Raw genomic sequence first — 69,568 nt, 5'->3', positions numbered from 1 at the left:
AAACACTGAAACGTTATATGCATATATTTTTAATATGATACAGTATATTATACTATCGCGTTCACTAATTCGAAAATTCTATGAGATCTTGGTTTCATGGAGATAAAATGTTCACTAGGTATATTACAAGTATATTTGGAATAAGAATGTGTGCATTACAGACGTAAATATTTATGATCGGTAATGTTGTGTTTCATGAGTATAAGTTTCAGTCACATTGTATGTTTTAGAATTAAAGGTTTATGATAAGTATATGTAATATATGACGTTAGTAAAAGGAATTAAATTTGATGATGTTATAGGAATGTTAAAGTAAAATGTATGACATATTTTTACCATACTTGCTTGCCTTTTGTGGTCCAAGTACTTAAAGTTAGTACATGATTTATATATAATCCATCTAACTAAATTATATGCAACTCATCCTTTATTAAGGTGAGGGACCTTTTAGTGTCTTATCGCCACATACACTCGCATTTATGATATGTATGTTAAGGAGGAATTCAACGTCTATAATGTATTACTACATTCTCTTCTCCACCTGTTTAGTTAAATTCAGGTCATCACTTTATCAAGTGACAACATTCATTACTTCATTCTTTCTCTTGAATAGAATAAGGTATTGATTGCATCATTTAACTAAACAAGATAACTAATATAGTCATTCAGATTCTCTAGTACCAATTACACCTTATGTCATATCTGTTTTACATAGAAGCAATAACATGAAAAGATGAAGAAATGAGAGAATGGAAATAAAAGAAACTACATTTAGAATTAAAATTTTAGGCCTTTTGGCCAAGAGGTTCAAATTACAAATACAATATAAAAAATTACCACAGGAGGTAGAAGGATGTATGTCAAGCCTCTTAGTATAACTTCTCATACTCATTAGCTCTACTTCCTGCTTATTACACTGAGAAGAAGAGCAAAGGGGGATTTCTCTCAACTTTATTCCAAACTCTCACCTAAAACAGAGAAGAAAGATGAAGGATGAAGTGAGCTTGTTCTCCAAAATGTTGCACACTTTTTCTAAAGAGAGAGCCTTCTATTTAAAACGAGGACTGATGGGACTTAACATCGTCTAGACTTCATTAATTCTTTGATAAAGTTGTTCAATGTCGCAAACATCCCTTTCGTCCTTTTATGACATTCTCACCAACCATTTTGTCTTTTAGCGATGTGAATTACTTAACTTCACTTCTCTAATCGTCTGGTGGTCACATGTCTCCTCCCCTAATGATTATCGCTCGACTACTTTTCTTTTTTGCCTAAAATTCTGCATTAAGACATAAGAACTCTTTTGCTACTTAAAGCGCGTAATTGCCTTATTTCATCATTTTAACTATGTGTTTTCTTCTTCGTGTTGAGACTTTATTACTATATCTAAAATGGCATAATAACTTGTATTTCTACAAGTTATCAACAACTCGGTATAATATTTCTCATACTCTACTACTGAGAGTAAACCCTAAACCAGCCTCAAGAACTCATCTCGCAATAAGTACTAGGGTAATACTTATCCTCAAATATGCCCCTAAAAGTTTGCCAACATCGAGTATGTGCATCACTACCTTGAGGTTCGATTGACTTCCACCAATTCTCTACTTCCTTCTAAAGCAGGAATGAAGTTAATCTGACCTTCCTCTCCTCTAACATTTCTCTAACAGATTCAACCATGCCTCAACATTGGTTGGGTCTGTAGAATCCTTGAAAACCATGTCTTCTAAAGCTTTGAGCCTCTCAATTCTGAACTTCTTCTCAAGATTACTACGCACTGATTCTATCAATTATATTAATCTTTGGGCAAATCTTGAAAACATTTTATCTTTTATCTCAAAATGAATTTGCAGTATACTAGGCCCCTTTTCAGACTAATCTCAGGCAAGATTTTGTGTCCTTGCTAGTTCTTGCCTACTTCTGCTACTTTAATGAGGCATGACTCATATAACATGTCAACTCATTAGACATGCTATAGATGTCTCTAACTAGAATGCATGATACTAACCCTTAAAATTTTTCTCTAACAACTCTTAACTTGACTTAACTTATTCTTTCTTACTCTTAGACTCTTTTAGGTTTGTCTATGAACTCTTGCTCTGATACCAAACTGCCACACCTCGTCCTCCCTAAGCCTAAAAGATGGTGTGAAGCCAACAAGGGCCACTCTTCTCTCAACAACACTCATCGACCCTAACTAGAACTTTAACTCTAACTCATAACCAAGAAACATCTCAATATAAATAATAAAAACATACTTGACTTACTTATATTTTAAACTTACATAGTAGTGTAGCCCATATCATAACAAGTTAGAGTTCTAACTCGAGTAGTATGACACAACACCAAGTAAATAAAGTCTAAAGGTTGATAAAAATAAGATATACTCTTAAACAATCCATCTAAACCTCTCAACAATGCATGTTCAGGGTATGTGACATACAATAACAAAAACTACAACTTGACAGTTTTAAAATTACAAGTTATTATAGCCTTTTAGATACAATAATGAGACAAAAATGCATTGTAAGTGTGTCAAATGTATAGCTTCTGTTGTAAATTCATAAATACTTAGAAATACACTCTACATAAGTCATCATGCCAGTTTTATTCTATTTTCAGTGTCTTAACGCAAGAATAAGAGCAAAAATAAGAAACTAGTGAATCGTAGAGGAACTTGCGCAAAGACCACGCGACAAGATTCCGTCTATAAAGTACACCTTTTAGGAAAGATTCAAATCAACAAGCGAGAAATATTCACTAGAAGACAAAAGTAGCAGTTAGAGTTAATGTGACTTGACAAGGTTGTATTTGGCGCTAACATGATCAAAAGAATGAAAGTTTCCTGCCAAAAGTTACTTATAAAAAGAACTCCACCTCAACCTCAATAGGGAGGGAAGCCTGGGTGGGGCACGGAGAGGGCCTGAATTGGCCAAAGGAGAGGCTGGCTTCGAGAGAAGTTCGATGTCTAAATGGATCGATCAAAGCCTGAAGGGGCAAAACCCTAGAGAGTGGTACAAAGGAGTACCCTTTTCACCGTCGATAAAAGTCTACCTTCTTCTTCTAGTCCTCCTCCTCCTTCTTTGGTCAATCTGTAAGTGAAAGCCTAGAGTTGATTGAAGAATAGTTCATCCTCTGATAACGTGCATAAACATTCGTTATTATAACTTCTTTTATTAGAATAATGAGGTCAAAATGCATAAAAAGATGATTAGAATGCGTAACTTGTGTTGCAAACACATAAGTATTTGGAAATACACTTTACAAAAGTATTATGCCTGTTTTACACGATTTTAATGTCTAGACGTAGGATAATGAACAACGAAGGAAACTAGTGAACCAGAGGAAATATCTCGCGCAAGAACTATACGATTGGGAACTCATCTAGTGATTAACGTCTCTAGCAAGGAACAACGTTATCACATGAGGAAGGGTCACTAAAAGACAAAGAGTGGTAGTTGGAGCTGATGTAACGTACATCAAACATTTTTCGATAGATGACGTAAGTTCAGAAAAATAGAAGTTTCCTGTCCAAATGTTGCCTATATAAGTCATCTTCTTCAACCTAGAAGGAGACGCCTGAATGGGTGCAGTGTTTGAGTAGGTCAAAACTCTAAAGAGTGGCAGAAAGGAATAGTCTTTCCACCATCTGTAAATGTTTTTTTTTCTTCTTCGATCAGTTGTAAAAGCAAGAGCTTCATTCCTGAGTAGGGAAGAATCCACACTCCCGTTGTTCCCTAACTTGTAATATCTTTCATTCTCATTCTTCTCCATTTTTGTACTTCTTTGTAATATATGTTGTTCATATTGTACAATGACCTAAGGCCTAAGGCCTACATTATTTATTTATATATAATGTAGGCCTACATTGTTCATATTGTACAATGACCTAAGGCCTACATTATTTATATATATATTACATGTTTATACATATATTTTTAATTCATCATTTCTAACTTTTCATTCGTCAAAGTGTTATTAGTAGTTTAAGTTAGTGATAGTTCTTGATAAGAAGTCTAGCTTATAATCCTTATCGCATTAGTTGAGTTATGTTCATCGCTTGGCCAACGTTAATCATCACTCACCCAAGAGGGCAAGTGGCAAGGATGAGGCTAACACGAGCAAGGAGGAGTTTGTTGACAAACTCCACGTTTGCGTGATAACTTCCATCATTTATGTTCTAGCAGGTGAATAAGTGTGAACATTAGACGTTGAGAGATTTCGTTCTTAATCGTGAAGTTCTATAAGATTTATAAGTGAATTATTTTAGATATATCTCGCCTAATCAGACTTAGTTGTGTAGATCCTAAAATGAGATTATGTGTGACGTTTAATGACTCTGAGAGGAGCATGTCTTAATCATAAGTTGGTTGAGTAAGTTATATCGTATCAAAGCCCTCACATTGCTTAATCATCTTATGGTGCGTAGACATTCCTTCAATCTTTCTCGCATACAAGTTAGTCTGCATACAATTCCACCTCGCATCCATTTATTCCCCTTTACAGATTCTCTAGGCATACATAAGTAGTTGTAATTCTGGTTCTGATTCTTTTATACTTTAGTTAATAAATTCTTATCGCCTAACTAATAAGTAGTTCCATAGAACTAATATATTTAAACAATTTCCAATGTTCGACCATCCAGGTTAACCTACTATTTTGCTTGCACTTGGGCAAGCAGTAGGAAAACTTGTCCTCAACGAGGACTTAAGTATTACGAGATGAAGAGTACACTTGGTATGTACTCTAGAGAATAGTGTAGAAGAGTGTAAGTTTATACTAGATTTGTATGTACTCTAGAGAATATGTAAAGGTGGAATAATGAAGGTGGTTGCAAGGATGAAATGCACAAGTGAACTAACTTGTATTAAAGAATGGGGTAAAGAAAAATTCATGCATTACTAGGCAATTAAGCTATATGAAAGTCTTGATGCGGTATAAATTAGTTAACTAGCTTATGATTAAGGCGAGCACATCTTAGTGTTTTTAAACGCCACACTTGCTCACCTCTCGGGATCCAAATGACTAAGCCTAGTTAAGTAAGGTATATCTAGAAGATTCACTTACAAGACTTATAGAGCTTCTCGTTTAAGGGTGACAACCTTTTGGCACCTAATACCCACACTTGTTCTACTTTTGAGACATAAATGATGAAAGTTATCTCGCCAAAGTGGAGTTTGTCTCCAAACCTCTCCTTGAGCATGTTAGCCATAGTCGTACTACTTGGCCTCTCGGGTAGTCAACGATATACACTGGCCAAGTGATGAAAATAGCTCTCAAATGAGATAAGAATTATAAGCTAAGCTTCTTATCAAGAATCTATCATAGATCATAAACTACAAATAACACAAGGACATATGAACAATAAAGATGTGATGGATTGAAAAGGTACAAAATACATTGTATTAAAGAATAAAGGTCTTTAGCCACTGTACAATATGAACAAATACAATGTAAAGAAATACAAGAATGGAAAGCATAGAGATGACATTACATGTTAGGGGAGAGGGAGGATGGGATCTTCTTCACTCAGACCTCAAGCTTTCACTCATTGACTGATTGAAGAAGAGAAGAAGTGCTTTACAAACGGTGGAAAAGTTATTCCTTTCTAGCAACTCTATAGGATTTTGGCATTTTCAGGGCTCTCTCCTGGCTGGTCCATTTAGACGTCTAGCCCCATTTTCTTGATGGAGATGAAGTCCTTTTTATAGATAGATTTAGGTGGAAAATCTAATTTTCTGAGTATGTCAGCGTCAAAAGCTGCTTTTTGTCAAGTCACATCAACTCCATCTACCACTTTTGTCTTCTTGCGAACCTCTTCTCGTATGTTGATAGAGTATCTCGTGTGATTTTCAGGCAAGTTCCTCTTCGAGTTGCTAACTTCTCCTTTTGTTCCTAATACTGCGTTAAGACACCAAAAACAGGGTGAAACAGGCATGGACGCTTATGCAAAGTGTGTTTCTAGATATTTATGAATTCATAACACAAGTTACACATTTTGAAATATTTCATGTGCATTTTGGCAACATTATTCTATCTAAATGGTCACAATAACTTGTACTTCTACAATGTATTTCTACAATTATCAATTGCCAAGTAACGCAGAGACCTTCCTTCACTTTTTCTTTAATACAAGTTAGTTCGCATGTCAATTTCACCACCATTCTTATTCTCCCTTTTACAAATTCTCTAGTGTAAATACCAGATATAGTTTAAACTTACCCTCTAGTACACTATATAGATATTATTTTACATCGCCTGAATGAAGAATAAACCCTAGAACTAAGCTTTGATATCAATTTCCTATGTTCAACCTTGAATTACTCAGGAAACCTATTGTTTCGTTTACACTTGGACAAGCAAAATGAAACTTGTACTCAAAGATGACTTAGTATTTACGTGAGGATGAGATACATAGTAAGCAATTTGCATGCAATGATCATGATCAAGGACTCATCGCGTAGAATTAGATATAGACCTGCGCAACATTACACACACACTAAGTCCCACAAACACAAAAAAATACAAGCAACAGTAGACTAGCAGCGGTAGACCAGACTCTGAAATCACGATCTCTACTTAGAAAGTGAAAACATTTTGAAAACATGAGCTAAAGCGCAATGAGGGACTAACTTAAACAAAACATACTTTGAAAGCAATTCAATAAGAAATCTTTAGCAAAGCAATTCTCATTAAAAAAATGTTAACATGACTAGTCATAAACTACTTAACATCCGACAACAATTGTTGTTGTGGAGTAAACTCAACACCAACAATGGAAAAATCAATATGTGTACACAAAATATACTAGCCTTGGACTCAGTTAACTCAGTCAAGCTAGTAAAAAAATTCTTATAAACTCCTAGAAACTTTAAAACACGTTTTGCTTTAAACATCTTGCTTAAATTTCAAGCTTATCTCAAACTCAAGCTTAACTCAACTCATGCATGCTTAAATACTTGAAATCTTAACTTAGAAACTTTCTTGCTTTTAAACTCAAGATAATGTTTGGAATAAAATCTCAAACTTTACCTTGACTCATGCTTTGTAAATAACTTTAATAAAATCATTAAGTAAAACATACTTAAATAACTCAATGCATGCGTAAAATATTCAACTTGAAATTCATTTTATAAATCATCATTTAAACTCATTTTGTCAGTCACAAATTGAAGCTAGAACCCTCGAATTTATCGATTTGCACAATCTCTTCTTGATCTAAAAACCAAACATTAATATAAGGATTACTCACAATAAAAATTATGAATTATTTTAGGATATTACTTGAAATTAAACCCCTTAATCAACTTATTTCTCCCTTGATATTCTATTTAAAGTTCCAATAATCTTAATAATATTACTTAGAACCCAAAACAAGCTTAAGAATAATTCAATTGACCTTAAAAGTACAAAATTAACCAAATTTGGATAGTCAAATATCGAAGTCAACTGATTTTACTTTTTATGACCCACGAAGATGTCGTCGTAGGGCCATATTCAACCTCCAGACTTCAACAATTTTCATATTTCTGGCCATCTTTTTCAACGACACTCTGACAACCCAAATGCCTAACTTTGTTAATATTAACTAAATTAACTGATGTAAACCTCTTACCTATAATTAGGATAAGTTTGCCTAAAATTTTGGACATCTGAAATGCTCTAAAACCCCTCCAATCAGCAAAACATTCCACGGTGTACCTTCGGCAGCAGCAAACATACACAAAAACACACTTATTTTGCTCATTTCTTGACCAAATTTAGTTCATAAAACTCATAAGAAATCTCTTTGTTGGAATAAATGGTTATGATTCTTCATGAATGGATGCGTCAAGAATGAAAAATATTAATAACTAAAAAACGTGACTCTTCGAATGGCCACGAAAAGTCTATAAATAAGTCCTTTTGGTTGAGAGAAAAGACATCAATAATCTTTTGTCTTCTATAAACAAATTTCTCTTCATATCTACAATCTTGACGTTTGGTAGATTCACAAAGTTTCGTTTGTAGATATTCTATACGGGTTGCTACACTTAGAAGAAAGTTGATATGTTCTATCTTGGGAGACAATTACTCTAAATACTCAAGCACTAGGGTGAGTAAATTTGTCTTAAGGAGACAACGTGAATTCGTTGGGCTTAGATCTATATTTATGTAATGATTTTATGTCCTTTGTGATAATAATCTTCATAACAATATTAAGACAAATTTAAAGTTGTGAGATAGAATAACATTTTTTTGTTGCCAACTTTTGAAATCTAACACCACCAAATTTTTCGGGTTTCTCCCCAATGACAACACTAGTTACAACCTGACATATGCTACTCAGTAGAGATTGTCAGTAGTTATCAATCCAATCTTGAACATGATCACTGGACAACCGTAAAGAATATTCTAAAATATCTTAGGAGAATATTACATGCTCATGTATGGTGCTAAGGATCTTATCTTTACTGAATACACCGATTCTGACTTTGACAAAATGACCATTTTGCTTTTTGACTAAAGTTAATGGAAAAATCCAATATTTTGTTGGATAATCTCACAAACTCTAATGAAAATGTTAGTAGGTTGTGTGGTTGGATTTTTGTGAACAACAAATATATATATTGAATGAGTTTTTCTTATAAATTTGATTCTTCAAAATGAGAGTGGGTTGGCCTTTTTGGATACTCTCTCAAAGTGAATTGGATTTATCGACTATCTCTTGTTTTTTTTTTTTAAAATCAATTCCTTTACCAAAATTATCTCTCAACCCTAAGTCCAATTCCTCAATTTTTATTTGTTTCTCTCTCCTGATTCCTTCATCCAATATCTAATGGGTCTCATAATCCGATTTTAAGTCTGGATGATAATAGGTCAACTCTAGTAGTGGTTTAGGGTCAAGTTCACATGAAGATTTACAAGAAATTGAAGGTACAAAGGTTAATTTTCTTCCAAGGTTAATTTCACATTAATTTAGGATTTGTTGTCAATTAAGTGCAATTAGAGTAGAATTTCAATCCGTATCTAGCTATGCATGTCTAAATTTCTTCCGAAGTTAAGATATAACCCATATAGAAAATGAGCCGATAAACGCTCAAAAGCATCCCAACCTCATTTGGAGAGAATTGCTCTCATTAGATTAAAAACAAATTTTTTCTACCAAAATCGATCTTCCTTAATAATAGTAATTTATATATATATAAAAAAAGTGTTCTTAAACGTTGCATTTTGTGTAAAAAAAATACATTCAAGCTCTAAAATTTTTAAAAAATACTCCAACTTTCAAACAAAAGTTAAACGAAATACCCTTAAGTTTAAGCAAATATTTTGGTTGTTGTTTTTCTTTTCAAAGTTGAAGTATATTTTGGAACCCAAATGAGATGTTTTAGGTTAATTTTGAAACTGTATGAAAGAAAGAAAGATAATGAAAGAAATAAAGATGGTTAGAAATGTTGGTCCGTTGGGAAAAGGTAAAAAAGACTCTGCTCTTTTCTTCTAATACGGTGTTTGTTGGCAACAATCAGCAATCAACAATCAACAATCAACAATCAACATGGTGAAAAAGTAGTGAAGTCCATATCAAAAAAATACCAAAATTCATCTCTCTGTCTTTCACTTGGCCATCAAAAGGCCAGATGTAGAGTAGATCACTCGAACAAGGAGAGACCAGAATTTCAATCACTGTACCATCTTATCAATTTCTAAGCCGATTTGATTCCTGCCACAGCTCCATTTTTCCTTTCTTCTCTCTCTTCTTTTTCACTTTTCCATATGGAATCTCGTTTTGTTTTTGTTTCAATGCTACTGTGCATTCCTTTTCTATCCATTTGCCGCTTTTTACTATTCCCCCTTTCTCTGTGGTTTTTGCTGGTTTAGTGGGAATGGTATGCACGAAACCTCTGCAATTCGGGTGATCTACTTCCCTTTCTTCTTTCTTTTTCTTGGGTCTTCCTTCTTTTGTTCTATACTTGGTTACAATTTGCTCAGTTGAAGTTCATGGTTTGGTAAAATTGCTCAGGTCTACGGATTTTTCTTCCCGATCGACACTGTTGTGTTTGGACACTTGGGCATTTAGTACTAATGCTCAATTCTTCAACTGGGTACATCCAATTACTTGTTGTCTATCGGGCCAGGATCATTATTTCTTATCCTTATTTGTGTACCGCGAAGTTGTGATTTTGTCTAATTTTCATTCAGTGCTCCAGGAAAATTATGCCTGAATTGGCTGATTCTTGGACTTATTGAAGTAGAATGGATGAGTAATCTTAGAGGAGGTGTAGCTTGTTTAAATCTTTGTGCTGCATGACTGATATGATGGTAAAGGAAAATTTTGTGCAGAGAGTAGATGACGAGGCTAAAGCGAATGATTGTTCGACTGTTGGGAGTGAAGATTTGGGTTCTCAGTCTCGCCATAGTATAGGGAAGGAATCTGGGGCCAGTTGTCGTGTGTGCCAATGTGTTGAATCTGACAGAAGAGGTGATGCGGTTTTAGGATTTCTTGGTATCACTCCTCCAATTATGGAAGCGAGAAAATGTGATGGGGATCGGGATTCTAAGCCTGAGAAGCAGAGTACAGAAAATGTTGACGGTGGTTCTATGCTAAAAAAAGATGTTAAAGGGGATTCGGGTTCAATTAAGTTCATAGGGCCTAATGGGGAGGTTTTCATTTGCAAAACTGATATTGAAATGGGTTCATGTCATCATGAAGATGGATTAGTGGAGCTTGGGTGTTCTTGCAAGAGTGACCTTGCACTTGTACACTACGCATGTGCTCTCAAGTGGTTTGTTAGCCATGGTTCTACAGTTTGTGAAATCTGTGGATGTATTGCGGAAAATATTAGAACCGACGACTTTAGGAAGGTTGTGAGTTCTTTGAAAGAATACGAAGCTTTAAGAGAGAGAACTGTTAGTGGGGTACCTAATCCTATGCAGACTACTGCTAGTACTGATATTGATCCTGATGCCGTTGCGGCTGTCCGCAGGCAGCGGCTAAGTGAAATCTCGTTGTGGTTCAGTCCTCATAATTATAGTAGCAACAATAACTCTACTGCAACTTCCCAGGTTGTTTCCGAACATCTGAATACCATCTCAGAAAATGTTGTTCATGCCGAAAATCCTGCAACCAGGTGGGCTGTTGAGGGTACTGGAATTCTTCTTGCTACAGGGCTGCTTACTGTTACGCTTGCTTGCCTCATAGCTCCTCGTGTGGGGAAGGTGTGTCTTTGTAGTTATTTTCTATTGTGGTAATTCAGTTATCTTTTTCTTGTCAAAAAGGTTCAATGAGAATTTACTTATATTTTAAAATAGAAATTCAGAGTACTGGGAATTACTGACGAATTAAGCTTCTCAGTAGGCCACACTTGACTAACATACTCAAAATCATTTTAGATGTCAGAAGCTACCGTTCTTGTGTCGTTTTAGAAAATTAGTTCCTTGCTTGCTATTAATTTGACATTGTTTCTTTTAGGCATTTGACAAAAATCTAACATTCTGATTAAAAGTTTCGATTCTCCACCTTTTTAGTTGCTAGTTCTTTGAAATACACTTTCAGTTCTTGAGAACATATAGCCTTGTTATTATTTTGTCCATTCTATGTATTAGATTTCTTTACTGGTTTATTCATATTCACCTAGTTATCTCTTTCTGCCTTTTCTCCTTTACCTTTTTCTTTAGCCTTGTTTTTAAGTTTTCCTCCATCTCTCCACAAAGAATGCTGCTAAACAACCTAATCAACCAGGAAACTCTCTTGTAATTTGATCAATTGTGTGGGCTCCTTTGTTGGTCACCTGCCAAATAAGGAACTTCACAACTTTTGAGATTTTCGTCCTCAAAAGAGATGAGAAGTCAAACTTGCAAGAGGGGTAAGAGTTAAGTAAAGAGCCAAAAAGTGAGTAGCAGTAGAAACTCTTAGTAGATTCCTAGTCCTAAAATCCCTCCTCTAGGGTCTAAACTCAAACTCTCCAATCAAAGATAGAATAGTCATAAAAAATGCTGTTGATTTTTTTATTAGGAACTCGCTTAATCCTAGTACATTTCAATTACTTGCCTTCAATAGTATCATAACCTAGATTTGTGCGTGGGGAGAGTCTCCCACTCATGTTTCTACCCTGGTACCAAGGATGAAAGTGCTAAGCTTAATGTTATAACCTGGGTTTGTTTGGAGGGAGAAGTCCTCCTCCTAAGGTGCTTAGGATGGCAGTTGATATCAATATTGATTACTCAAATTTATGAATATAGCAATCAACACATAATTGAATATCAATTTTTTTCTAGAAAAAGAAATCATAGATATTATAGAAACAGGGAGAATTATGATGAATTTCTTAATGAAACTTCAAACTAGCTTATTTAAGTTATAAACTGCCCTTTAAGTACATATATTAATAACTCAGATTAATATGTGAGTTAATAAGACAAAATAAAATTATTCAAGGCTAGTCTAGTTAAACTATTTTTTTTCTAATAATATATAAAATCACCAATATAAGATTGGTTCAACCTTTTGTAGGTGTTAGTATTAGTATCTCTGTGAACTAATAATGCTAAGGATTTTTGTAATCGTTCCATTCATTAATATCGTTTGAATGGAATGCACGTGTATTCTTCCATGTAAGCTTTTGTGCTTCATTAAATTTCATTTTATTATTGAAATCGTTTGGATCATTAAAAAGAAAAAAAAGGTTAAAATACCATTTCTTGGAAATTTGTTTAATTTTAGTCCTTGTATTTTTAGTAAATCTTAAATTTAGTCCCTCGAAGTTAATTTTTGATTGAAATTGATTAAATAATCACAATAGTTTTTATGCAGACAAACATGATATGTGAATATATTTTAAAAATTTATAGTGAAAATGCAAATAAAAAATAAAAAGAAATGAAAAAATCTACAATAAACTAGTGCTAGTGAGGGACTAAATTTAAGATTTATTGAAAGTTTAAGGACTAAAATAAGACATTTAAAAGTACAAGGACTAAAATTGAACAAAGTCTATAGTACATGGGATCAAATGATATTTTAACAAAAAAAGCATCAATAATATAAAATGGAGAAATATGACGTCAGGAGTATTTTCATTTCCTTTCCTCCAATCTGATACTCCTTAGGGTTTCCTTCTTTCTGCTAAGCTTTTCCTTGATATACCTTAAAAGGAATCTCTATTTTGGTGCAGAAAACTGCGAAAAGTGGCCTTCATATTCTTCTTGGAGGAGTTTGTGCGTTAACAGTAGTGGTTTTCTTCCGCTTTGTGAGTATAATGCATTATTTTTGCCCTGACCCTGCTTTTCTGGCATTTAGTTTTATTATTGAAATCAATTTTATTCATTAGTAATGTATTGACATGTGACATGGACGAAGGGTTTCTTTCAAAAATAGCTGGACATACTAGATTTTTTTTTTTAGCAAAAACAACTTTTATTGGGAAAGAACGAAAGAACACGAGGACATAGAAAAAACACAAGCCCACCAAAACACCCCTACTAAAAGAAGGGGTTCCAACTAACTAAAATGCAATGGATGAAATAGTTACAAAAGGTCTTCGAAATCGGAGCCTGAAGGGACACATAAAATCTAACAAGGAACCAAACCTCATTGTGGCCCTTTCCCTACCTCGAAACACCCTATCAATCCTCTCCTCTCAAATATCGCAAATCACAACACACACTCCAGCAAGCCATAAAAAATGGCCTTTCTTTCTGAAAGGGCGGATGAAGAAGGAACTCCTTGATCATCTTGTGAATGCTCCTTTGGCCAGCATAGCCAATACCAAACACCTGCAGAACAGAGCACCACACAACCTGTATATACTATCAGTCCCAAAAGAGATGATCAAGGTCTTCCTCAGCAGTAAACGACAAAAAGGCCCAACAAGCGAAGTCCTCTTAACAAACCTATTGACAATGTTCACTCAACCAAGCAAGACTTGTCAAATAAAGAACTAACTTTCCTAGGAGCCTTAATCCTCCTAACCCCATCGAAAATAGACTCCCTAATGGGAAAGGGATCCAACAACAAATTGAACAAGGATTTACATAAGAAACCTTGACTTGGGTTAGGAATCCAAAGACGAACATCCCTCCTCTCCTTCCTAAAGCTGCACCTCTCAAGCAAAGAAAGAAGAGAGGCAACTGCTGTCGTTTCCCTATTGGGCAAATTATGACAGAACCAGTAAGGGAAGAGGACACTGAATTCTTAAACTCAACCAAAAGATTTGAAAAAAGGGCAAGTGATAAAGATGTAGAAACAAAGAACAAAGGGAACTCTCCCCCACCCACTGATCCTCCTAAAATAAGTATCTTTACCTTCCCCACAATGCAACTGTAATCCAGAATTCAGAGATGTATATTTCTTATTCATATTGAGTCAAAGGAAAGTTACATATTTATATAGAGAATAAAATAAATCCTAGACACTATGTACAATTACAATAAAGGACATATGATATATATATATATATCATAATAGCAACGAGTGAGACGAGAAAAGGTTGGAAGCTCAAAAGAAATGTCTTTCCAAGGGTTTTGGTGTGTGACTTTAACCCTTTTCTCCATCCATTCAAAAAGATGGATGCCATGCTTGCGCACAATGATTCGATGCCATAAGGGTTTGGGTTCAAGGGTGAAGTGCCACAGCCACTTGGCCAACGAAGCTTTGTTGCGAACCCTTAGGTTACCAGGCTCTAAACCCACTGGTTCAAAGGACGTCCCATTGCCTCCCAAATAACCAAATGAGAGCCTATAACTTCATGACTTCGCCCACCCCTTCCTAAAGAAAATTTCTCATACACTTCTAAATGCTCTTGGACATCGAGTTAGGGGCTTGAAAAGGGGATAAGTAAGACACAGGGATGCCACTCAGTACATATCTGATCAAGGTTAATCTGCCAGCTTTAGAGAGGAACCCCTTCTTCCACACTGCCGGCCTCTTTCAAATCCCCACAAATTGGATCCCAGAATGTCGTAGCTTTTGGATTGCCACTTAGAGGAAGCCCAAGGTAAGAAGGGGGAGAATCAACCTCACAATCAAACACCTCCACCCACCTCTTAAGCTTATCTTGATCACTATTAACTCCCAATATTAGACATTAGTTCCTATTGATTTTGAGCCTGGACATTTCTTCAAAAAAAAAAAGGTCACAATATGGTTAAGGATCAAGAAGAACTCCTCTTTCCCATAGTAGAATACCATAGTATCATCCACGAATTGAAGATGCGATAAGGCCACTTCATTCCGACCAACCCTGAATTTTTCAATTATGTTTCCTTCCACCCTTTAAAAATGCGCCGACTTAAAACATCCACGATGAGTAAGAACAGGAAGGGGATAAAGGATCCCTTTGTCTTAACTCTTTGGGAAGCTTGAACTTACCCCTTAAGAGTTTCATTGATGAAGATAGAATACTTCACATTTCTGACCCACCCCCACAATCATATCCTGAACTTGTAACCAAAACCTTTCTTCATCAACACTATCCAAAAAATTCCAATCCACGTGGTCATAAGCCTTCCAAAAAGTCAAGTTTAGCACAATGCTTTCCCTCTTCTTCGACTGATACAGCTTGATGGCCTTATTAGCAGCTATGAGGGCTTGATCCAGGATCTGCCTCCCAGCCAAAAAAGCTCCTTAGGCCCCGAAAATGGTGGAAGACATTACTCTCCTTAGCCGATTAGTGAGAACCTTATCTAGTATCTTATAGACACTAGTGATGAGGCTAATAGGTCAAAACTCCTTCACTCTATTGGCGTTCTCCTTCTTAGGCATCATGTAGGTTTCCACCAATGAGCTATTTAATATGGCACTTCCAAAGAATTCTTTAAACACCCCCTCCAAATCTCCTTTGATGAGATTCCAATTATCTTGAAAGAAAGTCTGAGAAACCATCAAAGCCTAGAGATTCATTTCTACCGCAGATGAGGACAACCTTTCTAATCTCGTCCAAAGTAAATGGGGCCACCAACTCCTTGTCCTCCCTTGTCGAGATAGGGCTCCAATCAATGCCTTCCACAAACGGCTTCTCCCTAACCTCTAGACTATAAAGGCCAGAGAAAGTCCTAATAATCTCTTCCTCAATCTTCTTGCCATCACTCTTGCGATCCCATTTTCCAAAACCAGGGATCCTATATGATTCTTGTTCCTCTTGCCATTCACCACTCTATGGAAAAAACTGGTATTGCAATCCCCTTCCTCAGCCGACTTCCTTATGTTTTGAACAAGAAACAAGCGTCTTCATTAAGATAATGAAATAATACAAATGCTAAATGTACAAAGAATACAAAATGAAAGTAGCTATGGATCAATTAGTACACCTAGAGATGTCAACTAGGTTGACACTCCATAGCACCATCTTCATCTCCATAAAGGACTTACAACACTTAACAAAAATACAGTACAATTCATTCGTAAAAGAACTTACAACAAAAACGAAACTAAACCTTAAGGATATTTATCCTTGTTATATTTTCCTTCTTTGGTTTTTTCTGCACTTTCCTTCTTTAGTCACCATTGTGTCTTGTATGTATACTTCTTTAGTGAATGCAACAAGGTATTCTGATTTTCTCACAAACTTAAGTGTTTTACATGGTATCAGAGCTCGATAGAGAAAATTATGGTTTGAGAATTTAGAACCCTCTTGTGTTACATCTAGGGTTTTGTGGAGGGGTGAGCTTATAGTTTTGCCCACCGCTGCCACCATTGGTTTGTATGCTGTCTGTCAGTCGCTAATGTCGATCACTCGTCAGTCGCCGCAGCCACCGGAAGTTTGTTCTTTTTTGACTTTGCCTAGTTCAAAAAGGAGCTCAACCACCGTATACAAAACCCTAAATTTTTGAAGCCATCCGACCAACTCGTGAGGTTCATGCGCCGCCCTTTCCTGTTTGTTTTTGTGGGTTTTGTCGGAGCTATTTCCTCTTTTTGGTAGTGCATTCGTTTGGGCCATATACTCACTGTTAGTGGTTCATTCAAGGAAAAAGAATCCTCGGATGATTACGGTTTGCTTCAACACATCTCTCCTTTAGATTTTGATCTGTACTTTTGTACCTTTTTTTGAGGTAATGGCTGACAAGAAAACAGTAGTCACGTCTTAGATGATTCCTATGATGTCAAAGATAACTGAACACAAATTGAATGGATCAAACTACTATTCATGGAGATCGAATGTTCGTCACTTTATTAAGAGCATTGAAATGGATTGACACATCAAGGAAGAGCCACCAATTGATGCTACCAAAAAAATTTGGTGGCGAGATGATTCAAGAATGCTTCTATAAATCATGAATTCTAGACCGTGAAATCGTTGAGCTAGTAAATCACTACTAAAATCAGTCAAAGAACTACTAGAATGTCTGGATTTTCTTTATTCTGGGAAAGAACACATTAATAGAGTTTTTGATGTTTGTAAGACCCTATATCAACTTGATCAATGAGGAAAGTCTCTCACGAGTTACTTTATGAAGATAAAAGTACCTGTGTAGAATTCAATGCCTTTATGCCAATTAGCACTAATCCAAAAATTCTCATGGCTCAATGTGAGCAATTGTTCATCATGAGTTTCTTATTTGGTCTTGGACCTAAATATGAGATGGCCAAAGATCCAGTTTTGTCAAGCTAAAAAATCACATTGTTGGAAGAAGCCTATACTTGAATACTTCGTATAGAGAAGCCACAAGCAGTTATATCATATGATTCTAGCAGTGCTTTAATTGGATGCACAAATGACTGTAGATGTAATAAAGGGGTTGGATCAAATAGCTCCAAAGGTTATTCCAATCACCAATGAACAAATTCAGAAGATGTTTGCTATTACTGTCATAAGCCTGGCCATACCAAACATGAGTGCAGAAAATTGTTGAATAGGGGTCAAAGGGTATCGTTTGAAAATGTTGCTTCTACTCTTGATAATCTTGATATGTCAATTACAATTTCTTCAGAGGAGTTTGCTAAGTTTCCAAAGTATCAAGAGTCATTGACAACATCACTTTCTACTCCAGTTATAGCCATCACGGAGATAGGTAACATCTCTAAATGCCTTCTTTCCAACACTTTGAAATGGGTCATTGACTCTGGCATTACAGACCATATGACAGGTAACCCCAGTTTATTCTCTAACCTGTGTACATCTTCCTCTTTGCTTAATGTCACTATGGCTGATAGAACCTCCACTCTTGTTATAGGATCTGGAACCATCCATTTTACTAAATCAATTTCTTTGTCAGTTTTAAAATTACCACAATTCTTTTCTAATTTGATTTCTGTCAGTAAAATCACTCGTGATCTTCATTGTTGTCTCTTTTTTTCTTCCTGGTTATTGCTTATTTGAGGATTTTACGACGAAGTAGACTATTGGTAAAGGACGTGAGTTTGGAGGTCTTTACATTTTTTAACCTCAAATACCTACAGCCATCACATCCTCTAGCAAGTCATCTTCTCTTGAAGAACCTTGTTGGTTGGGTCATCCGTCTATCTCTGTGTTGAAGAGTCTTCTCTAGTTTCAACATTTGTCTTCCTTAGAATGTGCAGTCATGTCGGTTTGCTAGATTTCACCATCTGAGTTTGTATCCTCGAGTCAATGAACGAGCTAGTGTTTAAATTGGTTCATTTTGATGTTTGGGGCCCATGTCCTATTGAGTCCAAAGGAGGGTTTCGGTATTTTGTACATTTGTCGATGACTATTCTCGTGTAACATGGTTATATTTATGAAAAATCGTTTGGAGTTACTTTCTCATTTTCATAACTTTCATACTGAAATTTGGACTGAGTTTAGTGGTGCTTTTATATCTTACCGAGTGATAATGCTAAAGAATATTTCTCTCATGCACCTAAACTTATTTAGATTGTCATGGCATTCTTCATCAATTTTCTCGTGTCGATATTCCATCTCAAAATGGGGTTGCAGAACAAAAGAATCGTCATCTTTTTAAAACCGCTAGAGCCTTAATGTTTCGGATGCATGTTTCAAAATATTTTTGGGCTGATGCTATTTCCATAACCTGTTTCCTAATAACTCGCGTGCCCTCTTCAGCTCTCAAGGGTGAGATGCCTTTCCATACCTTATGCCCTAAACAACATTTGTTTCCTATTCCACTTAAAATATTTGGTTGTACTTGCTTTGTTCGAGATGTTCGGCCCTTACATACAAATTTGGATCCAAAGGCCTTAAATGTATCTTCCTTGGTTATTCTCGTGTTCAGGTGTTATTTTCTTAGTCTAAACAAATATTTCGTCTCTCCTGATGTCACATTCTTTGAACATTCCTTCTTTTATTCCTTTACCTTCTTTCTCTTACGAGTCAGGGGGAGTATCAGGAGCGAAGGATGATTTCCTTATCTATAGTGTTTCCCTTTTTGATCCTCTTCTCGATTCATCTCTGCATGTGTCTACCTCTATTCGTCCACCAATCACTAAGGTCTATGGTCGATGACAACCTCCTTTAGTTTCATGCCCTATACCAAAGGCTTCCTTGTCATTGGATCTAGAAACGAGTGACGATCTTCCTATTGCTCTCTGTAAAGGTAAACGTAAGTGTGGTCATCCTATTTCCTTTTTTGTTTCATATAACCATTTGTCGTCTTCTACATGTTCTTTCATTGCATCATCAGATTCTGTATCTATTCCTAAAATTGTTCATGAAGCTGTGAGACCCCCAATCATACATACGTATGTTAGGAAGGGTAAGAAGGGAAATTCACCAACAAGTAATGAGAGAGAATGAGTGGGAAATAAGAGAATGTGCAGGTGGGTCCCACTGAGTAGGAATTTGAGGGTGATTATAAATAGAATGATTGGGAAATAGGGAGGGGGTATCTTTTTGTTATCCCTAGGGTAAAGAGAGGCGGCAGCAGCCGTAAAGGGGAGGGGGTATCCTTCTTGTAAAGGATGCTGGTATGCTCTTGTTATTTACTGTTCTTACTTTCATTTCATATTGTAGCTGTATCTTTTGGCTATATATATAAATAAAGAATCACAGAGTGCTGTCTCTGTTTAGCCATTGTTGGGTATTTTATTAGAAAGTGTGTTAGAATCCTGACAGAAGCCTTGTATCATCCTGGTTGGTGTGCTGCAATGGTGGAGGTGATGACTGCCTTAGACAATTGTACTTGGGATTTAGTTTCTCTCCCTGTAGGAAAGAAGCTTATTGTTCAGTTATAGTTAATCCTAATGGTTCTGTTGCATGATTAAAATCATGACTTGTAAGGACAGGCTACACACAAACATATGGCGTTGATTATTCTGATACGTTTTCTCTAGTCGCAAAAATGGAATCTATAAGGTTGTTTATTTTATTACCTTCAATCAATCATTGACCTTTATATCAACTTGATATTAAAAATGCATTTCTCTATGGTGATCTTCAAGAAGAGGTGTACATGGAGCAACCACCAGGGTTTGTTGCTCAGGAGGAGATTCGAAAGGTGTGTTGCCTTCGAAAATCTTAGTATGGGCTAAAACAGAGTTCACGGGATTGGTTCGAAAAATTCAGTCAGGTGATTTGAAGCTTTGGAATGCGGAAGAACACATTAGATCTTTCAGTCTTTTTTAAGAGATCTGAGAGTGGTGTCTTCTTGTTAGTCGTATATGTTGATGATATATTGTGATTACTGGTGATGATGCTTCAAGTATACCGTTGCTAAAGACTTTTTTCCATTGCCAATTGAAAACAAAAGATTTAGGCATGTTGAAATATTTCTTAAGAATTGAGGTAATAGGAAGCAAGAAAGACATTCTATTATCACAAAGAAAATAAGTAACTGAAACATGGAATCTAGGGTCTAAGTCATTTAGTACCCTAATGAAGCCCAACTTACAGCTCACAAGAGATGGAGAATTACTAAAAGATCTTGAAAGATATAGGAGGTTAGTGGGAAAACTTAATGACCTTGCAGTGACTCGACCCAACATAGTCTATTCAGAGTATTATGAGCTAGTATATGTCAGACCTTATGGTTGATCGTTGGGCTGCATTGGAACAGATTCCGTGTTATCTGAAGGTTGCTCTTGGCATGGTCTATTATATAAGGATTATGGTCAAACTAATATTGAATGTTTTTCAGACGCCGATTGGGTAGGATCCTAGGAAGACGGAAAGATCAACTTCAAGATATTGTGTTTTTATTGGTGGTAATTTGATTTCTTGGAAGAGTAAGACACAAAATGTGGTGTCACGTTCGAGTGTGGAATCAGAATATAGAGCAATGAGATAGTCTGTGTGTGAATTGATTTGGATATACTCAACATCTTGTTGAGTTGGGATTTGAAATCACCACATGGACAAAATTGTGGTGTGATAATCAAGCACCACTTCATATTGCATCTAATCCAATGTTCCATGAGAGGAATAAAAATATTGAATATGATTGTCATTTTGTATGTGAGAAAATTCAACAAAGTTTGGTATCTGTGGGATATGTGAAGACTGGAGAACAATTACAAGATATCTTCATGAAAGCATTGAATGGAACATGTATAGATTATCTATGTAATAAGTTGGGCATGATTAACATATATGCTCCAACTTGGGGGATTGATATAATTCTATTATTGTGAATATCCTTGTTATATTTTTATTTTTGGGTTTTTTCTGCACTTTCCTTCTTTGGTTACCGTTGTATCTTCTATATATATTTCTTTAGTGAATGCAATAAGGTATTTTGATTTTCTCTCAAACCTAAGTGTTTTATAAGTACAAGCCAGAAATACTATGCAAAAGAGACGTCCATATCCATTAATATTCTTTGCCCACTTCATTTTTTATATATCAAAGCAAAATAAGAACAGCCTAAGGGCAAGGGGTTGAGAGGACCCCTCCCCAAACAACTAACGGATAGCCTTCCAATTGATAAAATTCATGAGGAGGCTGTAATTGCAAAAGAATTTGGCCATAATTAAATACAAAAGGAAATGCGAGAACAAAACTTATTGAGTTCTTAACCCATAAAGGGGCATAGCATTGTTCTCTTTCTCCTCATATGGTCCAATTTATAGCTTGAATCTTAAAATAGTTTTTCTTTTTTCCTTTTTGCTTGGCAAAGAAAATCTCCCTCTAAGTAATACAGGGTGCATCGTTAGTTTTACCATTCACACATATATATAAAGAGTAGAGTTTTTCGAGGAATAGTGCTTACATTGCACAAAATGTAAGGTAGTTGAGAACTTTTTACCCTTGGAATGGGTTTATTTTGATGTTTTATTCTGCGGACACAGTGGCTGGAATCATTAGAGATGCCTTTCAGCCTCCTGAATGCTCCTTCCATATTCTATTTCCTAATGATTGAAATTCTCAAAACATGGGCATGTGTTTGCGTTCGTAGTTTTTGATGACATTTTCTTTTCGTTGCAATTTACTGGGTGACAAGGAAACACCTGGATTATAGTTCTGCACTAGTAGCTAAATGAAATAATGTATAAATCTACTTCTTTGTGTCGAAACAAGCTTTAGATTTTCTTGCCCAGCAAATATCGAGGGATAAAAGGTGATTTAAACAAGACCATGTTCTGTTCAACTTGACCATAGCTCAAATGGTAAGGATATTCTATCTTTGGCCAAAAGATTAAACGTTCAAATCCCCACCTCGTATGCCATTGTATATGTTCTTGCTATCACCTAAGAGTCTTCACATGATTTAGATTTTAGGGCTTAAGTATGTATTATCGTGGAAGGTTATGGAAAACTAACTTGGCCTCATTGAGCAAGTAAATAGACAATTTTTTGGACTTCTTTATCCCAAAAGAGGATTGGCTGTTCATGGTTACATGAGATTTGGTAATTGGGAAGTGGCAGGACCGACCTATTGTTAGTTTGTACTAGTGGATAGTGGAACATTGGCCCCCCCTCAGGATTAGGGGCATGCTTATATTCCTAGTAAGGTAGGAGCTGCCGAGGCTCTGTGACTCACTGCTTGTTGGATAAGTCGAAGGTAAATTATATATTATTTTTGTTACAGCTGTTTAGGTTACACTTACAATGTTCCTGTTTCTCATTTCTCATTTTTTTTTCTAGTTTTTGAAAATATATGAGGTTGGTAACTGTTCCTTGTCTTTTGTTTTTCATGTTAAAGACCATTTAAAAATTTATACATAAATTTTTGAAAAAGGAAAAACCAAAAATCAAACCAAATAAAATGGGATAAAACAGCAGCCTTCAAGAGAAAAGTTCCAAAAGAAAACCAAGGAACACCCACGAGCTCATCTACCAAAAGAGGAACAAAAGAAACTTAGAAACAACTAAAAACCTAAAAAGAATGAGAGAAAAAAACACGGACAAGCTAATCAAATCCAACAGAGGAAGGAACCAAAAAACGACAAGTACTGATGGAATTGTAAAATCTTCCTAACAAAAAAAAAAAATAAAAAAAAAAAAATAGATGGTGTACCAGAACATTTTAGTTGATCAAATTCTTGACTTTTGATGTTTCTTTACGAGACAACTTCATTTATCATATTGAAGTACAAAAGGGGAAAGCTCCAATGCAAGGGAGTTACAAAAAACTTCTTCAATTCGAAATAATGAGGGAAGGTGACATTATTGAAGGATTGGAGAAAATTTACACCAAGAAGCCATTAAGTAAACATATAGCATAAAAAAGAAAATGAGCAAATGACGAATCCTTATCTTTGAAGATCCGTCGATTTCTTCAATGTTGATATTTTAAAACTTTTGTAATAATATTGTATACATGTGTACAACTGTGGTTACTGAGACGCATGTGTTATTTCATTATTAATTATTTCCTTTTTTTTTTTTTTTACATTGGAAAACCTGTGAAAATTGGCAAAACTTCAACGCTCAGATTCCTAACTTGTATTATTTCCATATCTGCAGTTCGTGCTTACCAGGATAAAATACGGACCTGCACGATACTGGGCCATTTTGTTTGTCTTTTGGTTCCTGGTGTTTGGTATTTGGGCGTCGAGGACACACGCTGCTCATACGACGTAGATGGGTACATTCTGTACATTCTATTTGGTTGGTTTTCCATTTTCCAGTTGAAGGCGATTTAACAAAATATACAAGTGTTTGATACTTGTTTAAGATACCAAAATCATGAGTGTAAAGTTGATTCAATGTTGTATTTTAGGTTGTATGAGTGTAAAGTTGAGATTTGGAAAGGTATATAAGTATCCGACAGGATACAAATATCCTTTAGCTGTATTTCATTGGCCTCAGAGCTGAGTATTTTTTATTTGTCAAAAAGGATCTTCAATTCTTTTAAAACTCTGGTAAATTGTTCCCATTTCTTATGTGTTTTATGAGCAGAATACTTTGTTATATATGCAAATGAATATATATATACATGCTAGCTAGTTGAGAAGGTTTTAAAATCACTCCAAAACATATCATTTAATTGTTTAAAACATTTGAATTAATCAAGGATTGAAGTAGAAGCCTAATTTTTAATCCAAAGTGAGTTTGTTTTTCTAATACCTTCTAGTTTAAGCACTTATTCAAAAGCATAATTAAGTTAATGTGTGTTTCATCTATTTACATATTAATTTCCTTGTACTTTTGGGAAAATTTCTACTACAACATGGATAGAAAAATGAACTCACTATTGTTTGTGATATCAATACTGACATTAATGTTATATGAATAAAGGGAGTATGTGATTAGAAATACTCTTTTTTCTTTTTAATCTTTTGCCCAACCTCATTGGAACATCAATACATCAATGTTACTTGGAATGAATTTCTAACATGCATATACATATTATTAGGCATATCGATTGACTTATACGCACAAGGTAAAAGAATATTACAGCAACGAGGGAAGAGTTGGTATAATCAAAGAAACAAGAATCAAAATTTAAAATTTTCATATTTTTTGAAAAAGAGGCCAAACTATTTTTCTTTTCCTCCTACACATTATTGCAGCTTTTCATTCTTTAAATACTATATTGAAGAGAAGGTAAAATATTTGTATGTAATGTGTACAATGAAGAGATAGATACATATGTGATTGATATTAGGTGCAAACAACCTAAAATTAAAGGTGTCAAGATTTTGACAATTCAGGTAAGGGGAGGTTGAAGATGAAGTAATTATAATAAATGAACAAAGGAAGAGTCGTGAACAAAATATTATGAAGCAAACTTTTGGATCATTTCTCTAACTTCTTCAATCACAAGCCAAGCTTTGTGCCCTCCAATTACTTCTGCTTTCATTTCTCCATCTTTCCAAAGCTAATAAATTAATAACTTTAGAACAAATTATGAACAATAACTCATCTGTACCACTCTCAAATATTCATATTCATATATATATATATACATATATATTTTGTAAGAAATTAATGTAAGAGTGAAAATCAAGAAAAAGTGGTCACCTGAATTGTCGGCATTTTCTGGAGAAAGAAGAAAAAAAAGAACAAATAAATAATGAAGATGAAATTCATTAGAAAAGTAAAGAATTGAAAAGGGAAGCTTCAAAGGATAATTATACTTACAGATATGTTTCCACGTTTTACAAGAGATTGAGGGACCTTATTCACATCTACATAGTAGAATTTTGCTCTGAAATTTAATCACTACATAAATTATTGTGTTCATATCAGAAGTAGAGAGAGAGATAGAGAGAGAGAGAGAGAGAGGAAAGAGATAGCATAGAAGATTACTTGGTAACATAATCAGCAGCAAGTTTCTCGAGTTTAGGCTTCAAGTAGATGCATTTCCTACACCAAGTTGCCATCCTATTTTCCCCCATTTGTTTAATATTAATATCACATACCACCTAATTTATAATATTCACCAATAATGCAAGAACACTTAATTTAAATTAACAACTCATTTTGAAATAGTTATGTTATATTTTACAAATCCTTGCTAAACATACTTTTAATCACCCAAAATCACTAATTTGAAATCCTACACCATAGAAAATAAAATAAAAGAGAGAGAGAGAGAGAGAGAGAGGAGGAAATTACAAAAAAGGCCCTTGGAATGAAAGGATAGAGGAAACTATACGAACCAATCAATAAGAATTGGCTGAGAAAGGTGTTGAGCGTGGATCAAAATCCGATCTAGTTGATCGGAATCGTCGATGGATTCCATTTCCACCGAGGCGGGTCTTGACAAATCCGGCCAAAAGCCAGCCTCGGCCTTGATCCGGAGCTCCCTGCGCCGGTGATCTCCAAAATCTGTACTGAGAAAACTACAACGCTTCGCATTGGTTAGAAAGTGGTGTTGGTGAAGTGGTGGGTAGAGAATGTGGGAAGTGCTTGCACCCAAAACAGACATGTGTATCACTCTCTCTGTTTTTCTTCCGTTTTAGGGATGTGATTTTGAAATGGAGGGAGAAGAAGAAGAAGTGGAAGTGTGGAAGGGAAAGTTCTTTTGTTTTGTATTGTTGGAGTTCTTATCCGTGAGAGGAAGAAGTAGAGGAGAGATGAGATGAGAGTTGGGTCCCACATCCAATGTTACACATTTTCTTTTCGCTTTTCAATATTTTGTTTTTATTTTTAACCATTTCAAAAATAATCATAATAATAATAATACAATTTCAACGTGTAAGATTAAGAATTTAAGCATGACTGTGTTAAATACTAAATTTACACATGTAGAGTTTTAAGCAGGAGCTCACGAACTGAGAAGCATTTAAGAATGACTAAGTTAGTTTAAGGATTCTATAAAGAAAGGACTTAGTCGTTAAGTAAGAAAAAGTAAGGTTTTGTTTTAAATAAATAAAATATTGTTGTTTTCCTTTCCCGGGAAGAATAAAAACAAAGTGTTAAGTGCTACGGTATGTTCAGTGAGAAGGTTCCACGAGAACAGAAGAAAGAGGAGGATCTTTGGTAAAGTGTGGTGAGTGCTTTTCTTTCAGAGTTTTGTGAGTGTTTTCTCTCAAATGAATTTATGTTAAAAACTTTATTATAATTTCTCTTTACTGATTTGAAAGGAGACTTCAAATGATAAGTGTTTCAAAAGAGATTTCTATGAAAAGTTTATATGTTTTCAAACATGATTATGATTTCAATGCTATAAAATGGTTTTCAAATCATTAGTTGTTTCTTTGAGATAATGCTAACTATTATGTGCACATAAAGAGTCAAGGTCACCATGGGGTGTACGAGGCTACATAGTGATAAGAAGATGACTTATGCATTGAAAGGAGCGTATAAAGCTTAACAGTTTAAACTGAAGTGATAAAAGCTCTATGGCAGCGGAAGATTCTATAGAACCATTACTCAATTTAATTTAGGAATCCTAAAATACTAGTACATTGGCAAAAATTAGAATCAAAATTCTAAATAAAAACTAAGCATACTCTTAATTTAAAAGATAAAAAGAATTTACTTTTGTTGATGTCTCTGAATCTACAAACTACCGAAATCGGGGACATCATCCGTTTGAAACTTTCCTATCCTCTAGGTTGAGATTGGTTTGTGGGAACCAATTGAGATGGAAAAAAGTTTAGAGGTAGTTGAAAGAAACTTTTTTTTTAGAGCAAAAACCTTACCTTTTTTTTTCTTGATAAATTCGATAAAGAAAATTGTTTTCTTCTTGGAAATGGAAAAAGAGTAGAAGAGATTATGAGATTATTAAATCTACTAATTAATTAATAATTAATCAATTAGTTAATAATTAATTAAATTATATTTAATTAATATTTCATTCAAATATTATTTGAATGAATATATCTCAAATATCTTATAGATTTATATTAATATAATTAATTAAATCATATTTAATTCAAATCTTATTTGGATGAATATTTTTTCAATATCTTATAGACTTATATTAATATAATTAATTAAATCATATTTAATTAATTTTTCATTCATATCTCTGCAATATCGTATATATTTAATTAAATAAAACTAAACTATTAATTAATTCTTCAATTAATTAATAGCTAAACTAAATATCTTATATTTAACTTAAATTAAATCTTAATCATATTCAAATATAAGTTTTTCTCCTAACCAATAAATTTAATATGAATCAAATTCACATAAATTAATATTTGAACTCATTCAAATATTTTATCTCTCATAAATTAATTTTGAATCATATCCAAAATTAAATTTATATAATAAAGTTTGATCAACTTTATATTATAATGTATCACTATACATTAAACTAATTTCCAAAGTAAATTTGAACATTTCAAATTACAACTCATATAAGTAAATTTCATTACCCTTTACGAGTTAGGAAGAGAAACTAATGGACCTACAGATTAAAAGCTACAATGATATGAAATTAATTGGCTAAACTCATTAACCACGTTAATCAATATTCGTTAACTGTGTGTATACTTCACTAAAGACTCACAACTAATCTCTTCTCACTGTAGATATATTCATATGTCCATGGATATAGTCCAATAACAATAAGTTAGTCCTTCACGAACGTTCGTAACACCAACTGGATCAAATAATCGTTTTACCCCTAGCTTACCTCTAATCTTTAAATATCAGTGCTCCTCTAATGAGCAACCTGTTTATGGTCCTACCAATAAATAGAAACCCCTCTCGTGTCATCGAGAGGGTACGACCCTTTGTTCAAGTTCTGGACACACCATTTAAGGAACACTCATCTAGTTACCCTAAAGTAGGAAAGGAGTGAATTCCATCGTATGTAATTATGTTTCCAGCTCCCTACTCGATCTTGTTCCCAAGATGATAAGCTTTTGCGTCGGCGATCTGGCCACTCTCACTCTTACAAATCAAAGGACAATCTCTCATGAATAGGAGTTCATAATACATTTAGGATTAAGACTAAGTTACATAGATCATTCTAGTGAAATAGAAACCTAACTAGTTAACGGAGTTACATCTAGTGGTTACTATTTTGCGGTCCTGTCTTATGTCAACTCATTGCATAGGATACCCTCACTCGCATGTCAACTACATGAACACGTTTGATCATTACGTTTGTACCAAATACAAAGTGAGTCGTATCCATAGTGTTACTAGGATAAGGTTCCCAGTCTTATCCTTATACTATAGACCCTTTAAGTTGATATTTAACATTGATCCCTATGTGTCTCTACATACTAGTCAAGACTCATTAAACATCTTAGGATGTTAGTTTATTGGATTTGGGTTATTAAGACAAAACTAATAATTTAATCAATAACAATTATTATAATAATAACACTTTATTAATAACATCAATGAATTATATTTACCATCTATGAGTTTTAAGACATAAATCTCAACATAAACAACAATGGCGAATATGTATGTTCTCGGATTCTGTTGATACAATAGTCTAAACGCAAGGTAATGAGACAAAGTGTAGAGAACGATTCGAGATCTTTGGTGAAAAGAATAATTGACTAATGGGTGTTTATGTGAAATGAATATTGATATGATTCGTGAGTTGATCTAACTTTATTGTAAAAATGATTACATACGTTTTGATATGTTTTGAAAAATGAAGTGTTTATTGATAAAGTGATTTGTGTTTGGAATTTATTCTTTGGCGAAAAGGATTTATCGAAAACCATTGCTAAAAGGATTTCATAAAACCTCAATAAGTCTTTTAAACTTACGTTTTAAAAATCTCATCTTCTAGAAACAGGTGTTTAGGCCAAGTAGAGAAGAAGGTTGAAGGGCTTGCGGCGACTTGAGAAAGCCACCAAGCATTTAAGAGTTGTTATTTATGTTTGGTCAAAGTGTTATAATTGTATAATCTTACCAAACGCTTGTTATTAATGAAGTGTACGTTTTAGTTATGTTATTTATCATTTTTGGCATTTAAGGTTGACTACCCTTGCATTTTGAGTTTTGGTGATAGTTTATAAGGAGTCGAGAGTAAGCTTAGTGATAAGACTAGTTGCAAAGTTTAAGCTAATTCGCATTACATAATGTGTTTTGGTTGTCTTGCGAATTAGGGTGTGACACCAATCACGCAGTAAAAAGGATTGGTAACGACTCATATTTTGTTTTACAGCTAACCCTTTTGAGGATGTCAACCGCTTCGCAACGTCTCGAATACCGACACACGTTAATCTCAAATACTAAAATATCCACCAATATATATATGTATATATAAAGTAGAGGAATGATGAGTTTTTAGTGCATTTTTTAGTGTTTAATTAGACTTCTCATGTGTTTAGATTACATTTTGAAGTGTTTAATTTCAAAAATAAGTTACTTTAAAAAAAATAAAATGTTTGGAAGCCACACAAAATAAATTTTAAACAATAGTTTTAGGAAAAGAAAAAATAGTTTAAATAAAAATGAGTTTATTGAAACACATTGTTTTTATAAAAAAAATCAATCCAAACAAATCCTAAATAGTAAGGTGTTCTCAGTGGTATCTCGTGAGGTTGCAATTCCAATTTATATCTAATTGCTCCAAATTAATATATCTCTATTACCATCCTCGGTTTTCACCCATTAATGCTTCATTTACACAAAACAATCAAATTTAAAAGGTGGAAGTCATCTCCTCCTTTAAAATAGGAAATTCAGGTAAGACAAGGAGGGCATTATATTCGTGGGTTTCTATTTATCCAAATTGAGCAGACCCTATTGAATTAAGGTAATGTGTAAACAAACTGTCAATTTTGGATTGTTAGTTTTATTCTAAATAATCTTACAAGGAAGATTGCTCTAACAAACCCCTTGTGTTTTTGTTGTTTATATAAAACTAAAATGTTATTTTTAGGTGCTATGCCAAATTTATCCTTAATTTTTATTAAGCAACAATCACTATATAAAAAGGAGAAATAGACGAAGAGAAAACACACAACAAAAATGGTGACAATTAGTTCTAATATGGCATTGAGAACTTGTGCTCTCGTACTCCTTGGGGTGCACTTTGGAATCTATCAAACACATGGTAGAAGTTTGTTTGATGTCAATGAAGACAACTCTCTTTTTGAAAGTAAATTTAAGGCGCCCATTATAATTCATCCAAAACAACATATCCATTTTTCACTTTCGAAACCCGAAGGAATGCCTGATTCAGATACACATTTCAGTTTTGGAATATTCTCAAAAGATGTCCGTATTCCTCCATCTGGACCAAGTCAAAGATCTTTAGACTCACCGCCTCTCCCATCCATTGTCTTACATAAGGAATCTCGAATTAACTTTGGAATATTACCAAAAGGTCGACGTATTCCTCCATCTGGGCCAAGTCAAAGATTTTCAGACTCTCCACCTTCCCCATTCAAAGTTTTACACAAGGAATCTAGACTTAACTTTGGAATATTACCGAAAGGTATGCGTATTCCTCCATCTGGGCCAAGTCAAAGATTTTCAGACTATCCACCTCCTCCACCACATGCTCCTTTCCTTATTTAAAAGAAAGAAACTAAATTTGATTGTGGTATACATATTGAGCATATTTTTCATTATCACTTTCAAGTAGAAAGGTGTTGAAAATGACTATCATTGTATTGATTTATAATTAATGTTTCAATTGGAATTTAATGTAATAATAATAATAATAATTTTGATGGTTATAATGATATATTCGATACATTTTATAGTTCTAAAATTATTATTCTTTTTATATATTTTAAAGAAAAGATTTATGGGGTTGGTTCTTTTTCTTTCCAAACAACCCTAGCTTTTTCCTTAGAGCAAGTTTTTTTCTTTAGATTTCATTTCTTCTCCCACTAGAGCATGCTTGAGTTGAAAAGTTGTGTTAAAATTGGAGAGCAACTGACATATTTGATTTAGCATAAGGTAGCATCGATTTTTTCTTTCAAGGAAGTAGTTTGTTTGTCACGTCACAACATTTTTTTTTTCCTACAATTTGAAAGCAAAATTTTACAAATGTTAATCAAAATTAGATGTACAAAGATAACCTACTATATTCACAAGTCACGCCCTTGTGAAGTACTAATTGCTAGATAACTAAGAATATTAATTGCCTGCAGAAACCATGATGTTCTTCATCGTGAAGTGCTTCTTGTCATGTAGTGCTTTCTATATGTAAGATTAAATAAATTTCATCAATACTTTATGAAATAAATTTCATTTGCTCTCTTTAACCTTGATGCCTAGCATATCCCTTTCATTAGATGTTTTCTATTTTAACAATATGATTAAATAAAGGAGAAAAAAAGTACCAAGTGATATAGTTTTTACTAATCACCTTCTTGTTTGAAACAATTGTTTTATCTTATGTTATGTGTATCAGCTTGTTGACTTGGAAGCATTTGTTTGGACTTGGGGAATAGTGTTATTGTATATGTTGGTGTCGCGCTAACTCTACATGGTGAGTCATTGGTCATGGTCACTGCATACTATATGCTCACTATTTACCTCTTCATCATGTAATTACTAAGTCCTTGTTGAGTACAAGTTTTCCTAGTCCTTGCTCAAGTGTAAGCAAAACAATAGGTTTCCTGGATAATCCAAGGTCAGACATAGGAAATTGATATCAAAGCATTAGTTCTAGGGATTACTCTTCCTTCGGGTAGTATAAAATTAAGGAATTAACTAAATAGTGTAAAGAAGTGTAAGTTTATATACTATATATACTTATCAACGGAAGAGAATCTATAAAGGAAATTAGGATGGAGGCGAAATAGAGGTGGGAACTAACTTGTGTATAAGAAAAGGGAGAAGGAAGGTCTCTACACTACTAGGCCATTAGCAATATGAAAGCCTTGATGCGACATAAGTTAGTTAACTAGCTTATGATTAAGGCGAGAATCTCTTGGTGTCATTAAACACCACACTTGGTTAAGCAAGGCATATCTAGAAAATTTCACTTACAAAACTTATGAAGCTTCTCTTTTAAGGGTGACAACCTCTCGACGCTAGACACCCACACTTCTTCTCCTTTTAGGATACAAATGATGGAAGTTATCTTGTCAAGATGGAGTTTGTTTCCAAACTCCTCTTTGCACGCGTTAACCATATCCTTGCTACTTGTCCTCTCGGATAGTTGTCGATAAACACGGGTCAAGTGATTAATATAGATTAGCTAATGCGATAAGAGTTATAAGCTAAGCTTCTTATCAAGAACTTATCACAAACCTAAACTACAAATAACAAATTGATAGATGAATAGTAAAGATTTGATGGATTCAACAGGTATAAACATGTAATGTATTAAAGAATGTAGGCCTTTGGTTACTGTACAATATGAACAAATACATTACAAAGAAATACAAAAATGAAAGACAAAAGAAATGAATAGTACAAGTCATGGGAAGTAAGAGATGGACTCTACTCAACCCTTAAGCTTTAATCTACAGTGTCACACCCTGTCTAGAGCTCCTGTCTACTTGGTCCGAGACGTGACATGACAACTTGGTATCAGAGCAAGAGTTTAGTCTTTGGGGAGTGAAGTGTAAGTCATGTTAGTAAGAACAAATAGTTCTTTGTGAGGTAGAGAAAGTAAGGGAAAGGAATAGATCAGTTAAGGGAAGTCTAAGAGGAAGTTAGAGCTAAAGTTTAAAGTTAAAGTAGTTAGTAGCTTCTATAACATGTCTAATGGTTGATATATTATAAGAGTCATGCCTCAGCAGGGTAAAGACAGACAACATAAGAGAGATCAGGACCAGACTCGAGGTCCCACCTGAGAACAATCGAAGGAAGAATCTAGCACTCTGATATAAGCTAAGACTAAAGAGGAACAATATCATAAATTTACCCAAAGGTTTATGATGATGATAGGATCAACACCTGGCGACCCTGAATGGAAATATGGTATTGAATGACTAAAGAACTTGGAAGCTAAAATTTTTGAAGGTTTGACGATTCCAACAAATGTTGAGTCATGGTTGGTAATAGTAAAGAAATGTTTCAAGGTTATGAGGTATCCTAGAGAGTGAAAGGTAAGACTGGCAATGTTTTTTTTCCATAAAGAAGCAGAATATTGGTGGAGATCAATTGAGGTTTGACGAGGAGATAATGATGATTTGGATTGGAAGACTTTTAGAGGTATTTTTGAAGAGAAGTACTACCCAAGCACTTATCGTGAATTGAAGATAGAGGAATTTTTGCATCTAGAGCAATAATCATTGACTGGTAGCAGATTATGAAAGGAAGTTCATAGAATTATCAAGGTATGCTGAAGTGTTAGTGGCAATTGAAGTTGATGGTTGTCGAATTTTTACATCATGCGTTTTGGTTGTCTTGCGAATTAGGGTGTGACACCAATCACACAGTAAAAAGGATTGGTAACGACTCATATTTTGTTTTAAAACTAACCCTTTTGAGGATTTCAACCGCTTCGCATCGTCTCGAACATGTACCGACACACGTTAATCTCAAATACTAAAATATCCACCAATATATATATATATATATATATATATATATATATATATATATATATAAAGTAGAGGAATGATGAGTTTTTAGTGCATTTTTTAGTGTTTAATTAGACTTCTGGTGTGTTTGGATTACATTTTGAAGTGTTTAATTTCAAAAATAAGTTACTTTAAAAAAACTAAAATGTTTGGAAGCCACTCAAAATAAATTTTAAACAATATTTTTAGGAAAAGGAAAAATAGTTTAAATAAAAATGAGTTTATTGAAACACATTGTTTTTATAAAAAAAATCAATCCAAACAAATCCTAAATACTAAGGTGTTCTCAATGGTATCTTGTGAGGTTGAATTCCAATTTATATCTAATTGCTCCAAATTAATATATCTCTATTACCATCCTCGGTTTTCACCCATTAATGCTTCATTTACTCAATGACGTCATCTCCTCCTTTAAAATAGGAAATTCACGTAAGACAAGGAGGGCATTATATTGGTGGATTTCTCTTCATCCAAATTGAGGAGACCCTATTGAATTAAGGTAATGTGTAAACAAATGGTCAATTTTGGATTGTTAGTTTTATTCTAAATATTCTTACAAAGAAGATTGGTCTAACAAACCCCTTGTGTTTTTGTTGTTTATATAAAACTAAAATGTTATTTTTAGGTGCTATGCCAAATTTATCCTTAATTTTTATTAAGAAACAATCACTATATAAAAAGGAGAAATAGACGAAGAGAAAACACACAACAAAAATGGTGACAATTAGTTCTAATATGGCATTGAGAACTTGTGCTCTCGTACTCCTTGGGTTGCACTTTGGAATCTATCAAACATGTGGTAGAAGTTTGTTTGATGTCAATGAAGACAACTCTCTTTTTCAAAGTAAATTTAAGGCGCCCATTATAATTCATCCAAAACAAAATATCCATTTTTCACTTTCGAAACCCGAAGGAATGCCTGATTCAGATACACATTTCAGTTTTGGAATATTCTCAAAAGATGTCCGTATTCCTCCATCTGGACCAAGTCAAAGATCTTTAGACTCACCGCCTCTCCCATCCATTGTCTTACATAAGGAATCTCGAATTAACTTTGGAATATTACCAAAAGGTCGACGTATTCCTCCATCTGGGCCAAGTCAAAGATTTTCAGACTCTCCACCTTCCCCATTCAAAGTTTTACACAAGGAATCTAGACTTAACTTTGGAATATTACCGAAAGGTATGCGTATTCCTCCATCTGGGCCAAGTCAAAGATTTTCAGACTATCCACCTCCTCCACCACATGCTCCTTTCCTTATTTAAAAGAAAGAAACTAAATTTGATTGTGGTATACATATTGAGCATATTTTTCATTATCACTTTCAAGTAGAAAGGTGTTGAAAATGACTATCATTGTATTGATTTATAATTAATGTTTCAATTGGAATTTAATGTAATAATAATAATAATAATTTTGATGGTTATAATGATATATTCGATACATTTTATAGTTCTAAAATTATTATTCTTTTTATATATTTTAAAGAAAAGATTTATGGGGTTGGTTCTTTTTCTTTCCAAACAACCCTAGCTTTTTCCTTAGAGCAAGTTTTTTTCTTTAGATTTCATTTCTTCTCCCACTAGAGCATGCTTGAGTTGAAAAGTTGTGTTAAAATTGGAGAGCAACTGACATATTTGATTTAGCATAAGGTAGCATCGATTTTTTCTTTCAAGGAAGTAGTTTGTTTGTCACGTCACAACATTTTTTTTTTTCCTACAATTTGAAAGCAAAATTTTACAAATGTTAATCAAAATTAGATGTACAAAGATAACCTACTATATTCACAAGTCATGCCCTTGTGAAGTACTAATTGCTAGATAACTAAGAATATTAATTGCCTGCAGAAACCATGATGTTCTTCATCGTGAAGTGCTTCTTGTCATGTAGTGCTTTCTATATGTAAGATTAAATAAATTTCATCAATACTTTATGAAATAAATTTCATTTGCTCTCTTTAACCTTGATGCCTAGCATATCCCTTTCATTAGATGTTTTCTATTTTAACAATATGATTAAATAAAGGAGAAAAAAAGTACCAAGTGATATAGTTTTTACCAATCACCTTCTTGTTTGAAACAATTGTTTTATCTTATGTTATGTGTATCAGCTTGTTGACTTGGAAGCATTTGTTCGGACTTAGGGAATATTGTTATTGTATATGTTGGTATCGCTGCTAACTGCTATGTCGAACTCTATCATGGTGAGTCATTGGTCATGGTCACTGCATACTATATGCTCACTATTTACCTCTTCATCATGTAATTACTAAGTCCTTGTTGAGTACAAGTTTTCCTAGTCCTTGCCCAAGTGTAAGCAAAACAATAGGTTTCCTGGATAATCCAGGGTCAGACATAGAAAATTGATATCAAAGCATTAGTTCTAGGGATTACTCTTCCTTCGGGTAGTATAAAATTAAAGAATTAACTAAATAGTGTAAAGAAGTGTAATTTTATATACTATATATACTTATCAGCAGAAGAGAATATATAAAGGAAATTAGGATGGAGGCGAAATAGAGGTGGGAACTAACATGTGTATAAGTAAAGGGAGAAGGAAGGTCTCTACACTACTAGGCCATTAAGCAATATGAAAGCCTTGATGCGACATAAGTTAGTTAACTAGCTTATGATTAAGGCGAGAATCTCTTGGTGTCATTAAACACCACACTTGGTTAAGCAAGGTATATCTAGAGAATTTCACTTACAAAACTTATGAAGCTTCTCTTTTAAGGGTGACAACCTCTCGACGCTAAACACCCACACTTCTTCTTCTTTTAGGATACAAATGATGGAAGTTATCTTGTCAAGATGGAGTTTGTTTCCAAACTCCTCTTGGCACGCGTTAACCATATCCCTGCTACTTGTCCTCTGCTCGGATAGTTGTCGATAAAACACGGGTCAAGTGATTAATATAGATTAGCTATAATGCGATAAGAGTTATAAGCCAAGCTTCTTATCAAGAACTTATCACAAACCTAAACTACAAATAACAAATTGATAGATGAATAGTAGAGATTTGATGGATTCGAAAGGTATAAACATGTAATGTATTAAAGAATGTAGGCCTTTGGTTACAGTACAATATGAACAAATACATTACAAAGAAATACAAAAATGAAAGATAAAAGAAATGAATAGTACAAGTCATGGGAAGTAAGAGATGGACTCTACTCAACCCTTAAGCTTTCATCTACAGTGTCACACCCTGTCTAGAGCACCTGTCTGCTTGGTCCGAGACGTGACATGACAACTTGGTATTAGAGCAAGAGTTTAGTCTTTGGGGAGTGAAGTGTAAGTCATGTTAGTAAGAACAAATAGTTCTTTGTGAGGTAGAGAAAGTAAGGGAAAGGAATAGATCAGTTAAGGGAAGTCTAAGAGGAAGTTAGAGCTAAAGTTTAAAGTTAAAGTAGTTAGTAGCTTCTATAACATGTCTAATGGTTGATATGTTATAAGAGTCATGCCTCAGCAGCGTAAAGACAGACAACATAAGAGAGTCAGGACCAGACTTGAGGTCCCACCTGGGAACAATCGAAGGAAGAATCTAGCACTCTGATATAAGCTAAGACTAAAGAGGAACAATATCATAAATTTGCCCAAAGGTTTATGATGATGATAGGATCAACACCTGGCGATCCTGAAAGGAAATATGGTATTGAACGACTAAAGAACTTGGAAGCTACAATTTTTGAAGGTTTGACGATTCCAACAAATGTTGAGTCATGGTTGGTAATAGTAAAGAAATGTTTCAAGGTTATGAGGTATCCTAGAGAGTGAAAGGTAAGACTGGCAACGTTTTTTTTCCATAAAGAAGCAGAATATTGGTGGAGATCAATTGAGGTTTGACGAGGAGATAATGATGATTTGGATTGGAAGACTTTTAGAGGTATTTTTTGAAGAGAAGTACTACCTAAGCACTTATCGTGAATTGAAGATAGAGGAATTTTTGCATCTAGAGCAATAATCATTGATTGGTAGCAGATTATGAAAGGAAGTTCATAGAATTATCAAGGTATGCTGAAGTGTTAGTGGCAATTGAAGTTGATGGTTGTCGAATGTTTGCAAGAGGACTAAGGTTGAAGATCCTTACTTCTGTTACTTCAACAACAAAATGAACTGACTTCTCTAAGCTAGTCGAAACTGCATTGCGAGTGGAACATAGTTTCTTGAAGGCAAAGCCAACATCAGAACTTGGTCAAGGAATTTCATCGATTGGTAATACCAAAGGACAGGAGCAACGATGATTTACTCCAGGTATGTAGAGTAATCAAAACTTTAAAACTTAATCTGGTGAGCAGAACTACATGCAGGCTAGTGAAGGAAGTGTTGCTTTTTCGAGACAATCAAGTAGAGCAATGAGGTCTGAATCAAGACAAGAATTAGGAGTAAGTAATCGTGAAAGACCTTTGTGTGAATTTTGTGGTAAACAATATTCGGGAATGTGTTTAGTAAGAACGAATGAATATTACTGTTGTAGGAATCGTGATGCTAACTTTTATGTGCACATTAAGAGTCAAGGCCACTATGGGGTGTACGAGGCTACATAGTGAAAACTTATTTTCGTTGACGTCTCTGAATCTACAAACAGTCGAATTGGTTTGTGGGAACCAATTGGAATGAAAAAAAGTTTAGAGGTAGTTGAGAGAAACTCTTTCAAAAGCCTTACATTTTTTTTTTTCTTAATGAATTCGTTAAACAAAATTGTTTTCTTCTAGATACTAATAACTCTCTTTCCTTCTTGGAATAGGAAAAGGAGTAGGAGAGAATCATGAGATTATCAAATCTACTAATTAATTAATAAATAATTAAATCATATTTAATTAATATTTCATTCAAATCTTACTTGAATGAATTATTTGAATGAATATCTCTCCAATATCTTATAGATTTATATTAATATAATTAATTAAATCATATTTAATTGATATTTCATTCGAATCTTATTTGAATGAATATATTTCCAACATCTTATAGATTTTTATTAGTATAATTAATTAAATCATATTTAATTAATATTTCATTAAGATCTTATTTGAATGAATATCTCTGCGATGTCTTATAGATTTAATTAAGTAAAACTAGACTATTAATTAATTATCCAACTATTTAATAACTAAATTAAATATCTTATATTTAACTTAAATTAAATTTGAATCATTTTCAAATATATGTTTCTCTCTTAACCAATAATTTTAATATGAATCCAATTCACATTAAATTAATAGTTGAACTCATTCAAATATTTTATCTCTCATAAATTAATTTTGAATCATATCTAAAATTAAATTTATATAAGAAAGTTTGATAAACTTTGTATTGTAATGTATCACTATACATTAAACTAGTTACCAAAGTAAATTTGAACATTTCAAATTACAACCAATATAAATATAATTATCTCTCATAGGGAAGGAGTGAATTCCATCTTGTAATTATGTTCTCAGCTCCCCACTTGGTCTCCAAAATGATAAGCTTATTGAGTGGACGATTTAGCCACTATTACCCATACAAATCAAATAACAATTTCATGCGAATAAAAATTCATAATACACTTAGGATTAAGACTAAGTTACATAGATCATCTAGTGAAATAGAAACCTAACTAGTTAACGGAGTTACATCTAGTGGTTACTATTTCGCGGTCTGGTCTTATGCAAACTCAATGCATATGATACTCTCACTCGCATGTCAACTACACGAACGCATTAGATCATTGTGTTTGTATCAAATACAAAGTGAGTCGTACCCATAGTATTACTAGGATAAGGTACCTAGTCTTAAACCTATACTTAGACCCTTTAAGCTGATTTTGAACATTAATCCTTGTGTCTCTCTATATACTGTTCAAGACTCATTAATCCTTGTGTGTCTCTATACAAGGAGTCGAATGTAAGCTTAGTGATAAGACCAGTTGCAAAGTTTAAGCTAATTCGCATTACATCATGCGTTTTGGTTGTCTTGCGAATTAGGGTGTGACACCAATCACACAGTAAAAAAGATTGGTAACGACTCATATTTTGTTTTAAAACTAACCCTTTTGAGGATGTCAACCGCTTCGCATCGTCTCGAACATGTACCGACACACGTTAATCTCAAATACTAAAATATCCACCTATATATATATATATATATATATATGTATATATAAAGTAGAGGAATGATGAATTTTTGGTGCATTTTTTAGTGTTTAATTAGACTTCTGGTGTGTTTGGATTACATTTTGAAGTGTTTAATTTAAAAAATAAGTTACTTTAAAAAAACTAAAATGTTTGGAAGCCACTCAAAATAAATTTTAAACAATATTTTTAGGAAAAGAAAAAATATTTTAAATAAAAATGAGTTTATTGAAACACATTGTTTTTATAAAAAAAATCAATCCAAACAAATCCTAAATAGTAAGGTGTTCTCAATGGTATCTTATGAGGTTGAATTCCAATATATATCTAATTGCTCCAAATTAATATATCTCTATTACCATCCTCGGTTTTCACCCATTAATGCTTCATTTACTCAATGACGTCATCTCCTCCTTTAAAATAGGAAATTCAGGTAAGACAAGGAGGGCATTATATTGGTCGATTTCTATTTATCCAAATTGAGAAGACTATTGAATTAAGGTAATGTGTAAACAAAGTGTCAATTTTGGATTGTTAGTTTTATTCTAAATTTTCTTACAAAGAAGATTGCTCTAACAAACCCCTTGTGTTTTTGTTGTTTATATAAAACTAAAATGTTATTTTTAGGTGCTATGCCAAATTTATCCTTAATTTTTATTAAGAAACAATCACTATATAAAAAGGAGAAATAGACGAAGAGAAAACACACAACAAAAATGGTGACAATTAGTTCTAATATGGCATTGAGAACTTGTGCTCTCGTACTCCTTGGGGTGCACTTTGGAATCTATCAAACACATGGTAGAAGTTTGTTTAATGTCAATGAAGACAACTCTCTTTTTGAAAGTAAATTTAAGGCGCCCATTATAATTCATCCAAAACAAAATATCCATTTTTCACTTTCGCAACCCGAAGGAATGCCTGATTCAGATACACATTTCAGTTTTGGAATATTCTCAAAAGATGTCCGTATTTCTCCATCTGGACCAAGTCAAAGATCTTTAGACTCTCCGTCTCTCCCATCCATTGTCTTACATAAGGAATCTCGAATTAACTTTGGAATATTACCAAAAGGTCGACGTATTCCTCCATCTGGGCCAAGTCAAAGATTTTCAGACTCTCCACCTTCCCCATTCAATGTTTTACACAAGGAATCTAGACTTAACTTTGGAATATTACCGAAAGGTATGCGTATTCCTCCATCTGGGCCAAGTCAAAGATTTTCAGACTATCCACCTCCTTCACCCCATGCTCCTTTCCTTATTTAAGAGAAAGAAACTAAATTTGATTGTGGTATACATATTGAGCATATTTTTCATTATCACTTTCAAGTAGAAAGGTGTTGAAAATGACTATCATTGTACTGATTTATAATTAATGTTTCAATTGGAATTTAATGTAATAATAATTATTATTATTTTGATGGTTATAATGATATATTCAATACATTTTATAGTTCTAAAATTATTATTCTTTTTATATATTTTAAAGAAAAGATTTATGGGGTTGGTTCTTTTTCTTTCCAAACACCCTATCTTTTTCCTTAGAGGAAGTTTTTTTCTTTAGATTTCATTTCTTCTCCCACTAGTGCATGCTTGAGTTGAAAAGTTGTGTTAAACTTGGGGAGCAACTGACATATTTGATTTAGCATAAGGTAGCATCGATTTTTTCTTTCAAGGAAGTAGTTCGTTTGTCACGTCACAACATTTTGTTTTTCCTACAATTTGAAAGCAAAATTTTACAAATGTTGATCAAAATTAGATGTACAAAGATAACCTACTATATTCACAAGTCATGCCCTTGTGAAGTACTAATTGCTAGATAACTAAGAATATTAATTGCCTGCAGAAACCATGATGTTCTTCATCGTGAAGTGCTTCTTGTCATGTAGTGCTTTCTATATGTAAGATTAAATAAATTTCATCAATACTTTATGAAATAAATTTCATTTGCTCTCTTTAACCTTGATGCCTAGCATATCCCTTTTATTAGATGTTTTCTATTTTAACAATATGATTAAATAAAGGAGAAAAAAAGTACCAAGTGATATAGTTTTTACGAATCACCTTCTTGTTTGAAACAATTGTTTTATCTTATGTTATGTGTATCAGCTTGTTGACTTGGAAGCATTTGTTCGGACTTGGGGAATAGTGTTATTGTATATGTTGGTGTCGCGCTAACTCTACATGGTGAGTCATTGGTCATGGTCACTGCATACTATATGCTCACTATTTACCTCTTCATCATGTAATTACTAAGTCCTTGTTGAGTACAAGTTTTCCTAGTCCTTGCTCAAGTGTAAGCAAAACAATAGGTTTCCTGGATAATCCAAGGTCAGACAGAGGAAATTGATATCAAAGCATTAGTTCTAGGGATTACTCTTCCTTCGGGTAGTATAAAATTAAGGAATTAACTAAATAGTGTAAAGAAGTGTAAGTTTATATACTATATATACTTATCAACGGAAGAGAATCTATAAAGGAAATTAGGATGGAGGCGAAATAGAGGTGGGAACTAACTTGTGTATAAGAAAAGGGAGAAGGAAGGTCTCTACACTACTAGGCCATTAGCAATATGAAAGCCTTGATGCGACATAAGTTAGTTAACTAGCTTATGATTAAGGCAAGAATCTCTTGGTGTCATTAAACACCACACTTGGTTAAGCAAGGCATATCTAGAACATTTCACTTACAAAACTTATGAAGCTTCTCTTTTAAGGGTGACAACCTCTCGACGCTAAACACCCACACTTCTTCTCCTTTTAGGATACAAATGATGGAAGTTATCTTGTCAAGATGGAGTTTGTTTCCAAACTCCTCTTTGCACGCGTTAACCATATCTTTGCTACTTGTCCTCTCGGATAGTTGTCGATAAACACGGGTCAAGTGATTAATATAGATTAGCTAATGCGATAAGAGTTATAAGCTAAGCTTCTTATCAAGAACTTATCACAAACCTAAACTACAAATAACAAATTGACAGATGAATAGTAAAGATTTGATGGATTCAAAAGGTATAAACATGTAATGTATTAAAGAATGTAGGCCTTTGGTTACTGTACAATATGAACAAATACATTACAAAGAAATACAAAAATGAAAGATAAAAGAAATGAATAGTACAAGTCATGGGAAGTAAGAGATGGACTCTACTCAACCCTTAAGCTTTCATCTACAGTGTCACACCCTGTCTAGAGCACCTGCCTGCTTGGTCCGAGACGTGACATGACAACTTGGTATTAGAGCAAGAGTTTAGTCTTTGGGGAGTGAAGTGTAAGTCATGTTAGTAAGAACAAATAGTTCTTTGTGAGGTAGAGAAAGTAAGGGAAAGGAATAGATCAGTTAAGGGAAGTCTAAGATGAAGTTAGAGCTAAAGTTTAAAGTTAAAGTAGTTAGTAGCTTCTATAACATGTCTAATGGTTGATATGTTATAAGAGTCATGCCTCAGCAGCGTAATCAAAACTTTAAAACTTAATCTGGTAATACCAAAGGACGGGAGCAACGATGATTTACTCCAGGTATGTAGAGTAATCAAAGGGTCATTATATTAGTGGATTTCTATTCATCCAAATTGAGAAGACTCTATTGAATTAAGGTAACGTGTAAACAAAGGGTCAATTTTAGATTGTTAGTTTTATTCTAAATATTCTTACAAAGAAGATTACTCTAACAAACCCATTGTGTTTTTGTTGTTTATATAAAACTAAAATTTTATTTTTAGGTGCTATGCCAAATTTATCCTTAATTTTTATTAAGAAACAATCACTATATAAAAAGGAGAAATAGACGAAGAGAAAACACACAACAAAAATGGTGACAATTAGTTCTAATATGGCATTGAGAACTTGTGCTCTCGTACTCCTTGGGGTGCACTTTGGAATCTATCAAACACATGGTAGAAGTTTGTTTGATGTCAATGAAGACAACTCTCTTTTTCAAAGTAAATTTAAGGCGCCCATTATAATTCATCCAAAACAAAATATCCATTTTTCACTTTCGAAACCCGAAGGAATGCCTGATTCAGATACACATTTCAGTTTTGGAATATTCTCAAAAGATGTCCGTATTCCTCCATCTAGACGAAGTCAAAGATCTTCAGACTCTCCTCCTCTCCCATCCATTGTCTTACATAAGGAATCTCGAATTAACTTTGGAATATTACCAAAAGGTCGACGTATTCCTCCATCTGGGCCAAGTCAAAGATTTTCAGACTCTCCACCTTCCCCATTCAAAGTTTTACACAAGGAATCTAGACTTAACTTTGGAATATTACCGAAAGGTATGCGTATTCCTCCATCTGGGCCAAGTCAAAGATTTTCAGACTATCCACCTCCTCCACCACATGCTCCTTTCCTTATTTAAAAGAAAGAAACTAAATTTGATTGTGGTATACATATTGAGCATCTTTTTCATTATCACTTTCAAGTAGAAAGGTGTTGAAAATTACTATCATTGTACTTATTTATAATTAACATTTCAATTGGAAATTAATAATAATAATAATAATAATAATTTTGATGGCTATAATGATATATTCAATACATTTGATAGTTTTAAAATTATTATTCTTTTTATATAATTTTAAAAAGTTAAAAGATGGAGCGAGATCAGAATGATCCTTCAAAATGTGTCGGCGTTAGGATGAAGGCCACCCCATGTCGATCCAATCTGAAAAGAGAAGAAAAATGAAAAACGAAAAATGGAAATGAAGAACAAGTGGATTGATCAGGGCGATAGATCTGATCAGTTTTCAAGAAGGGATGGACGACGGTGTTTAAAGAATGGGGAGGAAAAGGTCTGGTCAATAGTGTCTAAAGTACTCGCATTCTGGTTGGCAGCGGATATGGACGACGCTCACACAAAAAAATCAGAGACAAACGAACAGAAAGAAAATTGAGGATCTTGACGAGAGGTGGTGGATTTGAGTAGGACAGTGGCAAAATGGTATTCACCAAATTTTAGAGCCATTATTATTGATTAACTCTTTGATACATTGCAAAGAAATTTTAAAAGCAATTCATACATAAGAGTTAAAGAGTAGAAAAGGAAAGATTTAGATTATATTTAACATTACATCATGCAAGCTATTAAAGGAGCGAAGAGGTAAGAACTCTGATAGGATTTCTAAGAACAATACTAACAATGGTCTGAATGAAAAAACCTTGAGGATTTTCCAATACTTGTTCCTACTTTTGCCATTCCCAATTCTTCTTGGCTTGAATTTCTTTAAGATTCATCTTGTGAAGAGCCAGAGCTTTGAGGCTGTCTTCCTTTAGCATCATGGAGGTGGTGGAAGATGGATTCAAGTGGGTTACAAAATAGAAAATCATAAAAGAAAAAAAATAGTAGATATTTCTTCTTATCTCATGCATTGGTCTAGAATATGTAGAGGTAATGTAAACACCACCCATCAATCATCTTGAATTGACCCAAAAATGAAGAAACTGGTAGGTAACTCCTTTAATTCTTTGTCTTCATCAAGTTTCATATGTCATTGTGAAGATTGTTAAAAATATTGATAAAGATTATATTTTGATTATTTATATTTTAGATTGGTACGAGTTTATCTAAAATTAAGAAAAAATCCATTGAAAATTAGGAAGTAATTTAAAGAAATTAAATTGTCATATGTGGTTTGAGAAATTTGGAAAAGCAGTTGAGCATGTAAAAATTTCATCTTTTGTCAATTTGGATGAAGATGCCAGTGAAATTTTATGAAAAATTCAATTTTAAAAACTTGTTGAAGGGTCTAAGATGTAGCTTAGAGGCCATGCATTTATTTGTTGATGATTTTAATTGGATTGTTGGTTTGTGTTATTGATGATATTTTGGTTAGTAATTTGTTCCACAAATATAAATTAACTTATCAGGTTAATGCAAGACATCTGTTTAGTTTGATATGGTAGTCTAACGCAATTCTAAATATTTAGAAGCGCGGGGTGTCTAAATATTTACAAGCTTGTGTTCAAGAAATGTATGATATGATTGAAACCTTTGACTATGTTTATTCATTATGCTCGTAATAGTATTGTATATAGATTTATAGATTTAAATGATAAACCAGTTTGCGAATATTGAGATGCTATTGTGATCTACTTGAGCATGTCTATTAGCATGTTAGCATGAGTAGAAATAATGTTTCATGTATGTTATATGTGACAAAGTTTATACACGACTTGCGTCATGAATTGTTAATAATTTTCGTCGTACAACATTATTTGGATATTACTAAAGTTTGCTAGTAGTATGAAAATATACAAATTCGTCATTTATGAAGCTCATTAGGATTTTATGAAAGTTTAATATATTGTCTAAGCTATTGAATATATTCATCATATATATATGATATCTTATTAGGCAGGAAAACTTATACCTTATGTTATCCCCAAAAGTGGTATTATAAGGAGACAATCATAAGTATATAGTTGCAATTTTAGACTTATGAAAAATATTTTGAATCAAATGTGAAATTTAGAATGTTTTGATTCTTGTGTTCTTCTAGGAATAAATTAGCCACTATAGAGTCTTGAAGCTTTTGTAATTGTATATGGTCTTCTAATACTTCAAGTGTACGTAAAGATGAAATTCACCAAGTCAAATTTCTTTATGGTCTTTAACTACTTTCTAAACGTTTAAAGAGAAAAACTTTAACAATAATTTAGTAAACAATGTTTTGAGAAGTGAATTGTTAATATAGGTGTTTACTAAAAGTTTTTTGTGTTCGAATTTATGTCCTAAAACTCGTAGATTGTAAATATAATCCATTAACCATTGTTTGTGTTATTATTGCAATAATTGCTATTGATTATATTATTAGTTTTGTTTTAATAATCCAAATTCAATAAACTAACATCCTAAGCTGTTCAATGAATCTTGAATAGTATGTAGAGATATACATGAATCAATGTTCGAGATCAACTTAAAGGGTTTATAGTATAGAGATAAGGCTGGGTACCTTATCCCAGTAACACTATGGATATGACCCACTTTGTATTTGGTACAAACGCAATGATCCAACGCATTCGTGTAGTTGACATGCGAGTGAGAGTATCCTATGCAATGAGTTTGCAGAAGACCAAATCGTCAAATAGTAACCACTAGATGTAACTCCGTTAACTAGTTAGGTTTCTATTTCATTAGGATGACCTAAGTAACTTAGTTTGAATCCTATGTGTATTATGAACTTCTGTTCGTGAGAGACTGTTCTTTGATTTGTACGGGTGAAAGTGGTCAGATCGCCAACTCAATAAGCTTATCATTTTGGGGACAAGACTGAGTAGGGAGCTGGAAACATAATAACACAAGATGAAATTAACTCTTTCCCTACTTTAGGGTAAGTAGATGAGTGTTTCTTTAATGGTGTCTCTAGAACATGAACAAAGGGTTGTACCTTTTTTAGGGTTAGTAGATGAGTGTTCCCTTAAATGGAGAAGGAATGGAATCAAAAGAAAAAAAAACTTGCTCTGAGAAAAAAGCTAGGGTTGTTTGGAAAGAAAAAGAACCAACCGCATAAATATTTTCTTTAAAATATATAAAAAGAATAATAATTTTAAAACTATAAAATGTATTGAATATATCATTATAACCATCCAAATTATTATTATTATTATTAATTTTTAATTGAAACATTAATTATAAATCAGTACAATGATAGTCATTTTCAACATCTTTCTCCTTGAAAGTGATAATGAAAAAAATGCTTAATATGTATACCACAAACAAATTTAGTTTCTTTCTTTTAAATAACAAAAGGAACATGTGGTGGAGGAGGTGGATAGTCTGAAAATCTTTGACTTGGCCCAGATGGAGGAATACGCGTACCTTTTGGTAATATCCCAAAGTTAAGTCTAGATTCCTTATGTAAAACATTGAATGGGGAAGGTGGAGAGTCTGAAAATCTTTGACTTGGCCCAGATGGAGGAATACGTCGACCTTTTGGTAATATTCCAAAGTTAATTCGAGATTCTTTATGTAAGACGATGGATGGGAGAGACGGAGAGTCTGAAGATCTTTGACTTGGTCCAGATGGAGGAATACGAACATCTTTTGAGAATATTCCAAAACTGAAATGTGTATCTGAATCAGGCATTCCTTCGGGTTTTGAAAGTGAAAAATGGATATGTTGTTTTGGATGAATTATAATGGGCGCCTTAAATTTACTTTGAAAAAGAGAGTTGTCTTCATTGACATCAAACAAACTTCTACCATGTGTTTGATAGATTCCAAAGTGCACCCCAAGGAGTACGAGAGCACAAGTTCTCAATGCCATATTAGAACTAATAATTGTCACCATTTTTGTTGTGTGTTTTCTCTTCGTGTATTTCTCCTTTTTATATAGGGATTGTTTCTTAATAAAAATTAAGGCTAAATTTGGCATAGCACCAAAAATAACTTTTTTCTTTTATATAAACAACAAAAACACAAGGGATTTGTTAGAGCAAACTTCTTTGTAAGAATATTTAGAATAAAACTAACAATCCAAAATTGACACTTATTACCCGCTCAATTTGGATGAATAGAAATCCACCAATATAATGTCCTTCTTGTCTTATTTGAATTTCCTATTTCAAAGGAAAAGATATTGTATAAATATGATTGTTCTGTGTAAACTAAGCATTAATGGGTGAAAAGAGAAGACGGTAATAGAGATATATTAATTTGGAGCAATTAGACATAAATTGAAATTGCAACCTCACAAGATACCATCGAGAACACCTTACTATTTAGGATTGGGATTCGTTCGGATTGATTTGTTTTTAAAAAAAAATGTGTTTCAATAAACTCATTTTTATTTACACTATTTTTCCTTTTCCCAAAAATATTGTTTAAAATACATTTAAAATTTTATCTTTAGTGGCTTTCAAACACTTTAGTTTTTTTAAAGTAACTTATTTTTTAAATTAAACACTTCAAAATGTAATCCAAACACACCAGAAGTCTAATTAAACCCTAAAAAATGCACTAAAAACTTATCATTCCTCTACTTTATATATATATATATATTATATAGGTGGATATTTTAGTATTTGAGATTAACTTGTGTCGGTTTAGTGTTTGAGTTTACTGTTTATGGTTTGGATCAAAGTATTGTTTTACCGTCGGGACTACACCTTGCTTCTTAAGTCCCACTAATTCACTATTGAACAATTAGTTTAAGGTTAAACTTGTAAACTGAATCCCTCTCGAGCTAATGAGAGGGTGGGGCCCCTTGTTCAAGACTTAGATTCTGCCATTTAAGGAACAACCATCTTGCACTTTATGTTCTCAGCTATCCACTTGATTTACCCCTGAACTGAAGACTTATTGGACTAGCGCTAATGAGTTGCCCTCACCTATAAATATCCAGTGTAACTTCATTTTAATCTTGAGCTAACTATGAACTCATGTTCACATGAAACCTTAAACCCTAAACTCAACCCTAAACCCTAAACCCTAAATCTAAATCCTAAAAAGAAATAGTTACTTTTATTAAAGTCAACAGTGCTATAACTTAAAAATGATCATTTCATGGCTCTAATATTATATAAACTCTTTACATAGGATGCCCGCACTTCCATGTCTTTACATGAACGATTCAGGATCACATCATTTGTACTAACTACGAAGCAGATCGTATCCATAATGTTCCCAAAATAAAGTGCCCAACCTTATTTGTCACACCCCCTCCTGAAGTACCTGGTAGCTTAGCCCCAGAAGACGACGTGAAGCGAACTGACATCACTCTCCTCGAACGATACCTGTCGACTCTGTTGAACTCTTGAACCTGATAAATATGATGTATTAGTAAACTTGGCCAGTAAGGAAGTTAAAAAAAGATACGTCTTTTCATCCAATTCAAATATCTATCTTTCAGTTATGGATGTTTACTTATCACTAAAAACTTCAGCAAATCTAGTTGTTCAAAGATATCATGCTTATTAAGAGAAGGCCTATGCTCTACACTTCCATCATGTAGCTTACGTGTATGCCAAACATGGTTATCTGGAAGATAATGTCGATGCCCATGAAAGCAATTTTTCCTCTTATCCCAGATATCTATCTCTCATGCATATAAGACATGCTTAATACCCTTTCGTATTCCATCTACCTAGATAAGTCACCATACACTGAAAAGTCATTAATCATCCAGCTAAATACATTGAAAGAACTGACCGATAAGAGAACCATACTACACATATCAAAACTCCATAACTCTTTCAGTTCCTCAATCAATGGTTGGAGTTAAGCATCAATTTTCCTACCTCGATCTTGGACCAGGTATTAGCAATGACATGCAGAAGTTGGAAACTTTCATATATTTCTAAGATGGAAATTGTAATGAATTAACACCACAAGCCACAAGACAATGTTGCAAATCCCCATACTCCTTTCAGTGCAATACACAGTTGTACTTAAAAGCATAAATAGTCTCGTATCATAGGCCCAAGACAAGCAATTTTTGTTTGGCTTCGTAGAATGAACTAGGGATAGTGGTAGTATACATTGGAAACACATGTTTTAATATCTCTAAAAAATGTTGAAGGACTTGTTACTCCAACCGCTTACAATCTTTACATGCATCAACTTAACCAAAAAGTTCAGGAATGAAAACTTTGAACAGCCGGGGTATAGCTCACTACGTGCTTAGTTTAATAACTCTTGAAATATGTTCGCCATCTCTTGTTCTACACCAGTATTAAACGACATGTCATTCTCTAAACCTTCCTCTATTTCTTCTTCATGTTCAATCAGAGCTCTTAAATCATGAAGCATACCCAACATTTCATTGTCTTCAAAAAAAGGGTCACTGCTAGTTCCTTCATGGAAGGGAGTTCCTTCATCAAATCTTTCTATACCTCTATCCAAGTTTCACTGGCTCTCCATGATACATCCAATTTATATAGGAGGGGGATATTTCAATCGTTAATAAATGCACTCCACACTCTCTAATGAGTCCTAATTTGAGTTCATACATTTCTTGCATGGACACCTTGTCCGTGGGTACTCATCGACCTAATACGTTTCAACCTCTAAAAATTGAGACACTCCATCTCTATACTCAACCAAGAACTTAAGTTTCATCCAACCTTTGTCCATCGTTAATGTTCTAGAATATAAAAATGTTTCATTAGTCTTATATTCCTCTTATCAAATGCTCAAACTTACTCCATCAATAAACTACACCTCACAAGTATCCAATATCCCAACTTTCACTACATCTAAATTTAAACTAAACAAGATACCTAACAATTCCAACTAACAAGCTTTAGAAGAAACCTAACATTTTTAACAAATTATAAAATACTTAAGCCTACCATAATTCTATCTAACACTTAATTTTAACAAACAAACCATAATCACAAATAAAAAACTACACGCTACTATAATTGTAGGATAGCCACAACCTGAATACAAAATTTCAAGTATTTAAACTATTTCAACAATTTAAAAATTTTCAATTTCATCATTCAATAATTTCAATACATTTAAATTACTTCATAACAATCACAATTTCAATAAATTAAATTACTCCATAACAATCACAATTTCAATAAATTAAACCCCAACGTATTACAAATTTCAATATTTCATTTATACATACAATTTAATTCATAAACGATTCATATACATTTTAATTTATAAACTTCCAACAATTTCAATATACAATCTACACATACATTCTAATATCAACCATACATTTATTTATTCATGCAACATATTCAATATCAATCACACATACAATATACAATTTATACATACAATATAATTACAATATACATTCTACAATATACCATCTATACATATAATCTACAATCTACAATATATCAATCATACATTTATTTAGAAAAAAAAATCAAAAAAACAAAAAAACAAAAAACAAAAGTGTATCTTTACTTGATAGTAGATACAATGGAATTATACAACGACGAAAGGAGGACGGTGGGTGGCGGAACACAATGGTGAATGACTCTCTCTCTCTTTTCTCTTTCATCTTTCTCTTTTCTCTTTTGTGTGTTCTATGTTCTGTAGAACAGTGATTAACAAGGGTTCTTCTGATGTAGCTCGAAAACATCGCAAGAACCCTCTAATCCGAATGTCATAAGTGAAAATGTCATAATTACTTGAGATCAATCTCAACGCTTCACTTATGGCGTAAGGGAAAAGTTTTCAAAATTATTCAAACGTTACAGTTTCTTCCGACGTGGTCAACCTTTACATTGGCCATAGTCTGACAAAGCCCGACCTCTCACTTATTGTGTCGGGGAAATTTTCAAATAATTATTTAAATGTTCAATTTTCCACGACGTGGTCAACGCTAACATCGGTAGAGCCTGACCAGTTATTGACACCATGAACGTAAACGTCGAGGTTACAATAAATTTTAATAATAATTTCCATCTTTCCTGATACCACACACTTCCATGTTGACCATAGCTAGGGCATCCCCAACGTGTACTTGCATGGCGTTAGAGAAAATGGAAATTATTATTAAAATGAAATGTTTCCCCCGACGTCTTTGTGCGTTGCATCAGGGAAGTGGTATGCTGTCCTGACATTTTCAACACCACGTTGGTCTAAAGGACCACTGCCAACACAGGTTTTATTGCATCGTGTAAAGCTTTGTGTCCCAAATTTGTCTATCTAGATGCTTTTTTGTTTGTCGGGATACTTTCGTTCTCTTGCGTAGTGTACTCAAATCTAAACAATTTTTTTAAAAGTTTCTGGGTATTATATTTTTTTAAGAATTTATTGGAACACGATCGTTTACATTTGGTTACTTGATCGTTTAAATTTGGCTACATGATTGTTTAGATTTGTCTATCCAAATCTAAACAAATTTTTTTCAAGATTTTTGATACACACAATTGTTTAAATTTAGCTACCAAATTTGTATGAATATCCCAACGATTTTTTTTCAAGAACTTTTATAGTCGTAAATATTTTGGTGTTTTGTTATATTTATGAAAATTAACCTTTGAAATTATGTTTTAAAAAAAAACTCTATATACCTATTTTGAAAACAGCCTTTTGTTTTTATTAGTTTGTTTTCAAAACGACCTGCATTTATCCAATCGATCCATTTATTAATGTATTTGAGTATTTTATCATATATACCAAATATAGAATGGCGTTGAGGAAGTTCTTCATAATTTCAAACATAGGAAAAATGAGGTTGTGAAATGAACAAATATAGGAAGTAGAAAACAATAATACCAAAGGAACAACGGCCTTCTCCAAATTTGTATAATGGACTTGTTCTCTTCTCTACATACAATCCTATTTAAAACCTAATGTCTCGACATCACAATTCATACAAATTATTTATCTTCATTGTTTTGAATAGTTTGATTTGTTATTCCTATATATTTCAATGGCTTTAAGGTGTTTTCCTTTCCTTTTCATATACTTGTTCCTCTTCATCATGTCATCTTCTACTATCCTCATCATGGCAACTTCAAGAAACCTTCTCCCTTTACCACCCACAACATTGACTAATAATGCATTACCATTCACTCAACAATCATCTCGATACCTTGTTGCGACCACAACGTCGACAATGACTCATTCAACCCTTAAAATGCCCAAGGAAAACCAGGAACAAACGTCGACAATGACTCATTCAACCCTTCAAAGTTGCATGCCAAAAGGACCTATCACATGGTCTTCTCCTAGTCCAAAACGTAATGGTGTGCAGTGCTAAAAATATCATTGTTAGACTCATGACTTGACTGTATTCTCGAGTTCAAATCCTCATATGGCTTTGATGGTCATTCTCAACTTTGTCAAGATTTGAACTCAACCCATTGGGTCTGTAATCCTCAAAATAATTATAGCATGTACTATTTATGATTATTCATTTGTGTTAGTTCTTTGGTTGTGATTTTTAGTATCTAACTCTCCTTTTATTACTCCATATATTTACTAAATTTACCATTTTATAGATAACAATAATTTGGATTTCGCGACCCGTCCAACATAACAAATATCGCTCAAATCGGAGCTAAAACAAGTTCAGTAGCATTTTTTGTAATTTTGCAGAAAGCTTCAAATTTTAAAAGCGCATCAAAGATGCGTTTTTGCACGTATTTTAATCCAAACGAACCGTATGGCTTATAAAAGCTCAAAATCACTTTTTAAACTCATAATATTCAATCACTTAATCATTTTTATAGCATTTTATTGAAAAGTTGATACACTAGTTCAACTCTGATTTTTATTTTAATAAAAAACAATGATAGGGAAAATGCCCTTATTTAAAAAGTAACCAAACAAATATTCTTAGATACAGTTTAGATATTTTGTCAAACACTAATTTAGTTTGATATATGATAATTGTGTAAGTATTTAACTTTTTTTTATTAATTAATGGTTAAATTTAAGGATCTTTTAAAAAATATAACAAAGCACTAACTAATATACTTACAATCTAGAACAATTTCAAAATCAGAAAAAACTCACACGCTCACAATGAAAAATACAACAAATGTCCTGTCATTAATTGGCATTCAACGCACGTAATATATGTGAAAAATGATCATTTAGATTTGACTATTGTTTCCTACACGATCATTCACTACCGCTCTTCCCTGACGCACATGAACGTCGTCGAAAATGCAAACAACATCGCGAAAAGCTACTATGACGCCGCTTGCTGCCACGCAATAAAATATTTCCTCCGCGCGCGGTCCCAATACGTCGAGGACAGCTTTTGCGGCGCCGATGTCGCAAAAGGTTCTTGTGACGCAGATGTCGCGGAAGGCTTTGGCGGCGCAGACATCATGGAAGGCTTATGCGACGCAGACGTCACAGTAGACTTTTGCGATGTAGACGTTGCAGAAAGCTTTTACGACGCTGGCGTCACATAAGCCTTCCGCGATGTCTACGTCGCAAAAGGTTTTTTATTTTTTTATTTTATTATTATTATTATATATTGTTTGATTTACTCGATGTAATAAAATCTGTAGTAAATTGATAGAAATAAAAGTATTATTCATTACGAAATCAAATGATAAATTAAATATGTTCGATACGAGAAATTAATTACATAATTCAAAACATTACATAAAACAAAAACTTAAGATCTAATGCTCTCGTGCAGTGGACACCAAACCTACAAATAACATAAAAGTATTGTTAGAATATCACATATGGAAATTAAGCAAATTAAATAGTGAAAAGTGTGTACCCAAGTGATCACGAGCCTCTCTGTGCACAACTCATCTCCTCGAGCATCTTCTTCATCTCTTCCATTTTTCGTGCTTGGTCCGCAATTTGTCGATCTCGCTCCTCCTCCCTCAAGTGTTGTTCTTGGAGCATTCGGTTAGTGTTGTCAAGTCTCGATTTGAGGTCGCTAATCTCTGCTATGTGTGTCTGGTAGTCCTACATACTGGAGGAAGAAGATGAAGCGGCAGTCCTAGACCTGGGTTTTGGGCCCCAACCAAGACCTTTTGAGTAGCCCAGTCGTCTACCCAAAACTGTCTCGCATATCTCGTCCTGAGTTAGTGGTTCAGAACCCTCTGAGACGGGCTGAGACTGAAGATCCACCATCTGATTCTGCACAACAAAAGCTTGTAAGTTTGAGAGATTATTATACTTAAAAACATAGAATAATTAAAGTATAACCAATATAAAGTTTTCTAAAACTTACGAAAGCATCCTCTGCAGCTGGTGAAATGAGCTCGCCACTACTACTGGTGTGAGTTTCTTTGAATAACTCGACACGATCTACAAGACGATCGTGCATTTCAGTGAGCTCTACTTGTCTCTGAAGAAACGACTTTGTGCCACTTCTATGGTCTGACAGCCTTACACATATTTGATTGCTCCTATACATTCCAAAAATGACGATGATCAAAAGGTTATACTTTTAAATAAATGAAATATTGTAACATAAAAGTTTATAAATAATTAGCTGAAACTGTCGAGTGATGTAGTGATCACATAGAAAGTGTCAATCTTCCACCAATTGACCAATCTCAAGGGTGGGTTTGCTCGTGCTTGTTCAGGGTCACTAAATTTCTTAAAATGATAATGATTACTTGACCTGAATTCCTTCCACACAGTGAGCATTTGATGCTCAACAAATCGATTCAGTGTTGGATCGTTATGATCAAACACGAAAAATTGCTACAAAAGAAATAGATTTCAAGTCAATAAAGCTTTAATAAGGAAATAGAAATATACATAAATGTTTACGAACTTACAGACTTACCATTAGGTCGCCCTTGACGACCTCGATGCACTTCGGTGGCACATCTTCCCACTTTAGGGCCTAAATAGGAAACGTGTCTCGTGTCAGCACACCGATCGTGCAACTGAAACAAGGGATGTGTGGTGAGACAAGTCTGTCCCCTTCAGGCGGGATGGAAATGGGAATTCTCCCATTCTGTTGTACGTATCGGTCGACATCTATGTTTCTATAATGTCGTCGTACTCTCCTCGCAGTGGGAGTCGAATGAAAGGGGTCTACTGAAAGCGATATTGTGATTATATACAACAAGCATAACTTAAATTTATCGTGAAATTAATACTTTTGACTCTCCACGACGTGCGTCACCGTTGCGTCGCGGAAGGTCGAATCATTTCGTTGACGTTTCGACCTTCGACGATGTCGGAGGACATTGCATCGCAAATAATTGAGCAACGAAATTAATTCGTTGGCCCTTCTGTGACGTACGTCAGCATTGCATCGCGGAAAGTCGAATCGTTTCGTTGACGTTTCGACTCTCGACGACGTACAAGGACATGACGTTACGAAAAGGTTTATAATTTCAAATGATTATTTCTCTTTCCGCAACTTCTTGCAGAAGCGTGTCGCCGAAAGATTATAATACGAAATTAGGGTTTGACGTACCGCGACGTGGAGGCGACATGCGTCGCAGAAAACCTTGACCAAAACGAATTGTTCGGCTTTCTGTGTCATGTCCGAGACGGACATCGTGGAAAAGTGAAACAACAAATTAACACGAACGTCACAGAAAAGTCCAGCAACGCCGTTTCCGGTGTCGCGAAATCTTCGTTTTCTTGTAGTGATTTAGATTTGGAACAATTTTTTTAAAAATATTTTTTGGTACATGATCGTTTAAATTTGATTATTTTTTTGTACACAATCGTTTAGATTTAATCATTTAAATTTGGGTAGCCAAATCTTAACGATTTTTTTTCAAGAATTTTCAATCTATACAATCGTTTAGATTAGGTACATGATCGTTTATATTTGGTACACAATTGTTTATATTTGATACACTATCGTTTAGATTTGATCATTTAAATTTGGCTACCCAAATCTAAATGGTATTTTAATGATTATTTGGTACAAGATTGTTTAGATTTCATTATTTTTTTATACGATCGTTTAGATTTGAACGACGCTTTTTTTCCAAGATCCTTTATATTTAGTAGACGATCTTGAACAACCAACGGTTTGAAAAAAAAAAATCTTTTATATTTGGTACACAATCTTGAACCAAATAACAATTTTAAAAAAAAAAAAAAAATGGCAGAAAAAGAGAAGAAGAACGATAGAGAGAAACAAAATCGCAGAAGAGGAAAAGAAAAAAAACGATGAAAATGAAAGAAAAATCTGAAATATTTTTAAAAAATTGATCAGCATAATAAACTTTTTCAATTTGTTAGTGGAACCGTAAATATTTTGATTGGTTATTATATTTATGAAAATTAAGTTAAAGCTAACCTATCAAATCTAAAATAATTTGATAAAGACATTTAAGCCGTACACAAAAGCAGTAAATTTATAAATGTATATGGGAAATTTTACGTATAACCAAACATAGAATGAGGTTGAAGAAGAGAAGTTGATATTTTTAGAATTTACTTAGAAAAAATGAGGTTGTGAAATGCATGCACAAATATAGCAAATAAAAAAACAACAATTGCTTTTTCCAAATTTGTACAATACACTTTCTCTCTTCTCTAAATAAAATCCTATTTAAACCTTCATCCTCAACAACAAAATTCAATGAATTGTTTACCTTTACTGTTTTGAATTATTTGATTTGTTATTCCTATATCATATCTTCAATGACTCCAAGGTGTTTTCCTTTCCTTTTCATATATCTGTTCTTCCTCTTCATCATGTCTTCTCCTACAACCCTGATGGCAACTTCAAGAAACATCCTCCCTTTAGAACCCACAACATTGACTAACGATGCATTATCCTTCGTTCAACGATCATCTCGACACCTAGCTACAACTACGACTCCTACTTCTCGTCGCTCTAACTCTCTTAAACTTTCTAAAGGAAGGCATGAACAAACGTCAACAAAGACTCATTCAACCCTTCAAAGTTGCAAGCCAAAAGGACCTATTAGATGGTCTTCTCCTAGTCCATTACGTAATAATTTGAAATGCTAAAAATTCTTAGTTTTCGAGCTTAACAGTTTTTCATCACGAATAATATCATTTATGTATGACTTTTTAATTCTTGTTTTCTTCTTATTTACGTGTATCGATATGATATACTACGATTTTCACCCTTAAAATCATTTATACCTTATTTTTGTTTTTCTTCATTAATTTATGTACTATTATGGTTGATTCAATATATGAAGATAAATATGTGTTCTAATAGCGTTGTGGATTTATATGATTGGTAATGGTATTGCTATCTATGGTGGTATACCCAGATTGGTGAATAAACAACAGCTAAATATGTGTATTATAACACTTTGAACCTATTAATTATTTATTAAGTATTTCAATTTAGATTGAAAATCAAATGCACTATAATACTCAAAATGTACAGAACTCAACTGGGAAAAATATACCCTTTTAAAGAGTTATGTGGTTGAACTGTGACGACATTCAAAGATTATTAACTCATTCTATCTTACGATACTATGAGGGTTTGAGGGTTTGAGGGTTATATAGTGAATAAAATTTTCTTAAGAAAACCATATGAATATATGTTGGTTGATTAAAATTAATTATCTTCGTCACTTCTTTGTTCATCTAGAATATTTTGTTGTGTATTTTATCGATTGTTTAATTTCTAGCTAAAAGTTACTTTTCATCAACACAGCTAGGGGCCTCCAATCCACCATTACAATCTCAAAGATGAGAATGCAAGTCTTCAACAATCCAATTCACACCAAACCTATAACATCCCTGGTTTCTGGAAAATTTAAATTAATTATCTTAAATTTCTGGGTTTTACTTCCCCAAAGATTTAGATTTTGGAGCCAAATTTAAATAATTGGAGAAGAGATTAAGTTTGATTTTGCATCTTATTTGATAAGATTTTTAGAGAGAAATTCACTAACAATTCTCCATCTAAGATTTGCTTCCTAAATTCTACGTTTTATCTTCCTCTCTTTAATTTGAGGATGAAGAAGAAGAAGTTGGAGATAGGTAAGGATAGGTGGAACATATTTTTTTTTTATTTTTTTATGCAAGCGAGATATTAATTTAATTTAAATTAAATTAAATTAAGGTTAATTTTTATAAATGTAACAAAACATAAAAATATTTACGGTCCATGTAACAAAAAGTAAAATCTCATGAAGCCAGTATAATATTTTCATAATTTTCATATTTGTCCTTGAATATTTCGGACGACTCGTCACTTTTCTTTCTTTTTTTTCTTTGTGATTTATTCATTTTTCTCTTTCAAAATTTCTTCATCTCCACTTTCACATTTTGTTTCTTCTATTTTTAAATGATTTATTTATCTTTTTAAATCTTGTATTTCATCTTCACTGATTTTTGCAAGATTCTTTGAAGCTACTTCATCTTTCTCATATTCGAGAATATGAAATTGTTTAAATATCATTTTGACATGAACTAAACGATTATTTACCATTGTCAACACGATCATTTACCATGGTCATGACAATCATTAAAATTTAAAGTAATTTTTTTCATCGTTTAAAAAGGAATAGAGAATTTTTTTGATATGGTCTAAACGATCACTTACCATAGTCAACACAATCGTTTAGATTTGAAGCCCTTTTCTCATTGTTTAAAAAGAACTACACGGTCATGTGGATATGAGCTAAACAATCACTTATCATAGTCAACACGATCATTTACCATGCCAACACGATTCTTTAGATTTTAAGTCATTATTCAATCATTGAAAAAGAACTACATGATTTCATGGATATGATCTAATTAACGCAGTTACCATATAGTCAACACGACCATTTAACATGGTCACAGACGATCGTTTAAACCATTTTTCCATCATTAAAAAGAACTACACAATTATTGATATGTGATTATATATAGGTGTTGGATAATGTGTATTTGTTGTAGTATTATATGGAAGTGTGTTGGTATATTAGATGTTGGATCTTGTGCATTGTACGTGAAATAGAGATATTATTGGTTTGCCATGGAGTAGTAGGCATTCTATAGCTAGCAAGCGTGCAACAATTTTTTTTTTTTATATTTTTATAACATTTGATGACGAACATTTCATGTCGTAACTTGTGACAAATAATGTTGGTTTTAACATCATAAAAAATGGACAATAATGCAATAATTTTAAAAAAGGACCAAAAAAGATTTTGATGTTTTAAAACGACATCAAAGGCCACCGACACTAAAGATCTTCAATAACACCATAAAAAATATCAATTTAGAAACGACATTAAAGGCTTTTAATGTTGTTTTAAACCAACATTAATGAGGCCTTTAATGTCATATTTAAACCAGAAACGACATGAAAGACTTTTAATAATGCTAGCATAGAGGTCGGGTTCAAACCGACACTAAAGGTCATTAATATCTATTTTAAACCGACATTAAAAGCCAGATTTCTTCTAATATGCTAGTAGTGTTCTCATAACCATTGTTAGCTTAAACTCTTACATATGGCCCATTAACTATAATTAGTAAATTAATTTCCAGACTCCTCCTAGCTCTCAACACCTGCCTTTAGCTCACGTTAAACCTCAAACTGCCCCGTGTTAGTCTTGCTCGCCTTCTCCTTCACCTCGTGTTGCCTTAATTGAATGCCAAGTTGTCAAAACGCCCAATTTCTCGAATGACTCTTTCTTCAAAGCCCATTACTTAACTTGTTATTCTCCAAAATGACCCTTCTATTCAGATATGGGTCTCACACGTTAAGTCTAACATGACATAATAACCATTATGCATTGTCTATCTTAATACTGATCAATTAATGTACCATTTTAGTTGAAATCAGGGCTTATACATCTGTTATCTCTGTTTACTAAGAGAGCTGGATCAGATCCACATCTACACTTTTGTGACGGGATAAGACCCCATGGTGCGATGAAAAAGAAATTAAACAGGATCAGAAAGCTTTTCCATTCTCTGTGAATGGCGTAGTCAAAGAATATAATGGTGATATTATCTATCTCCTGGGTCCATTAGAGCGTGGAATGAGCTGCATAAGAAGTTCTAGAAAAATTCTTCCCATCTTCGTGAGCAAGTAGTATACGAAGGAGATCTATGGCAATACTCAAAGTGCGAGAAAGTGGATCAGATACAAGGAACTTCGAGAGAGATTTCCCCACCATCAGATATTTGATCCACTTCTCATTATGTACTTCTATTCGGGTTTGCTTGCCAGTGAGAGAGGTAACATTGATGTTGCAGTAGAAGGTGCTCCAACTGAGGCCAAGGCACTCATTTCCACCGTGGTTGAAAACTCTCAACATTTTGGAACTCGATCGACCAACATTTACCCTTCAAATTCAAGTAAGGTAAATGAACTACGTTCTTAATTATCTTACTTAACCACTCTTTTGAAACAGATGACAACTGGAGGACACATTCAACAAAGCATGGTTAGTGGAGTATGTTCAATGATCGGTCATGCCCTCAAGTACAGCAATGAGTGATTCCTGAAGTGACTGTCGTAGGAGGTTTTCAAAGGAAATATGATCCCCACAACAATTGTTATAATCCTGGTTGGCAAGATCACCCAAATTTTTGGTGGGGAAATTAAGGAAGTGACAATCAAAACCACAATCAACCATCTACATATGGTGTGCCAGTTTCCCCTTCTGTTGAGGAAGCACCATCAGCATCTGAATCTAAAATTTTGATTCAAATGTTAATATCCCATAAATATGGTGATAATTGGGTGATTCTTATCTCGAAATTTTATTTTATTGTACCAATTATATTAAATGGCTTTTTATGGGACATTGTTTTTTTAATTACATTACTATTCAATTTTATTTTCCTTTGGTAGGATATTTTTGGGTTTGCCTACGACTTTCTTTTACGGTTGTGTTGCTTTTATTTTATTGTTATCATTTAGCTTTATGTGTCATGGCACTACAACGTGTGGAGACTATCAACGTGTGGAGACTATGTTTGATGGTAGATGGATTAAATCTTTCCAATATATTGACTACCGCATGGTTGATGTATATGTTTCATGTTCATCTTCGTTTTAAGAATTTATACAATGCATTCAAGGTAGACTTTTCTCATTTTTAGATCTTTCTGTGTATCGGTTGACTCTTTATTTAGTACGGATGCAACAATTCAAACCTTGTTCGAATTGTTGAAGATAAGGTATTGGCTTAATTATGTTGATTTTGTCAAATTTTTTCGATAATGATTTAGTGGTTGTCACCACGTGTCCAAGACAACGCGGAGAGGTCGACATCCTCAAAAGATCAGTTGGTTATTTTTTTAAAAAAAAATAGGAGTCTGCACGAATCTTTTTTACGATGTGATTGGATACCGAAATAAAGTAAACAATTTTTAAAACATGATCTACGAAAAATAGAGTTGAGTTCGAGAGTCATTTGTGTGTGAAGAAGATATTAGCACCCCACAACACTCATTTAAAACTGGCTCATAAAATAAGTGGAATAATATTCCCTTAATTAGTCTATACGTTGAAAGAAACTTTGTTAGAATTTCTCAAAGTTTATCATGGACTATTCTTCAAATAAAGGTTTTTTTAAGATATTGATTCAATCCATTTTTTCTTGGGATCAAACCTCGGACTCCCAAAGATATTGATCTCTCACCATAAGAATTCTAGGAAATCGGACTCTCAAAATTTTTAGATTCCATCATAGGATTTTTTTTGTGAAATAGAAGTGTGTTATTAAAAAAGTTGATTATGAAGACCTATTAAGTATAGATTTATATTTTAAAAAAATAAAAATGATAGTTTTAAAGTTAAAATTTCTAAACGACTAAAAAATGAAATTTAAGAAATGCTTCAAAATTAGGTCAATAGGAAATAATGCGCAATGGAATCAAATATATTACACAACGAATTAAGCAAGTAAGATAAGATTTTATTTTTTCAAACCTTGGACTGAAACAATTCTCTCGCCTCAATAATTTAGAAATAACAGACTCCCATATATTTTTAATTCCATCGTTGGACTTTTTTAGAAGGATAAAATGTAAAAATAAATATAATGTAAGAAAAAAAACAATTAACTGATATAAAATACCGTGGTAATATTGCAAAGCGTAAAAAAAATATTTATAAATTTAATATTACATTATAATAATTATTGTGCGCAAGAAAAAATAAGTTAAAATAAATAAGAAAAGAAATAAAAACCATAAACAACCAAAAAAAAAAAAGAAAGAAGAAAGAAAGGAAAGAAAGAAGGAATAAAAGGAAAATAAAAAAATAAATTTTTTATTTAAGAGCAGAGGTGTGGCGGTTGCCTGGCTGTCATCCATCATAATAATAATAATTAAAGAAAATAATGGTACAAATAAATTAATAATAATAAGTTTTAAGTATATATAAAAAAGCAATAGCAATAATAATAAAAATAAAGTTAAAAAGAGAAGGAAAAAAAACAGTAAAATATAATGAGAAGTTAAAAAACCAGTAATATAAAAAAATATATTAATAACAAATAATAGGTATATTAATAATACGAATTAAAAAACAAACTTAAATATAAGTACATAATCTTTTTATATATTTTTTTAGAGAGAAGAAAATAAAGATAATATTTAAGAAAAATAAAACTTATGTCTTCTTCTTTTTCTATTTTTTAGGGAGAAGAAGACTAAGACTTTTTTTAAAAAATAACAATATAAGTACGAGAAAGCAAAGGGAAAAAATCTTATACATTTAATTTTCTCTCTCTATCTTTAAAAAAAAGAAAAAAATCTCAAATCTCAAATAAAAATTACTCGTGGATGAGGTGCGGATACTTGGAAGAGTAAATCTCTACCATATGCAAATTCTAACCAAGTTTATTGTAACGTGAGATTTGATTTACCAAAGAAAAACAAAAAATGTAAAGATACTAACGTAATGAAATGAAATAATAAAAAACCTACCTTTTGCATAAACTTTTCTTCCAATTCACACAGATTTTCTAAATTCTTTGTTTAAAGAACTCTCCTTCGTTTTTCAAATGACAAGATTTCTTATTTATAGACATGTGGTGTACCATAAATTAGAAAAAGAAAATAAGATTAAAAATCAAATTTTGGTATTATATTAATAAAGTAAATTTCATTTTTTTAAAATAAATAAATAAAATTAAATGTGATATCTTGAGATTTTGTGAAAAATTAATTAATAAATTAAATGAATATTAAAAGATTTTTTTTCTTTTTTTTCTTAAAATGATATAAAATAAGTCAAAGATTTTATTAATTTATTTAGGGAGAAGACAAAAGACGAAGACGAAGTCGAAGAGGAGAAGGTCTAGTGTACTGTGTCGGAGAGACGAAGAAGAAAAGATGAAAATAAAATCAATTTGAAAATTTAATTTAAGAGGAAAAGAGGAAACTAAAAGTAAAGAAAAGGAAAAAGTAAAAACGTAAAGATAATTTTGTTTAGACAAAGGGGAAATCTTTTTTTTTACATTTATAAAATGTTAAGAACATTAAACTAGATTTGACATTTTTAACGTGTCAAGTATTGAATTTTGTTTAAAAAAATTATGCAATATTTTTTCAATTTTGTTACTTTTGACGTTTTATCATTTTACTTGACAGTTTTTAGTATAACAAAAGTGCAGACGTAAAGTAAGATTGTTTTTGTAGTAGTGATAAATTATAAATAGGTCGTGAGTTCAATCTCATCGGTTAATTTTATACAAGTTTCATTTAGTAGGATCGATAGTTATGTCGTGAGATTAGTGGAAAGAATGCATCCATATGAAAAACACAAAAAATTAATGGGTGAAGAGAAACAAAAAATTAAAGTTCCATCTGGATCCTATAGAGTAATATTAGATCCTACTAGAGTTTACTGGTTTGTATGTTATTGTTTTCTATAGAGTAATATTAGATCCTACTAGAGTTTACTGGTTTGTATGTTATTGTTTTCTGGTCCTTCAATCCAAAGTTTATTTATAGGGTAGAAAATAAAAGAAACAAAGAAAGTCACATATACCACAACTAAATTGAATACAAAGTAAAAGAGGAGATGGTTAGCAAAACAGATATATTATTTAAGCAGAATGTAATGAGTGTATATAGATAAATTGGCAGCAAACTAAGATACGTGAAGAAGTTGAGAACTCCTTCATGCATCTAAACCGACATGAGTGTTTGAGTAGATATTGGCGAGGAAACAAAAAAATGTTAAAAAAACTTAAAATTAGAAAGGGTAGGAAGAAACAGGTGGTCTGGGTGTATTAAAAGAGTTGATAAAACTGCCGCATTGCATGGAGACGCGTAGCAGCAACATGTGTCAAAAGAATAAACCCAAACGGGATAATTAAGTGCCACGTTTAAAAGAAAAGTTCGAGGTGCAGTTGTGGTATTGATATTACAGAAAGTATATATAAGATAGGATTGAGGTGCTTATGTCTTCATAAAATCAAATCATATCAGTATCATTTCATAGAATTGAAGAAATAATAGAAATGCAGTCAGGAAAGAAGGCAGTGGAATCTATGAAGGAATCGGCTGCTAATGTTGCAGCCTCCGCTAAGGCTGGCATGGACAAGACTAAAGCTACTGTTCAAGAGAAGGTTTTTCTTTTATTTTCCTCCTCACTCCTAACTCTTTCATGTCATAAAGAGTAAATTTGAAAAGTTGCAACAAAATTGGCACTCATCTTTATCAACTGAAGTTCAAAGATTTTGGGCTTTTTTTGTTATTGAAAGTGTTTAATTATTTGAATTGGTTTTTGATTTGGTTGGATAGATGGAGAAAGTAACGGCCCGTGATCCGTTGGCAAAAGAAATTGCCGAAGAGAAGAAAGAAGCAAAGATCCACGAGGCAGAGCTCAACAAACAGGAGGCGCGTCAGCACAACGCCGCCGTCAGACAGGCTGCTACGGGCGCAGCGGCAGCCACACATGGAACGCACCCAACAACCCACTCAACCGCCACACATGGAACGCACCCAACAACCCACTCAACCGCCACATACTCCACCACTGGAGCCCATGGCTACACCACTGGGACCCAACAGACGTCGGCTTTGCCTGGCCACGGCACCGGCCAACCAACTGGCCTTGTGACAGAGGGTGTGGTTGGGGCGCACCCGATCGGCACCGAGACGGGCACTGGAAGGACCACAACAGCCCACAACCCTCTTGCTGGTGGTGGAACTGGGTACGGGACCGGCACCCGGACCGGGGGAAGCTATACTTAATGTGGAGATGTTTTTACTCTTTTATGTTATAGACGATGGACTTTGCTGTTTTATTGTTGAAGTCCGATGTGCTGTGTATTTGGTTGTTTGCATTTTGTATGGTTTTAATTTCGTTGTTAGGTTTTTTATGTTGTGTACCCTCCCTTGTGGAGGCTGCTTTGTCAAAGTGTGATGATGAATAAAATTTGTACCTATTAATCTTTGCCTATGACTAATGTGCAACAATCATATATGATGACGTAAAATAAACTTCTCAAATTTTCATCAACAATTTGGACCTCAATATTATTTACAATGAAAAGAATTTGAATCTAACGGTTATACATGTAACCCAATCAGAACAAACTAACAATATTTGTTGTACCTCTCTGGTGCTATCCAACCCATCTGATCCCCATAAAGCCTTTCCTGAGTGCAGAAGAAAAATTATTTGCGAATATGTCTCTTAATTGGGGATTTCGTGAGAATGTGTCAACAAAATCAATTTCTTATTTATGTGATATCCTTTAACAACCATGCCTTGCTTTCTCTCGGTCAGCAGACACCATTTCATTTATATTTTATCTTATAAACACATTTGTATCTTGATGGCAGAGGAATAATGGTCCAGTGTTTGTTCCTACATCCACGGTTTGTTTTCATGTGGAAACTTGTTGGTTTCCGAAATAAGGATCAAAAGGTGTGGAAACGTAGGAGAACAAACTTAGTTCTCAATTAAGATCTCTATGTCCAAGGGGTGGTTTTCTTGGAGGTTCCTTTGCCAAAAGAGATGGTAGTGATAATCTTTAAGATGGTGTGGAGTACTCTACTTCAATTAAAGACCTTAGGGGAGGCTATTGCAGAAACAGTGAAGAGATCAACAAATATTATCATTTGGATTAGAACCATTGTCTTTATCAGTATATCATGATGAAAAGAAAAATAACTCTAATGAAATACTACTTCTCTTGAGGTAACAACTTTCTGATCAGTTATATCATATCAACGGTATTTCTTGTGAAAGACTCGAGGATCAAACTTTGTTCATTGTCAGTGTAGAGACATCAAATAAGCAACCAAATGATCTAAAAGTGGTATGAAATATGGAGATACTTGGTTAATGATTTTCATGGAAATTCTGTGTTAATTCATAAGATTGTTAGATGGAAAGCAACTGTTATGGTTTTAGAAAAAGGTTGGAAATTAAAAAAGTTGGAGTAATGGCTAAAGCACAGTATTTATGGTGCATCAAAGATCCAACTGAATCGAGAACAATCATCAACTACAGTTAAAAAGTATTTATAACCAGCATAACTAAGTAATTTGAAGGACCTCAAGTATCACATTGAACAAGATTAAAAACATTCAAAGAGGCTTTATTATTTGAATGAAAATTTGTTTGGCAAGATCACAAATTTCACAAGGGAAAAAATGAGAATCACTAGAGTACAGTGTGTATCTTTTAAAATGGAGAGTTTAAGGGAAAGGATGGCCTAAACGATTACTCCAAACATTGGTCGGTACGACTACATTGAGGAAAACAATAAGGAAAGATGATTTTTCACTCAAGTTCATCAAATACAACCCATTGTAGCACCTAATAACCTTTCCCATCACTACAAGAAATAGGGGGTCTCCCAACGCCTAAAAGTGTCAGCATATATACCCAAATGTGTTAGAAAAGGCTCTCTCAACGTATACAGCGCTATCGAGAAGCAAGTCGGGTGAGGAATTCCCAACGCACGAATGAAAATGTGTCAGAAATTCCTTACTCCTAACGCCAGAAATCCCAACGGATGGAGCACGTTAGTAAAAGGTAACGCCCGAGGTGCACATCCCAAAGTCGGGAGAAAGGAACGCCCGACGCAGCGTTGGGAACAAATTTTCTGTATGCTTACAATGTCGGGGAAGGTTGCTCATTCTCAATGTCTTTATGCGTCGGGAGGTAATTTTAATATATATTTTTCCAATTATTCTAAGGTACTTTTTTGAGTTTCAATTCGATTTAAATTCAATAAAGTTTTCAAACACAACAAACACAAAATTAATAGATGCATTAAAATATCAAATCGTCATTTATGAAATTAGAAAATAAATCCAACTATTCGAACAAGTATATATTTTTTTGAAGAAATTATATATATATAAAAAAAGAAATAGATCATCTCTCATCACCCTGGACGCCATCGTCGAAAAAGTCCACACTAATAACTTATAGAAATACAAGTTGTTATATCCTTTTAGGTAGCATAATGAGACTAAAATGCATAATAAATATGTCAAAATGCATGATTTATATTGTAAATACATAATTATTTAGAAGTACACTTTACATGGAGCTTCATGTCTGATTTACATCGTTTTTAGTGTCTAAATACAAGATTATCAACAAAAGGATGAGTTGGTGAATCACAAAGGAACCCGCACAGAGACAAGGCGAAAAGACCAAATCATCATGCGAGAAGAAGTTTGCTAACAAAAGTGGTAGATGAAGTGATATGACCTAACGAAATGAACAACGTTTGTCACTGACTTGGTCAGAATGATAGATTTTCCACCAAAAGATGCCTATATATGAAGCTCCATTTCCATCAAGAAAAAGTGTAAGGCCTATATGGGCCATAAGGCAAGACGTCTGTACTGACCGACCATTTCAAGAGAGTCGGTGATAAGGATTAGCCTTACCACTAGTTGTAAAGTCTATTCTTTTCTTCTCCATTTAGTTTGTAAAGTGATAGCTTGTGGTC

General features: G+C 33.5%; 3 protein-coding genes across 4 annotated transcripts; 2 read left to right on the top strand and 1 right to left on the bottom strand.

Moving 5' to 3' along the window:
* Positions 1-9,471: 9,471 nt before the first annotated feature.
* On the top strand, positions 9,472-24,244 carry LOC101218157. Its single transcript, XM_011655596.2, has 4 exons — positions 9,472-9,895; positions 10,004-11,199; positions 13,155-13,229; positions 23,796-24,244. Exons 2-4 carry the CDS (start codon positions 10,288-10,290, stop codon positions 23,910-23,912), a joined length of 1,104 nt encoding a protein of 367 aa, XP_011653898.1. The 5' UTR covers positions 9,472-9,895; positions 10,004-10,287; the 3' UTR covers positions 23,913-24,244.
* A 594-nt stretch (positions 24,245-24,838) lies between these two features.
* Positions 24,839-26,332, bottom strand: LOC101217920 (thioredoxin-like 3-1, chloroplastic). Of its 2 annotated transcripts, none has more exons than XM_031883883.1 (5): positions 25,937-26,332; positions 25,584-25,658; positions 25,416-25,482; positions 25,296-25,313; positions 24,839-25,167 (listed from the first exon to the last, which is right to left on the bottom strand). In XM_031883883.1, exons 1-5 carry the CDS (start codon positions 26,203-26,205, stop codon positions 25,153-25,155), a joined length of 444 nt encoding a protein of 147 aa, XP_031739743.1. In that variant the 5' UTR covers positions 26,206-26,332; the 3' UTR covers positions 24,839-25,152. The 2 variants fall into 2 exon arrangements, with proteins under 2 accessions (XP_031739743.1, XP_004146393.3); XM_004146345.3 differs by having other exon boundaries at positions 24,839-25,152.
* A 39,471-nt stretch (positions 26,333-65,803) lies between these two features.
* On the top strand, positions 65,804-67,050 carry LOC101221863 (18 kDa seed maturation protein). The gene is made up of 2 exons (XM_004146361.3): positions 65,804-66,214; positions 66,390-67,050. The coding sequence occupies exons 1-2, from the start codon at positions 66,107-66,109 to the stop codon at positions 66,840-66,842; spliced, it is 561 nt and encodes a 186-aa protein (XP_004146409.2). The 5' UTR covers positions 65,804-66,106; the 3' UTR covers positions 66,843-67,050.
* Positions 67,051-69,568: the final 2,518 nt, after the last annotated feature.

This window comes from Cucumis sativus, chromosome 4, assembly GCF_000004075.3.
Source record: "Cucumis sativus cultivar 9930 chromosome 4, Cucumber_9930_V3, whole genome shotgun sequence".
NCBI classification, from domain to species: domain Eukaryota; kingdom Viridiplantae; phylum Streptophyta; class Magnoliopsida; order Cucurbitales; family Cucurbitaceae; genus Cucumis; species Cucumis sativus.
Note: the sequence above shows the minus strand (reverse complement) of the source record. Positions and strands in the feature narration are given on the sequence as shown.

Coding starts and splice junctions, on each gene's coding strand:
- LOC101218157 (XM_011655596.2), top strand. CDS start 10,288: ATGACTGATATGATGGTAAAGGAAAATTTTGTGCAGAGAGTAGATGAC. Junction 11,200..13,154: donor TAGCTCCTCGTGTGGGGAAG/GTGTGTCTTTGT, acceptor ATTTTGGTGCAG/AAAACTGCGAAAAGTGGCCT. Junction 13,230..23,795: donor TAGTGGTTTTCTTCCGCTTT/GTGAGTATAATG, acceptor CCATATCTGCAG/TTCGTGCTTACCAGGATAAA.
- LOC101217920 (XM_004146345.3), bottom strand. CDS start 26,205: ATGTCTGTTTTGGGTGCAAGCACTTCCCACATTCTCTACCCACCACTT. Junction 25,659..25,936: donor CAGCCAATTCTTATTGATTG/GTTCGTATAGTT, acceptor GGGGGAAAATAG/GATGGCAACTTGGTGTAGGA. Junction 25,483..25,583: donor GCTGCTGATTATGTTACCAA/GTAATCTTCTAT, acceptor ATTAAATTTCAG/AGCAAAATTCTACTATGTAG.
- LOC101221863 (XM_004146361.3), top strand. CDS start 66,107: ATGCAGTCAGGAAAGAAGGCAGTGGAATCTATGAAGGAATCGGCTGCT. Junction 66,215..66,389: donor AAGCTACTGTTCAAGAGAAG/GTTTTTCTTTTA, acceptor TTGGTTGGATAG/ATGGAGAAAGTAACGGCCCG.